The sequence below is a fragment of the Aquarana catesbeiana genome, linkage group LG01 (genome assembly GCF_042186555.1).
Source record: "Aquarana catesbeiana isolate 2022-GZ linkage group LG01, ASM4218655v1, whole genome shotgun sequence".
In the NCBI taxonomy this organism is placed as follows: Eukaryota; Metazoa; Chordata; class Amphibia; order Anura; family Ranidae; genus Aquarana; species Aquarana catesbeiana.
In genome coordinates, this window is record NC_133324.1 from 603,505,920 (window position 1) to 603,566,867 (window position 60,948).

Here is a 60,948-nt window from a genome sequence, read left to right on the forward strand (position 1 = left end):
AAATATTCACTACAGTGTGTTAACACACACTGTCTGTATTCCCATTGGGTGAAAATCCCCCTTCTTGTCAAAGTGGTAGTAATTTATTTTAAATGTTACATCTTCTATCAGTTATTTGTTTCCATTTGTGTCCCCATCGTGGAGATTTCCCGTTACCTTCTGCACAAGTACCAGTGGTTACCTGGAGAAGTAACAAAGGGAAAATATAGGGCCCTTTAATACCTGTATGAGTAATAATGCAAATTTCAGTTGCACTGTTTATACACACACATTTACATGCATTTTTTTTTCTTTTTATGTATTTTGCAAAATGAGGGAAAAACATCCAACACATAGATTTTGCATAGTTCAGATGCATTTTTTTTAATTGTGTGTGTGCATTTCCATTCATTTTATTAAAAATGCTCAAAGCGGAGGTCCGCCCACCGCTGCAAAAATTAGAAGCCAGCAGCTACACATACTGCAGCTGCTAACTTTTAATAAGCAGACACTTGCCTGTTCTGGAGTCCAGAGATGTTGGCACCGCAGCTGATTTTTCCATCAGCTGTCAGGTGCATGCCGCCTCCATTGCCAGTAAGGGAACCTGACAGTGTAGCCTTTCGGCTTCACGCCGGGAACCCTACTGTGCATGCACAAGGCTCCGCTCCTCTCTCCTACTGGCCTGGTGACAGGGGGAGGAGGAGGAGGGAGCCCCAGCCGAGACGTCAATACCCACGTCTGAGGCTCCCAGAAGTGGGGAAAGACAAGTATGCTGTCCCCCCTCCCCCACGAAAGGTGCCAAATGTGGCACCGGGGGGGGGAGGGGAGTCGTACAATGAGCGGAAGTTCCACTTTTGGGTGGAACACCGCTTTAACATTTGTAAATACATAAAAATGCCCTATTTAATTTAAAAAAAAAAAAAAAGACTAAGCTGCAGCGCATATATGTGCACTAGCCACATATAAATAAATGGAACTTCGGCTTAAAATGCATTTCCAATAAAACAGACATTGATGAATGGACCGATACAGGGTTTAGTCCATATACATCCTAACCAAAACTAACATTTCCTCATCTGTAGTTCTACCATAAATATAGCCAGATTAACGTGTCCCAGCATGCTTGAAAAATATGAAAGCAACATCAACAATAACTTTCTGCTAAACATTACAGTTATAGCAAAATGTGCACCATCTGAAATTTGGATTAGCTGCTTTTTTTAAGTTGCCAAGCAATAAAACAATCTGGTCATCATTTTGTAAAGATTTACCGATACTCACTAAGGGAAAATAAAACAGTAAAAAAAAAAAAAAAAGTTCTACAAAACTGTATTGACCATGGTAGCACCCAATCCTGGGAGCTTGGGTGCAAGGTCCCTTTCACACTGATCCGGTGCATTTCTCCAGCGCAGGTGCAGTGCACTCACAGTTTTTGTGTGGGTCAGCTGCGCTTTGGCATAGATTTCTATTATGTTCTGCGGTTTTGGTGTGCTTTCTAAAAAGTTCACCTAAAGTCTTTTTGGTGGGCTTTCAGAAAGTGTACCAAATTCGCGGGACATAATAGAAGTCTATGGCATAGCATGGCTAACCCGCACGAAAACCTGCGGGTACACTACACTACAGGACAAGTGCACCAGATCAGCGTGAAAGTTGCCTAGCTTGGACAATAGTACCCCCAATGAGCATGTCCACCATAGAGGCTTTGTACTTAATTTCTGTTTTAATGGAGTCACTGGTGGTTCCCAAAGACTGACAAGGATATTTATATATTTATTTATAATATTATTTATAATAGCTACACAGTCTTGTAGAAGAATACAAAAAAAAATCCATAAAAATTATTATTTCATTTTACACCTACAGGTTCCCTTTAAATCCTTGTTTACCTATGCCTCAGAAATTTTTGTGAAGGTGTGGTTAACTGTATTTCTTAATGAAACACAAAAGAAAGGCGATACAAGGCAGGGCCTTTGGTTATCTTTGGTATGGTGAAATACATAGGCAGGCACAAATAAGAACAAGATTAGCTGAAATTACTATATGCAGGTTTTTTTTCTTCCACAGAAGAAAAAAAAAAAATGAATAACATTTTAAGTTTTTGGGAATTAGATCTTTTGTGTTAAAGAAATGAGGCAGATTAACAACAAAATACATACATATATGTGAATCGTTACATTCGCCAAATTGATAGCTACTTCTGTTCAGCCAGTCTACCAATTCCCGCACTGTGACACTGCCAACCACACCAATATTCACTGCTGCCGCATTTTGGCTCCTTGTGTCACCTGATTGGGCAACAAATCAACATCATCACAAAATTACAAATCACTTGGCAGCTAAAACAGTTTGCATATATGCATTCAGTTCTTTAAAGTGTATTTTTGGACAAAAACTTTTGTTTTAGTTTTTTTTTTTTTTGCATAGAGAAATCCACACTGTATTCTTACTGATGATCACCGTGAAGAAGAAAGAAAGCAAGGGAAAATCCAAAAATTTTGAGCTGTCCCCAGAACATGAGGCGAGGGGAGATTTTCTCTGACTTCCTGTTGCGATCAAGGAAGTGAAAGGAAACTTCCCCAAGGGTACACAGACAGCAAAAAATAAATTATCAGGGGCTTAAACTTTGCATTACATAGTTGATGGTAAATCTAAAGAAAATCGAATAAGAAAATTGTATAATGTATGGCCAGCTTAAGTGTTCAATCTGCCTGTGTCCTGTAGCGAAGTATAGACCAGTGAAAAGAACCAGCAGACACCAGGAGAAGCAACTATGAACTCTCTTCTTTGCAAGAACTTTGTTTTTTATGTTGTTTTTCTATTACAGGATTTCTTAAAGTGGAGTTCCACCCACTTTTACAACTCTGCAGCATCCCTCACTAAACTGCACTGTAAACGAATTGGATATATTTTTATTTTTTTTCTCAGCACCTACTGTATATCTGCTGTATTCATTTTTCACTTCCTCCTCCCTGGCTGTGGCCCATCGCATCATTTCCTGTTTGCAATGCCTTCTGGGAAGGGACGGCAACTTCCTCTGACACTGCCGTTGCTATTGAAACCTGACCTGAAACCTATTACACTGCTTGTGCTGCACTGAGCATGTGCGAGATCTGCAAGGATGAGATGCAGGAAGAAATACAGTCTGGCTTCAGATGCCCACACTTAAAGTGGAGGGCCACCCTGAAAAAAAAAAAAAAATTGCACCAAAAATCCTAAAAAAAATTAAAAAAAAAAAAACATTTTTTAAACTTACCTGAACCCTTGTTGCTAGGCAGTCTTCCTAATCTGCCTCTTCCTATTCCTCGGCGTGTCCTGTTCCTCAGTGAGCGGCCCCGTTGCCTTCTGGGAACTGCGTGTGTTCCCAGAAAACCACGGGGCCATTCACAGAGCGCCGCAGGAAACTGGCAGTGAAGCCGCAAGGCTCCACTGCCTGTTTCCCTTAGTTGGATGGCAGTGCCGGGACCCAAGAGCCGAGGGACGAGTTGGCCTCGGGTGGCCGACATCGCGGTCACCCAGGACAGGTAAGTGTACTTATTTAAAAAGTTAGCAGCTACAGTGGTCGGAATCCCGCTTTAAGATGGCCACGGCCTGTTGTAAGTTTATAAAATAACAAACTACTGCTATAAACTAACAAAACAGACCTTAGTTTACAGACTAACTTTACTAGAATACATTAAGCTTGTGTATTATAGGGGTATTTTTATTTAAAAAGTATAATTTCGGCCGGAACACCACTTTAAAGTGGTAGTAAACTCTCCATTTGTATTTCAACCTACAGGTAAGCTTATTATAAAGCTTACCTGTAGGTTAAACGAATAACTCCTAAACGTGCACCATTTAGGAGATATTCTAGTAATCAGCAGCTGGTAGCATCACCAGTGCATGCACTCAGAGAACAACATACCTATGCCATTCCTTCAGAGCCCTGTGCATGCACGGGAGTGACATCATTGCGGCTCGGCAATTCAAGTGGCCCCAGCCAGCAAACCCGGAAAGGAAGACCAGGTAAAGATGGAAGCCTCTGCAGCGGTGACAGCGTGCCGCTGGAGGGCTTTGTTTCTAGGTAAGCCTTTCATAATGTGCTAGTATGCGATGCACACTAACATATTATGCCCTTGCCTTGCAGGGAGAACATTTTTTTTTCTTGTTTAACATTTATTACCGCTTTAAAAGATGGGATTTTGACTTATTCCATGTTATTTCCAAACGCAAATTTATCGAGAAATAAAAACTTTGTCCAAGAATAGTACCCGTCCTACCAGCCCCAAATTAAAATGACACTAATTTCTAGTTTAAAAGAAAAAAATAATTCTATTCAAGTATGTATTTTTAACTTTTGCTGCTGTGATCCAGCTTCCTGTTAGAGGGTGGCTATGTTCCTTCTCAATGTATGTAGGAATGCAAGTCCCCCTCTCTTGCTTACTACCGAGATGAAATAGAAACTATGGGATTTGTAGTTTGCATAGAACAGAGCGCATGACTGTAACTAACGTGCACTGCTTGTTCCAACCAAACAGAAGTGAGGGGGAGAAGAAGAGGTTCAGGAACACAAGGAGAGTAAATGCATTAGTCAGCTTACTGTCTCATTGAACTACTGTGAAAGGGCAGCTGTGATAGGAGAGACCTCTTTCATTTTAAATCTAGACTGGGAATTATATACAGTTGTCCATTAAGTTCTCAGAAACAGAGGGAAGTAGGTTAGTGGGGAAAAAAAAATGTAGCTTCCCAAAAGGCGAGAAGTAATATTCATTAAAAGCAATTTTAAAACGTGACAGTTTTCTTTTTTTCTGGCTAGTGGAGATGGTTAATACACCTGTTAATGGTTTTCCTTTTTTTGGGGCTAGTGGAGATGGTAATACACCCGTTAAAGTTTTTTTTTTTTTTTCTTCTTTCTAGCTGTATCCTCCGTTCACAGCTGCATTTTTTATGTGCGTTTTAGGTGTAGTACATAAGAAAAAAAAAAAAAAATCCTGTCTAATGCACTTTCATGAAAACACATGTTAGAGTTCAATGGTAACACACCTAAAACACATGTAAGAAGCACCTAAAATTCAATGCACAGATGTGAACCAGCCTTTAGACCGCCATCAACACAAAAAGGTGTACTTATTCACGGATTACTCATCTCATTTTCTAATGAGCACTGTAAAATTGTGAATTCCTCATCACTTTCTTCCACAGCAGCAATAGTTATCAAAACAAATATTTTGGCTATAGATAAACTTTAAGGCCCACTTATATGGATTGCCATTCATTCAACGGAAAGGCAATGCAATTGCAGTGTGTTTCAAACATTGTGACTTCAATTTTCAGGACATTTTGGTGGATTGGCAGCCCATTATTTTCAATAATACACAATGTGTGTTAACACACAGCAGAAATGTAAATGAGCCCTCAATGCAAACATACTACTGCCTGTTTATATTAAACAGACCCCAAACCATTTTATTTTCCCTTTAATTGCTGTCCGTGCACCTGCACATTGGGGTTCCCCTCAGTTCCCATCTCACTGATTTTATCAACAAGACAAGGAGTAAGTGGAAATACTTTTAACAGAAACACAACAGCAATAAAATCCCTTGTTAATAGTACAGAAGGAAACTAGCACCTCCATTGTCTTTTTTATTGTGGCCTCACTGGAGATTTCCCTTTCCCAAAACACTAGTAGCACAGATAAGGAAGTGAGGATGAACCTCCCCAAAATCCAAAATTAAAAAAAAAAAAAAAAAAAAAAAAAAGGTTTTGGCTCGAGTTACATTTAAAAATGCAGATATGTAGTGTAAACACCAATAAACTGTATTTATCTCAGACAGTTGTTCCAAAAAGTGTTCTGTCTGTATCAGAGTCTTCAAGGTCTTCCTCACTCTGAAGGTAATCTACAGAATTTAGGAGACCATTGCTTCTCTCAACCTCCAGGGCAGGCAAACAAGGTAATCCTTCTGCCTGAGCCATAACAGAAACCAAAGCTTCCAAGAGTGGTCGCCTTTCACATATCTGAACCAGAAGTCGGCTATGATGTCGGGCCCGCTCCAACTCCCTGTCCTTATCCTTAATAGTTGCTGCTAGTCTTTGTGTTTCTTCTTCAGAATGTATCAGTCTCTTCTGAATTTCAGTCAACTCCCTGTGAAAATGTGGAAACCATAACATCAATTATGTGCATTATACGGTAGTCAGCTGATAAGAAAAAATACAAAATTATTCACTCAGAAAATCTGCCTATTTCATTTTCACGTAGTCCTGTGTAACATACATGCTTAAAAGTGGGAAATAAGTAGAAAACTAAAACAATCTTAAACCAAGTCAGCACACCAGAAATGTTTATACAGCAGTCACGTTTTATGACACCAAGAGTACCACATAAAGCTTGTCATAAACTAAACCTTTTTTTGAAAGGTACCCACTTCTATTGCCTCAAATCTTGTCTGGGGGAGAATGACGTGCACTTAGACAAGCCCCTCTTACCCGCAGCCTCCTGGGACACATCACACATCCCAGGAGGATGCAGGTCCAGTCCCAGGGTAAGCAATACAGCCTGTTCCTCTACTACCTAGGGGGGGGCACTGCAAGGGTAGATTTTGTCAGTTGCTGCTATCAGCATTTTGGTAGATTAGTAACAAAAGCCAATGTGTATCATTATACATTTTTTATTTTTCAACTTCCAAAAGGAATTAGTGCATATAGCACTTGGTCCTGTTCAAATCCGTGCCTTACTTTCTAAGCAGTGTGGTTCGAGGCGCGTGTGCGCGTACACACAGATTTGCAAATACAGATCTGGTCTCTGGCAGCAGGGGTCAGACCAGAACTGCACTGGCCCATCATCAGTGATTGTTAATTCATAAAAGTGAAAGCTCACACGTTGCTGGATGCACTGGACAGGCTGTGTATGTGTGTCCAAAGAAGCCGCTGATAGACACACATGAGTGATCAGTTACCGTTATGAATGAATGAGCAGCGTTGCTTACTCATTCACGATAGTGAAAGATCATTCAGAGCTGTGGCTCTGTGTAATGTACCTGCAGCTGCTTGTACACATACAGAGCATCAGCAGATGCTTTACACAGAGGCACAGCTCCGAGTGTTCTTTTCCCATTATGCTCATCGGTCAGGCTGTGTATGTGTACAAGCAGCTGCTGATAAACACACAGCGAGCCACAAGTTGTTGGTCACTGATATGAATGAACGAGCAGTGCTAATTGTTCATAAAAGTGAAGAACATTCAACTTAGAGGGGCTCTGTGCTGGCTATACCTCCCCCCACAGGAACGCCCATAATTTGGGCTTGAAAAGGGGGTGGAGCTATAGCCAGCATATAAATGTGTGTTATGGGGACAATGGGGTAACCATTTCAAAAGGGACCAAGTGCCATATGCGCTTGGTCCCCTGGAAAGTTTAATAGATTTAAGAAAACATAATAGTTTTTCTTTGATTACAGATTTCTTTAAAATTTGTTTGTCTTTTGTTACATTTATTTATAGCTGCCTTAGGTACAACTTCCAGCATCTATTCGATCCTCTGCTAGAGGCTTGCCACACAATACCAGGGGAAGCTGCATGTAAAACTTTGCATCTTCAATAACTGCTTGATTTTCTTAGGACAAAACACTCTTTGTAGGCAGATGGTTTGTGTTGGCGATTGGTATATAATCTAAATAAAGACAATTTTCAGCTGGCCAGCCCCCCCCTCACCCAGCTGGAGACAATACTGTATTATTTGCACAGACTTGTGATATCTGAGCGTCATCTAGAGATGAATCAAAAAGGGATTTGGACACTAAAACGGTTTAATAAGGGTTAGATTTGATATGCTAGTGCAAGCACCAGCATTCAAAATAAACCAGATTTACACAGAATAGTGTAATCGCAGCACTCAAGAAAGTATCTAAGATGACAGGAACATCGGTGAGGGATAATGTATATTGTTAGGAGGTCCTCAAAGTGCCTTGTGCCCCATATATACATCAAATGTTCCCATAAAGAACAGTATGAAGATTTTTAATACTTGCACCTAATGTTTCTTTGTCTGTTTGTGAAGATCCGTTTGGAAAAGTATACGACTGGTCGATTTTTTGCCATTTGGTAAAATATGGTGCGCAGCAACACTATGAGGAGAGCTGTGGCAGTACCGGACAGTCCTCATCCTAACGAACAAGCAATAAGGCAGATGTCAGAAGATGGCAGATTACTAAACAGCCCTAAGATGTTTTGGAATCCAGTTCCATGGAACGTTGAGTGATGGAAGAGGTTATGCAGCTGCTGCCCTGTGAGCAAAGCAGTCATAGATTTTGAATGGGAAGCAAGGTGGGTGTCTTTTTTTTTTTCTCTCCTTTCTGCTTGATGAATTTCTGAATCATAAGTGTGACATACTTAGACCTCATTCACACAGATATGGCCTGGGAATTCCTGCAGCAAGAGTCAGTGAATATTAGTAGCAGGAATCACAGGTGGGTGTGGACAGCTATGGTCAGGAACCCTGTGTAAAGCCGCCTGTAGCTGTTCCATTACATACAAACAGCAAAAAGCAGCTTTTTTTTTTTTAATAGTCCAGCTTTGTTCCATTTCAAAGTGGAACTGAATGCAATTTTTTATTTTTTGCTGACAGGCAGGCTCTTTATTGCACAAAGAAACATTCAACGTCTCTTCTGCAATAAAATGAACCTACCTGCCTGTTTGCAATCCTCTTCAGAATGTAAATGGAGCTGTGTATGCAGTGCTGTGCTGGGAAGAATAGCTCCTGGGAATGTGCAGAATGAGGTCACCCTGCGCTGGCCAATCAAGACAGCCTAAGACCAGCACTGGGAAGACGCCAGGTAGAAGATGCCACCACCGGTAAAGGACCTAGCAGGCAGTGGACCCTTGAAGAAGAGGTTAGTATTGCTGCCTTTAGTTCCACTTTTAGTCCCTTTAATCATGTGATCTACACATACATACAATTTCCATAAATATTTCAAGAACAGTCACTTGTCAGTTTTTTTAGGAGGACCTAATTGGAATGTCTATGTTAGCCCATGGCTGGCCAGATGTAAAAGTCCATTTAGGCCCTTTTCTGCTTTTTCAGACCTAAACATGACAGATCGGAGGTAATCAAATATAAACAGATGAAGTCTGTTTACATTTGATCATACATAGATCTAATATGGGTCCACAAAGCAAAGCTCCAGTATTGACATGCAGCAAAAAAAAAAAAAAATTATAATATGAACAGATATGGATGTCACAAAAGTCGCATCCATTCTGCTTCCATTCATTGGGGGATCTGTTTGCAGATCCTCTGCTGATTGGATCAGACACAACCTATGTGAAAGGAGCCATACAGTTTCACGGACCTTCAGGCGGTTGTAGAGTAAACATGTTTTTTCCAGAAATAAAAAATGTGTCATACTTACCTGCTCTGTCCAATGGTATTACACAGAGCAGTCCCGAACCTTCTGGGGTTCCCCCAAACGTCGCTCTAGGCTTCTCCTCTTTTGCCTGTGTCACCATAGGAAGGTGCTTCCTATGGAGGCACATGTGAGGGCTGGCTTCTGAGGCAGGCTGTGTGCATACATTGACACACACACACACACACACACACACAGCTTGGCTTGGGCCCGCCCCCCACTATTTCCTTACTGGATTTGACTGGATTTGACTGACAGTGACAGGAGCCAATGGCTCCCGTTGCTCTCAGCCAAGCTCATGAGAGAAGGGAGAGAGAAGAGGGGTCTTGCAGATGAGCACAGACCTGGATTGATACAGGACGATTTCAAAGCTGCATGTCAGTGCAATTTTGGGTGTGACTTAGCAGACATCTGTGTGACTTCATGCACAGATGTCTATGCAAGTCGCACCCAGAATCGCTTAAGCACTTGCCGCCCGCCCTATTACAGAATGACGGCGGCAAAGTGGTTTGATATTCCTGATCGGACGTCATATGACGTGATCAGGAATATCGGGGCGCGCATCGCGGCGATCGTTGTTGCGGGGTGTCATTCTGACACCCTGCAACACCGATCTAGGTAAAGAGTCTCCGTCGGAGACCACGTGATCAGCCGTGTCCAATCACGATGTAAATAGAAAGAGCCGGTGATCGGCTTTTCCTCACTCGCGTCTGACAGATGCGAGTAGAGGAGAGTCGATCGGCTGCTCTCCTGACAGGGGGGGTCTGTGCTGATTGTTTATCAGCACAGCCCCCCCTCGGATTCTACCCAGGACCACCAGGGAAGCCGCCCAGGACCACCAGGGAAGCGATCCACACTGAACCACCAGGTATGCCCCTAGACCACCAGGGAAATGCCACTGTGTGCCCAGGCAGCTGACAATTTGTGCCCAGGCAGCTGCCAGTCAGTGCCCACTTCAATGCCTACCACTGCCAGTGCCACCAGGGATGCCCATCAGTGCCTCATATCAGTGCCGCGTATCAGTGCCCAGCAGTGCCGCCTATCAGCGCCACCCTATCAGTGCCCAGCAGCGCCGCCTTTCATTGCCCAGTGTCGCCTATCAGTGCCCATCAGTGCCACCTATCAATGCCCATCAGTGCTGCATATGAGTGCCACCCATCAGTGCCGCCTAACAGTGCCCATCAGTGCCGCCTAACAGTGCCCATCATCAGTGCCTGTCAGTGCCCGCTCATTGGTGCCACCTCATCGGTGCCGCCATATCAGTGCCCGTCAGTGCCGCCTTATCAGTGCCCATCAGTGAAAGAGAAAACTTACTTATTTACTATTTTTTTTAACAGAAACAAAAGCAAAACTTTTATTTTTTTCAAATTTTTCGGTCTTTTATTTGTTTAGCAAAAATAAAAACCGCAGAGGTGATCAAATACCACCAAAAGAAAGGTCTATTTGTGGGAACAAAAAAATTTAGTTTGGGCACAGTGTAGCATGACTGCGCAATTGTCATTCAAACTGCGACAGCGCTGAAAGCTGAAAATTGGTCTGGGCAGGAAGGTGTCTAAGTGCCCTGTATTGCAGTGGTTAAAGTAGTGCAGGAACTACTTTTTCAAATCGGTGCGGCACCGCAAAGTCAGCATCTCACAGATTTAAACAGAGTGATTGTGGCAATAGGCTGTGACTTGTCATGCGATTGGTCAAATTGCATGATAAGTCACTCCAATGTGACTGGGGGCTTACAGACATGAATGTATACTGCTAGTATACATCTGCATGCCAATTGTATTAAAAAAAATATATATATATATATAGACAGATACCTGTGTAAATGAGTTGTAAATAACGTAGACCCCAACCCAGATTTTCCAAAGTACCAAGACCCAGTAAGAGGGTGAAGCAAAATCTGGACCTGTCATTCCTGGCGCCAACACGGCAGCATACATGTGGTAGTATGTTGTCATCGATTGGCACTAAGGATAAGCTCAGGCATGTTCGCAAACAGCACCTGCAGAGCCCGCCAGGAAGTCGGCACTGCACAGCGCTAATCACAGGCAGTGAGACATTTCCTAATCTCTGCAGCCGCACATCGGTCAATGTCTCACTGTCTGTGATTAGCGCTGTGCAGTGCCGACTTCCTGGCGGGCTCTGCACGTGCTGTTTGCAAACACGCCTGAGCTCATCCTTAATTGGCACCAGGAAAAGAAAACGACGGTAAGTATTTGATAAAATTTTCAATTTTTATGGATACGTTGGAAGAAACCCTGAAGAACCAGCACAGTTGATGTAACCTACCTGTCTTTGGCAGCCACGATCTTCTTTAAAAGTGCTTGGTAATGCTCGTCTTTCCGGATCAGGCTCTCCGCCTGCTCCCTTATGGTGCCTTCAAGCTCGGCCACTCGCTGGTGTAAAGCTGCCAGGTGAGCGTTGGCCTCTTTGATCTGGAGGGTGCTTAACGTGGACATGGACGCAACCCCGGGACCTTTTAAGGACAAAGATCTACGTTTGCTCAAGGTATCTCTAGAGTTGTCAAAACTGTGTCCAGATGGCAGGAAAGATCTCAGCATAATAATTGGATGGACTTCTCAGCTCCTCCCTTGGAGGAAAAAGAACAGCAAAGTGCAGCATATGTTGGATGGAAATGTATAGGGTGAGGTCTGTTTGGGAAAGCAACAGAAACCTCTGCTCTAGATTGCTATCCTGACACAGACAACAGGCATAGGTCCTTCCAAACCTAGGTGAGGCTCTGTGGTCAGGCTGGTTAATGACACCAGAGAAGGAAAGGAGTTGAGGGAGTGGAGAAGGAAAGGAGTTGAGGGAGTGGAGAAGGAAAGGAGTTGAGGGAGTGGAGAAGGAAAGGAGTTGAGGGAGTGGAGAAAGCTCCTTGCAGTGGAGGAGTCCTGAATGAGAAGCGTGGTTGAGGACTCAGTCAGTGCAGACACCCAGCTTGGCTCCCCAGGTTACAGAAGACTTCAATGAAGCGGAAATCCAGCTCCTCATTAACAAAGTAAACAGGCGACAAACTTCACATTCACTTTCCCCAGCTGGCCAAGCAGGAAGCGTCCTGGAGCACAGCGGTGATTGGCCAGGCAGCAGGAGGCGGGCTAAGGCTGCTCATTGGTTCGGCTGCTGCTGAGCCGGATTGTGATAAGCTGAAGACTCAGGGTTGAGGGGGGGGGGGGTGTTAACTCTATCCTGTCCAGTCTCCAGGCTGAAGTAAAAGCACCAATCTTGACTGCTTTTCATACTACAAACAGCCGTCACCTAGCCAGAGTGTGCACAGAAGCCTCCAGCGCATATGCAATATTAGTATAATTTATATAGATAGATAGATAGAACAATAATAATAATTTATCGGTGCTGCTTCTGAGGTAGAATTGGGCCTCATAGACTTGAATGGGAACGCCTGTAAACACGCAAAGAAGGCTACCTCATGCACACAGGCGTATCCACCTAAAGCCTGCTTCACACCTATGCAGGTTGCAGTTGATGCGTTCTCCCAGTTTTTTTCACGTGTGTTTTTGATGTACTCTGCGTTTTTTTTTTTTTTTTTTAGAGGTGTCTGCTGTCATACGGGAGAAACCAGCAGAAACGCATCAAAAACGCAAGCACTGTGTTTTTTTTTTAATGCGTTTCCATTAAAGTCTATGGAACCAAAAATGCAACCTGCTGCAGTTTAAAAAAAGGCTCCATTCACATCATGTTTTTTCATGCTTTTTGCAGAAACGCAGAACGTTATTTTTAACATAGGTTCCTATAGAACACATTCACATCAATACATTTTTGTGCTTGTGCATTTTTGGAAAGGATCACCGCAAAACGCTGCTTTTTTTTTTTTTTTGAGGACTAGACTTCAATGGAGAAGCTACAGAAAAGCATGTAGTGTGTTTTGGCAGCGATTTGCATTTTTAATCTGCCCAACAACAGATTTGCCTAAATAAAACACAAAAAAACACAAATCGCTGTAAAAAACACACTGCAGAAACGCTCAAAAGCAAACTGCATAGGTGTGAGCCAAAAGGTCCCTGATACTTTCCAGAAAAGGACCACAAGTGGAAGATGAAGAGGTGTGAACGTGGCCCATGGGAAACCATGTTAAATGGACTGTAGTGCTTATCAGGGACGTGCGGTGAGGTCAGTGGTTGGTGAGGCACTGACTAGTATCAGTGCCTGATACACACAGGTTACATACGCCACAGAGCAATAATTCTAGCACTAGACCTTCTCTATAAGAGCCTTTTCACACTGAAAGCACCCGGGTGTCGGCGGTAAATCGGCACTATTTTTAGCATCGCTTTACCGTAGTTTTAGCGGCGCTATTCGGCCGCTAATGGGGCAGTTTTAACCCCCGCTAGCGGCTGAAAAAGGGTTACGGTACGGTGGCGCTGCCCATTGATTTCAGTGCTGCAAAGAAGCTGCTTGCAGGATTTTTTGTGACGCCCTGCCAGCACAGCGCCTCAGTGTGAAAGCACTCAGGCTTTCACACTGGGTTTGCATCTGAGGCCTTTTTCAGGCGCTTTACAGGCGCTTTTTTTACGCCTCCAGTGTGAAAGGGCTCTAAACATGTAACTGTAAAAAATTTTTAAAGAGTCACCTATGGAGATTTTTAAGTACTGAAGTTTGGCGCCATTCCACAAGTGTGCACAATTTTAAAGTGTGACATGTTAGGTATCTATTTACTCGGCGTAATATCATCTTTCACATTATACATAAAAATAAAAAATAAAAAAATCGGGCTAACTTTAGTGTTTTTTTAAATTTTTTTATTTATGAAACAGTTTATTTTCCAAAATTTTCACAAATGCGTTTGAAAAATTGCTGCGCAAATACTGTCTGTGTAAAATAAAAAGTTGCAATGACCACCATTTTATTCCCTAGGGTGTCTGCTAAAACAGTTTATTTATATATATATATATATATATATATATATATATATCAAAACAATGATGATTTTTACATGTAGGAGAGAAGTGTCAGAATTGGCCTGGGTGGCAAGGGGTTAATTACCATAAGTAAGTAGTATATAAATAATTATTATTAAGGATGAGCCGAACACCCCCCCGGTTCGGTTCGCAGCAGAACATGAGAACAGGCAAAAAATTTGTTTGAACACAGTTAAAGTCTATAGAAAACGAACATGAAAAATCAAAAGTGCTAATTTTAACCACTTCAATACTGGGCACTTAGACACCTTCCTGCCCAGACCAATTTTCAGCTTAAAAAAAAAAAATAAAATAAAAGTTTTGCTTTGTTTCTGTTAAAAAAAAATTGTAAATAAGTAAGTTTTCTCTTTTACTGATGGGCACTGATAAGGCGGCACTGACAGGCACTGATACGGCGGCACTGATGAGGTGCCACCAATGAGCGGGCACTGACGATGGGCACTGATATGCGGCACTGATGGGCACTGGTAGGCGGCACTGATATGCAGCACTGATGGGCATTGATAGGCAGCACTGATGGGCACTCATGGGTGGCACTGGTTGGCACTGATAGGCGACACTGATGGGCACTGAAAGAGGGCACTGATAGGGTGGCACTGATAGGCGGCACTGCTGGGCACTGATAGGCGGCACTGATACATGGTACTGATGGGCACTGATACGCGGCACTGATATGAGGCACTGATAGGCATCCCTGGTGGCACTGGCAGTGGTAGGCATTGGAGTGGGCACTGATTGGCAGCTGCCTGGGCACAGATTGGCAGCTGCCTGGGCACATATTGGTATTTCCCTGGGGGTCTAGGGGGCATACCTGGTGGTCCAGTGTGGTGGCAATCCCTGGTGGTCCTGGGCGGCTTCCCTGGTGGTCCTGGGTGGGATCTGAGGGGGGGCTGTGCTGATAAACAATCAGCACAGACCCCCCCTGTCAGGAGAGCAGCCGATCGGCTCTCCTCTACTCGCGTCTGTCAGACGCGAGTGAGGAAAAGCTGATCACCGGATCTTCCTATTTGTATCGTGATCAGCCGTGATTGGACACGGCTGATCACGTGGTAAAGAGTCTCCATCAGAGACTCTTTACCTAGATCGGTGTTGCTGGGGGTCAGACTGACACCCCGCAACAACAATCGCCGAGATGCGCGCCCCCGGGGGCGCGCAGCGGCTCGATATCCTGATCACGCCATATGACATCCGGTCAGGAATATCAAACCACTTTGCCGCCGTCATTTTGTAATAGGGCGGGCGGCAAGTGGTCAAAGGCTTATATGCAAGTTATTGCCATAAAAAGTGTTTGGGGACCCGGGTCCTGCCCCAGGGGACATGTATCAATGCAAAAAAAAGTTTATAAAACAGCCGTTTTTTTCGGGAGCAGTGATATTAATAATGCTTAAAGTGAAACAATAAAAATGAAATATTCCTTTAAGTATCGTGCATGGGGGGTGTCCTTAGTATGCCTGTAAAGTAACGCATTTTTCCCGTGTTTAGAACAATACCACAGCAAAATGACATTTCTAAAGGAAAAAATATAATTTAAAACTGCTCGCGGCTGTAATGTACTGTCAGGTCCCGGCAATCATTGAAAAAAAACAGCATTGGGTCCCCCCCAGTCCATTACTAGGCCCCGCACCCAAATTTAAAAGAAAAAAAAAATCGTGTGGGGGTCCCCCAGGCCCCCAGGCACTATATACTCTGAACAGCAGTTAAACAGGGGCAGAAGAATTGGGCCTTTGGTGGTGGTGGTACCAGAACACTGTAAGCCCTCACAGATACTTTTGTTGGGCACAGGAATGGGCCCTGCGTTGAAATATTATATTACAAATGTTAAACAGGGGCAGAAAAATTGGGCCTTGGGTGGTGGTGCCCTAAACCAAAAATATTGTTGGAAGATAGCATCATCAAGATTGAGGAGGAATGGGATAGTCAGTATAGGCAGTCTTCAAGGGATCCCACATCCATAGCAAATTCAATCAGTTACATCAGCATCAGGTGCTTGGTAGCTGCTGATCCAAGACTGATTCATTTTTATGAATGTGAACCTATCAATGGAGTCTGTGGACAGGCACACTGTTTGATCCATTGCAAACCCTCCAACAGCACTGAATGTGCGTTCAGAAAGCACGCTGGATGCAGGACAGGCAAGTAGTTCAATTGCATATTGAGCAAGTTCTGGCCAGTGGTCCATCTTCAAGACCCAGTAACCCAGTGGATGCTCTGTTGGAAAGTTCTCCAGGTCTGCTCTTGCCCCTAGATATTCCTGCACCATGTAATGCTGGCGATGGTTGCTTGAACCGATCAGACCTTGGCACTGAGGACTGATAAATTGTTTAAAGACATCACTCAGCTGGCAATCTTTTCCACCGCTCTTCCTCTGACTGAACGAAGCCTCAGCAACACGTTGTCCAGCACCAGGAAATTATAACCTCCCAGGGTCTGGAAATGTGTTGCACAAACCTTTCTTCAAGGCCTCCTGAAGATGTTTCATCCTCTGCGAAGGCAGGATGAGTTCTGCAACCTTACCCTTGTAATGTGAATCAAGAAGGGTTGCCAGCCAGTAATGATCCCTCTTCTTGATACCACAAATTCCTAGCCTGAACTCTGCACTCTGTACATCGCGCACCCCTGAACACTGCACTCTGTACATCGCGCACCCCTGAACTCTGTACATCCCGCACCCCTGAACTCTGCACTGTGTACATCCCGCACCCCTGAACTCTGCACTCTGTACATCCCGCACCCCTGAACTCTGCACTCTGTACATCCCGCACCCCTGAAATCTGCACTCTGTATATCCCGCACCCCTGAACTCTGCACTCTGTACATCCCGCACCCCTGAACTCTGCACTCCGTACATCGCGCACCCCTGAACTCTGCACTCCGTACATCGCGCACCCCTGAACTCTGCACTCTTTACATCGCGCACCCCTGAACTCTGTACATCGGGCACTCCTGAACTCTGCACTCTGTACATCGCGCACCCCTGAACTCTGTACATCGCGCACTCCTGAACTCTGCACTCTGTACATCGCGCACCCCTGAACTCTGCACTCTGTACATCCCGCACCCCTGAACTCTGCACTCTGTACATCATGCACCCCTGAACTCTGCACTCTGTACATCCCGCACCCCTGAACTCTGCACTCTGTACATCCCGCACTCCTGCACTCTGTACATCCCGCACCCCTGAACTCTGCACTCTGTACATCACGCACCCCTGAACTCTGCACTCTGTACATCACGTACCCTTGAACTCTGTACATAGTGCACCCCTGAACTCTGCACTCTGTACATAGTGCACCCCTGAACTCTGCACTCTGTACATCATGCACCCCTGAACTCTGCACTCTGCACATTGCGCACCCCTGAACTCTGCACATCGCGCACCCCTGAACTTTGCACATTGCGCACCTCTGAACTCTACACATTGTGCACCCCTGAACTCTACACATTGTACATCATGCACTCCTGAACTCTGCACTCTGTTTATTGTACTCTGTTCACCCCTCCCAAACCCTGGGACTTGTATGTGGGCAGGGTGTTGAAAGTAGTGCTGTCCCTAGTGACACAAACGACTCAGGGACCCTGCTGTGTGTGGCAAATGGCATCTTTTATGCTCAAATGGCTGCACAAGGACCCCAGGATTTGAGTCACCAAAAGAGGCATCACTATTGGGTGTAGAGTTGCCACCTCATCCCTTTAAACCCAAACACATATGAATTACACAGGTTCTGAGGCTAATTAAATGCAGATAAGGCACCAAGTGAGTGTAATTACCACCTTAATCAGCCCCAGAACCTGTGTAATTAATATGTGTTCGGGTTTAAAGGGATGAGGTGGCAACCATAATTGGGTGGCCAATCCATTAGATCTCTTTACAAGGGTAAAATGGCTTATCTCCTGTCACCATCCAGAGACAAAAATGCAGCACTTTGAGAAGGAGCTTGTCAGATAAGGGTACTCACCGAGGCCGAGATGCTGAGAGCAGTAACCTCTTGCGACTAAGTGCACTCCACTCCTGGAGATGGTACAGGGGGTGAAGGGCACAAAGAGGCACGAGTCACCAGCAGGCTGGGCAGGTCTTGCATGAAGGTCACCGGCAGGGAGAGAGCTGTGCAGGACTGGAAGATGCTGAAGCTCAGGAAGGAGGATGAACAGCGGATCCAAAAACAGGCCGGGGGTCAAACACCGTTGACTAGTAAGAGTCTCTAGATAGGCAAAAACAGTCCAGTGCAAGGACTGTTAGCAGGTCTGTCAGCAGGCTGATGACTAGTACTGAAGATTGATAGCAAAAGTCCGTAGGCAGGCCGAGGGTCAAACACAGGCGACTGGAAGCAAAGTCTGTGAGCAAGCCAGGGGCCGAGCACTGAAGACAATAGCAAAGTCCAGGAGCAGGCTGAGGGTCAATCACTGGAGACAGGAAGCAATATCTGTAGACAGGCCGAGGGTCAAACACAGTAAGCAAGTGGAGAAGTCCGTTAGGCAAGCTGAGGGTCAGATGCAGGTAGAGATCAGTGCAGGTCAAGGTCAATCTGGGTCACAACAGGTAATCAAGAATCAGGATACAAAGCAGGAAACACACAGGGAGCTGAAAGACAAACCAGCAATCTGGTCATGGCACAGAGTGGCTTTTATAGGCCAGTGGGAGGCTCATGCTGTGAGCGCTATTGCATACGCGCGTTCGCCGTTGCGCTGAATCGCGCACGTGCATTAGCCGTTTCGCTGAATTGCACACAAACATTGGCCGTCTAGCCAAATTGCGCACGCACATTAGCCGTTTAGCCGAATTGTGCCCAGGGATGCGCCAGAGTGCCGCTCTACCGCACATGTGTGAAGGAAGGCAGCAATATTGGCGAGACTGGTACTTGCCTCTTCCCTGACAGAGCTGCATATGAACCTCATTTTCTGACCATGGCAAGATCCCCTCTGATGACTAACATGCACTTAATCCTCTAATCTCTGATCCCTGAAAGGACAAGCAGTGGAGGCAGGGGCTGCTTCAGCATTAGGCCCCTTTCAAACGAGGCGGACTCCGTTTCTGCGGAGCCCACCTCGGTCTGCCGGCTCAGCGGGAGATCTGTCCGTTGATCTCCGCTGAGCCGGCGGATGACAGGTCCCTCTCTGCTCACTAAGCGGGGAGGGGCTTGTCAGGCGCCGCTGCCGCCTATGGAGGGATCGGATGAAAACGGACAGCATGTCCGTTTTCATCAGATCTCACCCGATCCGATCCGCCAGCGATGGACCTGGACGTAGAGCCATCCGTCTGCTTTTAGCGGATCGGATGGGGTCGGATGTCAGCGGACATGTCTCCGCTGACATCCGTCGCTCCATAGGCTAACATGGAGCGCCCGTTCAGGTCCGCCGCCAAAACTGACAAGCGGACCTGAACAGTCCGATCGTGTGAAAGGGGCCTTACTTTTAAAAAATTTTTAGACCACAGCGACCTGGTCTAGCTGCAATCAGCACTCACAGTCAGCACCTGAACTCTTTGAATTACCAATGACTACAAAACCCTTTCTGTCTCAAAGTTTATGCCAGTGTCCAGACATCGTAAAAGTGCCAGACAATGTTTCTACAGCTGGAACTCAGCTGCCAAATTTCTAACGTATGCTGCAGAGTAAATCATGCATTGTTATTATCTCTTAGATAATACACTCTAATGTTTATTGCAAGAAAAAAAACCTGCCCTGTCCCTTCCTCTTATCTTACAGCCTAACCAAGCTGCTCACATACTGTTCAGCCACTGAATAATATTTGTAGCTATTGTATCTCAAATAATACAATTACATTTTTATTACAGGATAAAGTCTGTCTCGTCCCTCTTCATATATTTTGGCCCAATCAAGCTGCTTACATAACGTCCAGTCTCTAAACAATATTTGTCTCTCAAATAACACTCTAAGGGCAGATTCACGCTGCCCTAGTGCACTTCTGCTAAAGCGCGGCTAACCCACGGTATTTGTGCGGGTTCACTGTGCTTTCCCATAGACTTCTATGAGGTCCTGTGATTTTGGTGTGGTTTCAGCATGTTGCTTTTTTGGTATGTTTTATGAAACCGCAACGAAACTGCGGGATATCATAGGAGTCTATGGGAAAGTGATATAGATACACAATTTGCTGCGGTATAAAAATATATATACATAAAAAGAAGTGTGGTCCAAATCAGGAAGTGCGATATACCATAAAAAGTGCAATGTCCCAAAATAGTCTCTGATAAGATTGTTCAAAATATAATGCCTTTTCATAGTGCTCCACCACCAAATTGAGTCTTAAAATCTGCTTACCAGACTCCAGTGACTATCAAATCATAAGAGTCAAAATGTGCATTTAAACATAACCCATATGGGCCACTGGTGCTCCTTAGATGTCACACTTCAAAGGTAAGATTGCTCCATCAAGGGGTTTCTCCGCAACAACCAAACAAAGGGATCCGTGTGTGTAGGTAAGTTACCAGAAAGTGAAAATCAGATGCTGTTAAACTGTAAACTTTTATTAAAGAAAGACTAGTAGTGCAATAAAAAATATAAAATTCACCAACGTTACATAAAAACATCAGAATCTCGCATGGAACTCCTAAAACTCCAGTTTACATGATGACGTCACAGTAGGCTCCGCCCGACATGTTTTGTCATTGATGACATACTCTGGGCCCCAGAAGACGTTATCTATGATGCATCATAGATGGCTTAACAATGGAGTGATTGAGCATGGCCCAAAATGCATTACCGCCCCTTCCTGTGTGAAGTCAATTTCTGCTTGCACTCCACGCTGGTCCAGGAAGTTACCAGGTGGCCATCTTGGCAGCCTTTAAAAACTTAGCAGCTGGACAGTACTGAGGATTGGAGACCCTTGCTGTTGCTGCTGCGGGCTGAGAATGCACACTAAGCAGTTTATTCCGCTGATGAGCCTTTTTACACATCACCTTTGTGAGTGTTCTTAAACTTGTTTTGTATAAAATAAGCCCCGTGCTGTTACACTTAGAGGGGCTTTCCTTCTTCTTTGTTGTTTGCTTTTAGTTCTATCCAATCTCTGAAAATCTGCCCAAGTACTTGGCTGCTCCACCTTTAAGCTGATGATGGGACATTACTATGGCTGTGTGAGCGGCCCTTTCTTTCGGTTGCGCCCTTCTATACTGATTAATTACACTCTGACAGGAAACTCAATGACCTACCAAGAGTGCTTAACAGCACTCTGGTAGTTCATTGAAAACTACAAGCGGACAGCTGCAAAGGCTGTCAGTACTTGTAGTTTTCCCATTCACAGAACACTGTGAATGAACCATGCGGCCGGGCAGATGGAGAAGATTCCCCGCCAGCTGTCAAAACGGGAGATCGGGAGGTGCAGCAGCGCATTTGTAACATGTTACACTCTAAATATAGGTGTAACATTTTACAAAGGGTGAACATATCCTTTAAAGCCATTTCTCAAGCATGCTAGGCAAATGATTGGTGTTTTTTGTCATCCTTGAAGTGGCATTAAACGACTCTTTCCATGAGGTATAGTATTTGCTTTGTTTAATGTCCCTTACGGCAGTTCCAAGCTCCCTGTGCCCTATTTTGACAATAGCTTGCCATTTAGCTTTGAAAATGACTAGAATAAAGTATCAAGTTTTGCACCCATAGACTTCAGTGGGTATCACAAATAGGTTCGGGTTTTGTGGATTTCAACCAGGGTTCAACAAACTCCCTGTAGACTGATCCCAGGCAGAATCGTTTATCCCTACTTCTTATTGCTGTCTGTGTCCCTGTTAGAGAAATTCACACCCTCTATTTGTCCTGGTGACCACTGTTACTAGGATTAAAAAACCCTTACGTTTTCACCAGTACAGGAATCGAGGGGAAATCTTCCAATGGGGAAGTTGTTTAAAATGGAATTTCTTTTGTCTGTACAGTCCAGGAAGATAAGGGTAACCCCATACACAACAAATGCACTAGTATGTTAAGCCTGAAGCAAACATAATTTACCTGCTTATAAAAAAGTCATTGAGGATTGTAGCCATATTTATTTATTTATAACAGGGATGTTGTATTTACCCTCTTCATGATCAGGCCATTTTTTGCGATATGGCACTGCGTTACTTTACCTGACAATTGTGCGGTCATGCAACAATATACCCAAATAACATTTTTAGAGGTTTTTTCCCCACAAATAGAGCTTTCATGTGGTGGTATTTGATCACCACTGCGTTTTTTATTTGTTGCAATATAAAAAAAAAAAACAAAAAACAAAAAAAAAAAAACAATAAACGTATATTGATTAATTTGAGCAAAAGAATTGGCGTCTATAAACTATGGTATATGTACTGGAATATTTTTTTTGTTTAATACTAGTAATGGCGGCGATCAGCGACTTTTAGCGGGACTGCGATATTGCGGTGGACAATCGGACACTGACACTTTGAGGAAACCAGTGACACTAATACAGTGATCAGTGCTAAAATTTGCACTGTCAGTATACTAAAGACAGAGGAGGTTAAACATGTAGGGCAATCAAAGGGTTAACTGTGTGTCTAACCAGAGTTTGTTTAAACTGTGTGCTAATTTTACTAAGGGAAGTGATGGATTTTATTCCCTGCTTTGAAGGGACACAAAATCCCTCACTTTCCCCCTGTCAGAATGGAGCTCTGCCTTGTTTACATAGGCAGAGCTCCATTCTGTGTCTCTGGCGGACGATCGGTGGGGTGCCAGCGGACATCCATTGCCCGGCACCTGCAGATCAGCTTCTGCTGCTGTGCCTCCTAGGCGGAAGTGCAGAATCATGTACTGTATATATACGTGATTCTGCACAGAATGGACGCCCTATATCAGTATATTTGCTATAGGGCGGCCCTTAAGTGGTTAAAGTTGGCCATCCTCTAATAGAATTTCACTAATGTGGAAATTCAGAAAAATTGTTCCTTGGAGCATGTGAACTTGTGCCATCATTGAGTCATGTAATTTTAATTCAATAGCCCTTAACATTTCATCCAGACCTGTTGCTTGAATGGGATCCCAGATGTAATAGTTTTCTTTTGTGCATATTATATGCATTATAATATGTACAATTTTTCCCAAACAAAAAACACATACACTGTTGATTTTCATTCTATTGAGAATTTTTTTTCTTAATGCTGCTTCGAATTTGCTTAACTCTACGGCTGCAAACAACCATTGATTTGACTTCACTAACCAATAGAAGCAAACTTTCCAAAAAGGAAATTTTTTCTAAGAAATTTCTACTGGTGTTTGGCCAGCATAAAGCCCCAAACACACTATTAGATTTTTGTCTTCAGATTTACCAAAACCATGTAGTGCAAGAGCCTGCCTGATTGCATACAAATTGAAACTCTTAAGATTTGACCTCATATTATATGGTTTCGGTAAATCTGAAGACAAAAATCTGCAGAAAATCGAATAGTGTGTATGGGGTCTTAGGCCTCGTACACACAATAGAAAATCAGAAGGGAAAATTCGTAAGACGAGCTGTCTGCAGATTTTCGGATCGTTAGTACGGTGAGATCTGACTTAAAAATGCCCTGATTACTGTTTAAATGTCACTGGCAGGGAAGGGGTTAACACTAGGGAGCGATCAAGGGGTTAACGGTGTTCCCAAGTGTGTGCTCTAACTGTGGGGGTGGGACTGACTAGGGGAGTAGAGAGATCGGTGTTCGTTCTTGGTATGAACACACAATCTCTCTCCTCTCCCCTGAGAGAACTGGGATCTGTGTGTTTACACACACAGATCCTGGTTCTCGCTCTGTCACGAGCGATCGCGGGTGCGCGGCGGTCGTCGCGCCCGTGGGGCACCGGCTCCGAAGTTGCGCAGCGGGTGCGCGCGCGCCCCCTTGTGGTCAAAAGGCGAACCGGCGTACAGTTAAGGCGGTTCGCCCAGGGGAGCCAACCTACCGCAGTACAACTGCAGCGGGTGGTTGGGAAGGGGTTAATGGGATAATAATGAAGCTGCTTTGCTGGTGATACTGATGTAGTTATTCAAAACATATTTTAAAAGGCATTTGTTTTGGAATAGATACAAAGGAAAAGAATGAGACTTTAAATGAGGCTCATTGCTGCAAAAATGAGCGTATGGAGTAAATATATGATAAAACCTTTATTGTATCAAAAGCAATTCCATGGTCTAGAAATGCATGATAATGTTTTCAAGACATAAACATAACCATATACAAAGGCTGACATAGTAAAAATATACCATGAACACATACAGTGGATACATTGATGATAATTAATTATACATATACAAAACTGAGTACATGCTGTATAAAAGCCGAACTGTCTTGGCAATCACATGAATAGAAAAACTCTACGCGTTTCACAAATCACGTTCACTCATCAGGAGTATGGATGCAAAAATTAATTCACTGTAAGTACAGAAAAATCAGATATATAAATAAAATAAACACTTTATAAAAATTAGGGAGGGAAAACTTTCTGAACGATACAAAAAAGTTCCCTTGGGAGTATTTAGATATACTAATACTACAGATCAGCCCAAGAACTAAACTAGCTCATGTGAGGATGAAGGGAGCAGAAGAGGGGGTCCCCATCACATGCCCAGCCCGGAGCTGTTGCAGGTAACCCAAACCAAGTCAGGGGGTCAGTTAGTAGGCAGGTCAGGTCATCACAATGCAATCCCAGAGAGGATAGATGATCCGATAACAATCCGTACCAATCTGGAAGATAATGATTGTATGGTGAGTGGTGTGTGCAATTGATAAATGGTGAAAACGTGGAAAAAAGGTCAAAAAGATATGAAAAAAAAAAACTGTAAGTGAATGTATGAATTTAAAAAAGGTTATTATAAGGATATGTGTTGTGTAAGTGAAAAAAAAAAATAATAAAAAAATAAAAAAGTATATATGTAAAAAAACAAACAGGAAATGAGGAAAAAGTGTGAGTGGAGTCACAAAGGAGCAGGAAAAGCTTACAGCATGCATGAGGACAAAGAGGACATTCACGGCATATTACAATATTGATAATTATGTAATCAACATATTAATAAAATACATTAGCAAACATAAATACATAGAATGTGATCTTAAAGGTAAAAACTTACCCTAATATAGTCCTTCTGCAGGACTTGAATGATGGCTGACAAGGTCTCTGGACTAATGAGTCCCAGAGCCTGGGGGGAGATCCCGGTGGTAAACTTGAGGTCCTGGAGACTTCTCCCCGTCGCCAAGTACCGCAAGGTGGCTATGACCCTTTGCTCTGGAGTGATGGAAAGCCTCATACATGTGTCCTGCTTCTTAATATAGGGGCTCACCAATGCCAGGAGTTGGTGAAAGTAGGAGTCTGTCATCCGGAGATAATTCCGAAAATCATCAGGATTATTCTCCTGGAGCTCCCGCAGCAAAGGCATATGGCAGAATTGGTCACGATTAAGCAACCAATTTTTTGGTCCAAGAACTCCTCCTCCTGTTCCTGGACTGGACTTGGGTCAAAGCAATAACTCCTTGCCCAATAATCACACATTCTCTCCTCCGATTCCGCAACATGGCTGGTTGATGAACGGCCGTTCAGAAACAAACTGAAAAGCACGAATCAACACTCACCAAACTTCTACTAACACGAAATTAACAGAAGGAGCCCAAAGGGTGACGCTTGAGAAATGAACTTCCTCTTTATGGTTTCGTAGTACGTCTAATACGTCACTACGTTCGGGTTGTCAACAGACAATTTGTGTAACATTAGTATGCAAGACAAGATCCTGGCACACGCCCTTAAGACAAAAATCAGACGCTCGGATGGCCAACAATCGTACCGTGTGTATGAGGCTTAAGGCTGGCCATACACTATACAATTTTCTTGTACAATTTTTGCTTTAGATTTACCAAAACCATATAATATGAGGTCAAACCTAAACACTTTCAATTTGTATGCAATCAGGCAGGCTCTTGTACTACATAGTTGAAGGTAAATCTAAAGGAAATGGAAAAAGAAAATTGTATAATGCATGGCCAGCTTTAGGCCCCATACACACTATTATGCCCTGTACACATGGTCGGACATTGATCGGGCATTCCGAAAACAAAATCCATGGATTTTTTCCAACGGATGTTGGCTCAAACTTGTCTTGCATACACATGGTCGCACAAACTTGTCGGAAAATCCGATCGTTCCGAACGCGGTGACGTAAAACACGTACGTCGGGACTATAAACGGGGCAATAAGCAATTGCTTTTGTCTCTTAATTTATTCTGAGCATGCGTGGCACTTTGTCTACACACGATCGGAATTTAAAGGATCGGATTTTGTGTGTCGGAAATTCCGATGGAAAAAGTCCGATGGAGCCCACGCATGGTCAGATTTTCCGACAACAAGCTCCGATTACACATATTCCGTCGGAAAGTCCGACCGTGTGTACAGGGCATTAGATTTTCTGCAGATTTTTGTCTTCAGATTTACCAAAACCATGTAGTGCAAGGGCCTGCCTGATTGCATAAAAAATGAAACTCTTAAGGTTTGACCTCATATTATATGGTTTTGGTAAATCTGAAGACAAAAATCTGCAGAAAATCTAATAGTGTATATAGGGCTTTACTCTCTCCCTTGAACATTTCTTTCAAAGGGATCTTCTTAGATCATTATCATTAATTCTCAACAGAGGGCAGGGTAGTGCAGTGATTTCTGCATCTACAGAGATGACGCAGACTGATGTAACTACAGAGACGAGATATAATCAACATCTCAACAGCTGTAACCTTACCTTTTGAGCGAAGTGGCTATTGCTGTAGGCTCAAGAAATTATCTCAAGAATTCACAAGGTTTGGCTGTCGGAGACATCTAATTAAAAGGTAAGAATTTGGAGATAGCAAGGTTCTTATTTCCTTTCATTTATTGAAAGCACGGGTTATCCCGTTACAGAAATGCACTCCTAAAAAGCATTTCTTTTTTTTACCTTTAAAGTGTATCTATAGCCAAAACTTTTTTTTGTTTTGGATAGAGTAGAAAAGGATTAGGACTGCTGACAGATTTTTTAAAATGTATTTTATTATGCTGTGCACATGCAATAAACAGTTATATATAGTGCTGAGGTTATGAACAGTTGTACAAGTATAAAATGTTTGCACACATTAGACAGTGATATTGGGGCATGTTGTAATCTCGGATTCCTTCCATGGGTGATTAGGGGCATGCATCAGATTCCAGAGGCAAGAATCAGCAGATTCCTGCAGCTGCTTGGGTGGGTGTATGCAAACAGCAGTGGCCACTTAAGCCTGGTACACATGATGAGATTATCGTACGTATGACCAACTGTTTTTTTTGTTTGCATGCTAATCTAAGATCGAATCTGAAGAGTTTACTAAAGTCACGAAAATTCTCGTACGACAAAATAAAAAATTGGAAGTGATGTTATGTGTGGTAATGCGTTTGTATTGCATTTTCGAACGACAGCTGTACTGATTAAACAAAAATCGTACAATCTGGCATCATATGAAACAATTTTTCGTGCATGTCCAATCAAATATTATCATATGAACTGTCCTGATTGGCTCTCGAAAGATCTGTACTAACAATCCGATTATCGTACGATCTCTTTGAAAGCGGTATTTTTCGTACGATTTGCTGATCGTGTGTACCGAGCATTAGTATAAAGCAATATCTGCACAAGCAGTGGTTTCCTGCAGTTGTCTGAGCTTGGAGGCATCTGTCTTTGTCTGGTGGTGATCATCCATTTCTAACCACAGATAAGCGCATTTGTTCGTGGACAACAGGCAAACTAATCGTAAACACGACTGATTCTTGCTGATTCTTGCTGACAGAATTAACTGGCCCTAATTTCCCATGTGATTTGGGCCTTATACAGTATCACAAAGAAAGGTAGTAGTACAAGAACGAAAGTAGCAGTGGACAGAGTCCTATTTAAGGACAGAGATGATGAATGAAGTTCTAATATAAGATTAGGGTTGATTGACTAAAAGCAAATTAGGCTATTCACTTAGGGCCCTTTCACATGGGCTGTCCGATCAGGTCTGTCTGTCAGTTTTTCAGGCGGACCTGATCAAACCCTCCATTCACCCCTATGGAGCGGTGGATGTCAGTGGTGACATGTCCACTGACATCTGACGCTATCCGATCCTGTCTGCAAAATCCATACAGATGGTGGTTCTATTTTCCATCCGTTTAGCGAATAGGATATGATCAGAAGAAAACAGACAGGCAATCCATTTTCACCCAATCTCCCCATAGAGGATTCAATAAAAAGGAGGAGGTTTGGGGGTAGGGACTTTCAGGAATCCATGGCCTGGTGAGGTCAAGTAATTCCATCCCTAGGGACTCCCCATAGAGGAGAGCAGGACTCAGCACAGTGAGCAGAGATTAACCTGTCATCTGCCTGCTCAGCGGGGATCAATGGAGTGATTCCCACTGAGCAAGCGGATTCCATCCAACGCAGGCGCACGTGTGAAAGAGGCCTATGTGAGGAAATTTTCTTAAGAGCTTGGTGAATGGGGTGAAGTTCTCCTACTTCCATCGTCCAATTTTGTGCAAACAAAAATGTTTTTATTTTTATTTTATTCCTTGCATGTGATTGCATATTCTATGCAAGAATTCACCATATCCACTAAGCTCTGTGGTAAATTCCATTGAAAAGTGAACAGCCTATTTGCCTTAATTAAATCAATCCTATTGTCTCTTGTTGATGACTTCTTGTACCAAGTGAATAAATGGTTTAGGTCTTCCTAGTTGGAGGATCAGGGGCATCATTCAGGAAGGCTGAAGTGTATTCACTGAAGACTGAGAACTGAGCGATCAGCAGTGTTGGATTGCACAGTTCTCGTTCTAGAGGAGGCGGGGGACAGATACAGCTGGGATCGGTGCTACAGGTGAGTATGATTTTTGTCTTTTTCGATTGGCACACTTCTCTTTTACTTGACTTGGAAACTGAACAAGTAATGAATTGTGTTACCATGGTCATTTGCAGAATGGTATTCATGCCCAATGCTGCCATAAGCACAGTTAACTCCTTCCCACCTCCGCCTCCCAGCCCTATAAGAACTTCTAGATGCCAGGAGGTGGAAGCAGGCATTCGGGTCATGTGACCGCTGTGATTGGCTGTCACAACACTCACATGATCGGAAAGCTCCCGATTGCAAGTATGCACTGGGAGCTTTCCGGTCCCCTTCAGTGACTGTGCTGGGAGCATGCTCTTAACACAGTTTCGTGTTTACACAGGGCCACATATATGCGGTCCCTCGGCATTAAATCCCACCTGCTGAGAGGCCACAAATATGCGAGCGGCTAGTGAGAAGAGGTTAAGCAGAGGTCAAGTCCTGGGGAGAAAATTGTGGAAATTCACCCAAGATTTACCCCCCCCAAAAATAAAAAAGCGCGTGTGTGTATATGTATAATACGTACTCAAAGTTGGTGTTGCACTGATTCAGACGGTGCTGCTCCCGGCAATAGGCTCTGATTTGGCATGTCAAATGGGCCTGATGTGAACGAGGGCTCATTGCAGCAGGTGATGGCTTTCAGCTGCTTTCATGATCAGCTCTTGAAAACTATGTACTAACGATCAGATTATCATATGATCGGTTCAAAAGCGGTATTTTTCGTTGGATTTTCTCATTGTATGTACGAGGTTTAACTGTTAGTACATTAAAAAAACAATCCTCAATAAACATAAATAATTCTCTGAATAATCAGCATTCATACAATTGTGCTTCCATGCAAATAGCTGTAAACATCATGTTCTGATATCTTTATTGGGGAATGTTATTTTATATATAGAGTGTTTATGTGGTGAGTTTACACTTTTTTTATTGAACAGTTTAGGGTTAAATGGAAAGGTCATAAAATAACTGCACATTATCTGGTTGGGTGCTTGGGGTGATAGTAATGTGTGCCTGCTTAGGAGATGTAGGTTAGCTTGGGGGGCTGCAAGTTCTGCAGGACTCAAACACACACTGGCTGCTATTCCGACCCTCCTTGTCACTTTAACCCTTAACATATTCCCACAAAAACTTGCCTCCGTCCTGACATGAAACTTTTCCAGGTATTTTGTGCAGCTTACCTCCCCAAACACACTTTGCTCCCTCAGCTCACCTCCCTCCATGTCTTGTGAGCTGTAGCTATGCTCCTTCTCTGGGTTCTCTCATCCCACTGCACTGAAGATGGAGGAGGAGGATTGAGTGAGTGTGCAGGAAACAGAAAGTCAGGAGGGGCCGGTGGGGTGGAGTGCATCACGAGAGGTCTAAATCTCTTAGCAGTGAGCAGGGACCCAATCTATCCGTCAGCTAGCTGTGATTGACGGGTAGATTGCAGAGGAAGCTGTCATCAAACGGGAACGACATTCCTGCTGTGGAAAAAGTTCAGGAACGTCGTTCCCATGCATTCCTGCAGGACTGAAGCGTGGTTGAGGTTAAGGTAAAAAAAATAAATAAAAATGGATCCTGCTGCTTTAAAGCATGTTATATGAGACAGTGCTTGTCCTGTGTCATTTGGCCCCCTGTAACACCTAAAAAACCTGACTGATTCTGCCAGTTTCTCCCCAACCCTCTGTGAACTGACCACGGTGTATCATGGCTGCTGAGACCAGAAACTGTGGTCAGTTTACGTGCCCCTGTCATCAGCAGCCTGCTATCTGCTCTCCTCCCTGATCCTGTGTCCTCCCCCCTCCTCTCTGTCTGTGTGTGAGCCGTTCCTCCCACCTCCTGCTACTCTCATAACACTAACCTGTATACACCATCAGCACTGCCTCCTATTGCAGTGTCCCCCTCTGTGAATGATCTATAAATATAAATGCTGTAAATACCTAATTTAAGAGCCAAGATTGAGATCACATGACCAGCCAGCTCTCTCCTCCTCTCCTCCTTGCCTCCAGACTGACATCAGCAGGGAAATCTTTAGCCCCGCCCACTGCATCTCTCAGAGGAGGAAAGGAGAAAGCTGGCTGGTTATGTGATCACAATCTCAGCAGTGAAATGAGGTATTTGCAGCATTTATTTTTATAAATCACACACAGAGGGGGATACTACAATAGGAGGCAGTGCTGATGGTGTATACAGGTTAGAGTGGCTTAACAACCACTTTAAGTGATAAAGTCCACTTCTTACAGAAAAAAATGACTGACTATTCCCCCTTTTGTTCATCATAATCATTGTCACAAAAATAACCATTTTATCTTAATAAAAGACAATTTGTGATTTTGATAAAAGAGAAAAAAAACAATAAAGTAATTTCATAAAATTCTCTCAAGTGTGGTTGTTAAAACAACATATGGTTGTTAAACCAAACACTAAGACTGCATTCACATCAAAAGCGCCGGCCATTAGCGCTAAAGCACTGCTAGTTTTAGCGGCGTTTCTGCGCTGCTTTTCGGCCGCTAGCAGGGTGCTTTTAACTCCCAAAAAAGAGTTAAAACCTCCCATTTTGCGGCGCTTTTCAGGAGATTTGAAAGCGCTGCCCATTCATTCCAATGGGCAGGGCATTTTGGGAGCACTAAATACAGCGGTCCCAGCCGCCCCAAAGATGCTGCTCTCAGGACTTTTCAGAAAGTTCCGCAAGCGCACCACCCCATTGTGAAAAGACACACTGGAATTAATGGGAGGTAGTTTTCAGGCGCTTAGCAGAAGCTATTTCCAGCACTAAAGCGCCTGAAAACTGCCCCGGTGTGAAAGAGGTCTAAAGAGGAGAAGGTGTACAATCTCAGACTTCAACTGTTAAATGATTGTTGATGCTGGTTGCAGTATTTCAGATACAATTGACCACCTGGGATTTCTCACATGACGCCTAAAGAGTTCAGAGAGAGTAGTGGAAAAGTGTTTACTAAGTGGTAGCTCTGTGATGGAAACACCTTGAGTTCACAGGAGAATAGCCAGATGTGTTTAAGCTAAAAGAAGATCCACACAACCTGGTAAAATAAGCATGCTTCACATTTTAATGGCAGCTTCAAGGGGCCATTTTAAACACTTATGCCCTGTACACACGACTGGTTTTCCCATCGGAATAAACTCTGAAGGTTTTTCCAATGGAGTTCCGACGGAATTCCGCTGACAATGTATTGCGTATACACGATCACACCAAAGTCCGACCGTCAAGAACGCGGTGACGTACAGCACATACAACGGGACTAGAAAAAGGAAGTTCAATAGCCAGTAGCCAATAGCTTCCGTCTCGTACTTGTTTCAGAGCATGCGTCGTTTTTGGTACGTCGGAACAGCATACAGATGAGCTGTTTTCCCAATAGGAATTGGTATTTAGAACATGTTCTCTTTCTAGGTTCGCCAGAATTTTTGACCTAAAAAGTCTGATGAGGCATATACACGATCAGAATATACAATGAAAAGCTCCCGCCTGACTTCTTCTGTCGGACATTCCGCTCGCGTGTACGGGGCATTACATTTTATGAGGTTTTATTTCTGGAGGAGCAGCCAGCAATCTAGGTTTATTTTTGGAATCTATTGTTTGGACACACTAGTACGCTATACTCACGTTTATGATATCACCAACATATACCCAAGTACAGCCACGCACAGCCATTCCTGTCTGCATCTGGATGCAAATATGTCAGCGATTATGTTGAACAAGCTCAGATGGCATCTTATTAGCACAGCGTGAGCGCACCATACAGTCATCGGTTGCAGAACTCCACTGACCGGGAACTTAGGTGGCCCTCACTGTCCCACTATCCAATAGGCTTCATCTCTATGCCCCTGAGGCATCTTGTTGGACCCAAGGACAATTAGGGGCGTGCCAAAGTTCAGTACTTGCCTCTAAAAAAAGGCTCTGCAGACTTTACAATGGGAAAGTGTTACTGAACTGTTTCCATTGTTGCAGTGCTAGGTGTGAGACTCTCTCTTCATCAAATACCAAACTGCAATTATCCCTTTCACCCATAGGTGTGCGCAGCCCATTGTAATAGGGTGTGCACTCCAAAGCTCAAACACATATGCGCATGTGTGTGTATGTATATGGTGTATACGGGCATTGGATGGTATCAGTCAGTAGAGCTGTGGATGTGTCAGTATTGAATGTTGTCAATTGAACAGAGATTGGTGTCAGTAGGGCAGTGGATGATGTCTGTAGTTTTTTATATTTATTATTTTATTTTTTAATTATTTATTACGATACTTTTTTTTTCTGGGGGTCGGCAAGGAGGATTCACAGTCTACCCATCACCTGCCCGTTATTGACTGGTAATCGTGATTGACATGTTAACCAGCCCCGGATTAGGCCCAGGCACACCCGGCACAGCCTGCGCGCACGCCTATGCCTTCACCTCAAACATGAATGGCACCTCACCAGACCAACAGACTTTAGGAAATCAGATGTCAATATGCACATAATGTATGTCAGAATAATCCAAACAGATGTAAAGCTCTTGCAGAAGAGCGGAATGTCCGACAGAAGAAGTCAGGCGGGAGCTTTTCATTGTATATTCTGATCGTGTATATGCCTCATCAGACTTTTTAGGTCAAAAATTCTGGCGGACCTAGAAAGAGAACATGTTCTAAATACCAATTCCTATTGGGAAAACCGCTCATCTGTATGCTGTTCCGACGTACCAAAAACGGCGCATGCTCTGAAACAAGTATGAGACGGAAGCTATTGGCTACTGGCTATTGAACTTCCTTTTTCTAGTCCCGTTGTTTGTGCTGTATGTCACCGCGTTCTTGACGGTCGGACTTTGGTGTGATCGTGTATACGCAAGACATTGTCAGCGGAATTCAATGTGATCTAACCACCACCAAATTTGAATAACTACTCAGATGACAGGACCCCAGATGATCAGAGATCAATATTAGCAAATCAGTAGGTGTTATCTGACATCAGTGTTTTGACAAGCAATATTTAGCCACAATCATCTGAAAACGTTTTTACTCAGCTATATTGTATCAGTTTTTTTAAGGAACTTTGGCAGCTCAAGCAAAACACACATTAAATGCTTACACTCTTAAAGTGGTACTAAACACACACTGTTTAAAAGAGAAGTATGAGATTTTTTTTAAATTAAAGATTCATACTTACCTATGTGGATGGAGCATCGGACCGATGCTGCAGCTGTCCTGTCATCTCTGTACTGAGAACCGAGCCACCGAACAACCGATGGCTTGGTTTTCACAGATCCCCAAGAGGAGAGCTGCTGAAGTCAGCGTCTCTCCTCTCTGCTTCTCCACGCTCATTGGAGCGCTGAGCTGTGGAGGAGCGGGGAGCGGCCGTCTCAGTGGCTTGCTGAGATGCTGAGACTGCCAGCAATCAAGGCAGCTGGCGGATCCAGACTTGGGAGGTCGGGATGATGCGCTGCCTCGACTGATGGCAGTGACGTCAGCGGCAAACGGACTTCAGACCGCTCTCCACTGAAAACGGGTCACAGGAGTGCAAAACGAATTGCACTCCTGTGATCCAGAGGAGAAGCCCAGCCTAAAAAGCTCAGGCTGCACTTCTCCTTTAAAGCGTTTGTAAACCCTTGTATTTTTCACCTTAATGCATCTTATGCATTAAGGTGAAAAAACTTCTTCTAGTGACCGGCCCCCTAGCCCCCCCCACCCCCCCCTGTTTTACTCACCTGAGCCCTGTAATTTTCCACGGCAGAGACGCGCTCTTCCTCTACCCAGGTTTCTCGGCTCCTGATTGGATTGATTTATAGCAACGCAGCCGCTGCTGTCAATCAAATCCAATGACGCAGCGCTGGGGGGCGGGGCCGAGTCCGGCATTCAGCATCTATGGACGCAAATGCTGGACTCGGGAGTGCGCCCGCAAGGTAACCCCACGGGAGAGCGCTTCTCCTAGGGGGTTATACAATGCTGGGAGGAGCTACCAGCGCCACCGGGGGACCCCAGAAGAGGATGATTGGGGCCACTCTGTGCAAAATGGACTGCACAGTGGAGGTTAGAATGACATGTTTGTTATTTAAAAAAAAAAAACACGAAGCTTTACAATCGCTTTAATTTACATTGTCCCTTCTATTTCTGTATGTAGATAATGGCACTGTAATTATTTTAATTAAAAAAAAACCCAAGTACCTTTTCCCTAATCGATATACAGTTATCACATGACCCAGATCTTTTCCGGCCTGTCTGCAGGGAAACAAAAGCAGGAGGAGCCTCAAGTCCTCTGCTGCTGGTCACATGTTCAAAAAAAAAAAAAAAACAGCCTTTGGAATACAGAGTAAAAATAAATAATTAATATCAATAAACTGTTTTAAATTTTCATGCAAATACACTATATATTTGAAATCAACTCTTTATTATTTTTTTGGCAATAACATGGTGTGGGTGGATTTCTGCCAGTCACAGGTCATGTCACGTCCCTCCAGTCTGTGTCTTAGAATAAGAGGAAGGTGAAGCCTCCATTAATCTACATGTAATATCCCACCCCAGTCGCGTTTAGCTGGTTAGTGGGTATGAAGGAGGAAGGAGCGAGTGGGCTGTCATTTACCACTGTGTTTACACATACATGTGTGACTCTATAGTCACATGGGCTGCTCAGATGTGTTTTTTTGCAGAATACAGAAAACAAATCTCATAGTGACTGAGTGAGTATGAACAGCAGGTAATACAGTATTTATTGATAGTTTTTTATGATGTGGGTTTAGCGACACTTTAAAAGAGAAGTATGGAGTTCTTTTTTGTTTTTTCCCAAACATACTTGTCTATGTGGAAGCAGCATCTCTGCTAGCTCTAACACTGAGAACCGAGTGATCTAACACCGTTGATTGCTTGGTTCTCAGAGCTCCCTGAGCAGAGAGCTGGTGACTGTCAGTTACCGCTTTCTGTTATGTCCCCGGTGCTCACTGGTAGATTGCTGTGCAGTGGAGGGGGGCGGGAGTGGCCGGCTCAGCTGAGTCCTGGTCCGGGCATGTGGGTGGATCCCGACTTGTCCCAATCTTGCCCGAGCCTGGACCAGCTCTGTGACATTAGCCGTCAGCAGGGTTCAGCCTGCTGTCTGCTAAAAATGGGTCACAGGAGTGCAGAATGAACTACACTCCTGTGATCCACAGGTTAAGTACAGCCAAACAAGCTTTGGCTGTACTTCTCCTTTAAGAAAGTTTGTGCATGATGATAATTTTGTGAGAAAAGTCGATTATCAAAATTGCACGTAGAGGTGCACCTGGAGGCTAGACCAACCTCTATATTCTGTTTTATATATTGAAGTGTATAATAGATATAAATCCACATGTTTAACTCATTTAACCTTTCTATGTATGTATACATTGCCAATTCCAATGACCTGCAATAACTAAACTTTGATGTGTAAATTTACCATGTAATTCCTGTGTAATAGGGACTCACCGAACCTAAAGTGCTTTGGGTCATCTAAGCTCTAAATCCAGCCCTGTTTGCACCTGTTACTGACATAAATGAAAATTTCATGACCTGCAGTACACATATCCCCATATGTACCACTTAATTTAAGTAAAACTATTTTAATGTTATGAATGACTCGGCTCATAAAGTAGTTACCTTTGTATGTAACAAAAATCATTAAAGCGGTAATAAACCTTTGTAAAAATCACAAACAAGCAAGACAATGGCATAATGTGCTAGTATGCATTGCATACTAGCACATTATGAAATACGTACCTTAGAACGAAGCCCCAGCAGCAGCACCCGGTCACTGCTGAGGGGGGTGACATTTTTCCCCTGGCGTTTCTTCCGGGTTCGCAGGCTCCAGCGCTCTGAGTGGCCGAGGCCGCGATGGCGTCACTCCCGCGTATTTGTAAACTCATTATATACAAAATCCCTCAAGGATTATTAAGGCTAAAGGTTTTTGCTATTTATATTAGCCAAACGTATATATTCCTTGATGAAAGCATACACATATATCAACATGGGAACTGATGCAAGAAGGAACAATACATCAACAGAGAGTGACTAGCAACAAAAACCAAGTAACATTGAGCTGAGTCATTCCATCTGTCTGAGCTTCTACCTATCCAAAAGGAAAAATGAGGAGTTTCTAGTCCCTGTAAAATGTATTTGTATCCTAATGCTATTTTCGTACCTTACTTTCTACTATCTGTTAGATGACAGTTTTTTTATACTGTGAGTTCTAAGACTTACATTCATTGTCCCATTCTTCATATTGTTCATATTCTGTATATAAAGATTTGAAAAAAATAAATAAATAAATAACAGTGCACACTAGAGTTGAAGAAATACAATTAGTAATTAAAAAAATACAACATAGCCATCATATTAATATACATGTGACGAAGTAAAATAGGAAGATTACATTTTGCTACCTTCCACCTTCGCAAACAAACACTCTGAATATTTTCTCCCGACACAATATAGCATCCATAATTGGTCCCAGTGGGTGACAGTCACTAACATCCAATGTGGCTTAATGAGTGATTAGTGATTTTGTGTTATGGTGTCTATTTCTATGGTTTTTATAGTTGCTGCTTATTGCTATCTTTTAACTTTTTTTATTCACAAATGTAAGAGAGGAGAGCAGTAGTACTGACTGCAGCAACACGTACCGTTTTCTAGCATAATTTAGGAGTTTATTAATTGAATTATAGCATTTCATTAATTGCTATAGGTAATATCCCTATTCTTACTACCCTGCATTAAATATCTTCAGCTCAGTATTTATTAATAAATCATTAAATACATATTTTAATGCTTTTAGTGTAAGTGCCTATTTGACTGTGTGCGGGGAAGGGCACTGACCAATCAGGTGAGCTGAATGCCAATAAACTGAAAAGGAACAACTAATAGGAGGACAGGACGGAGGGATACACTTATCAATCTTGTGCTGCTTCTTCATTGTCCAATCAGCAGGCTGGGGCAGGATAGTATCCATAGTCTATTTACAGTAAATCTCAGGACTGAGTTGATAGAAATACAAATCTATTAGCAGGTCAATAAGCTCCCACTTTTCTATTTTTTAATTTTTTTTTATTTTTATGTATTTATATGCTTGCCTTGAGTTTAACAGCTTTTAAAAACATCATGTTGTAAATCCCTGTAGAGCAGCTCTCACACTAGGAAAAAAGTATTAGTACCTTGAGCTAATCAGGCCATGCTGCATGCACAAATGCCAACAAGGAACAAGCTGACAAGAGCAGAAAGATGACCTTATTAGTCTGCTACTGCTTTTCATTTGGGCTGGGGGCAGGGACAGAACCCCACTCTGTTTCTTAAAGTGAAAATTCACCTGAAAAGGCTATTTCCACTTTTTCTCCCCATCACCCCCACCTTTAACACTTTTGGAGGTTGCTTTTTTTTTATTAGGGAGTGGGTACCTATTACTGACAGCTGCCCACTCCCACTTCCACTCGGTTGCTCAGGTGAATCAAGAGAAAGTTTGGCCCCACTCCCTGCCCACAACCTCCTGGGACATGTCACAGGTCCCAGGAAGCTGTAGGTCCATTCACAAAGTGCAGTGGAGAGTCGGCTGTAAAGCCTTAGGAATTCACAGCCAGCTTCCCACATCTAAGATAGTGGCACCAGGAACCCAAAGACTGGCAAAGAACTAGTTTGAGTGAGGACAGCACTGGATCCCTGTACTGGTAAGTGTATGTTTATAGAAAATCAGCAGCTACAGTATTTGTAGCTGCTGAATTTTTTATTTTTTTTCCAGATCGAAGATGCTCTAACTGCAGTAATAAAAAAAAGTGATATGAGCAAACTGGCTATCAAGATTGTAAATCTTAGGACTGGACAAAATATTAGATCCTAAAACAGTTCCAGTATGTATTTCAAGTGTGTATTTAGCTGTTTGCCTGAAATTCATCTTTATCTAAGGTTAAAGTTTAGTTCTGTACTGTTCACTGATTTTAACCTGTTTTGCTTTTGCAAAGTCATGGCTGCAGTATCCCAGCTGGAACAAGAAATGATGACCAAGGCACGGCGCCAGATTCCACAATGCCAGGATTCTGTGGAGAAGCTAAGACTGCAATGTCTTGCAAGAGGAGCATCTGGAATTAAAGGCTTGGGAAGGTAAACAGACTAATGCCGTGTACACACGGGTGGACTTTTCGGCATCAAACGTCCGACGGTCTTTCCGACGGACTTGCACACACACAAAAGTCTGTTTGGAAGTCCTAAAGTCCGTTCAAAAGTCCGGTCATTTGAAAGTGATGACGTATGACCGGACTAGAATAAGGAAGTTCATAGCCAGTAGCCAATAGCTGCCCTTGCGTCCTTTTTTGTCGGTCGGACTAGCATACAGAAGAACAAATTTTTCGATCGGACTCGAGTCCGTCTGAAAGATTTGAAACATGTTCTAAATCTAAAGTCTGTCTGATTTTTGACAGAAAAAGTCCGCTGGAGGTCCGATGAAGCCCTGACATGATCGGATTGTCCAACGGATTTGTTCCATCGGACCAGTCCGGTCGAAAAGTCCGCCCGTGTGTACACGACATTAGACAACTTTTTACAAACATATTAACATTTATTATCTTTCCAACTATTTATTCCTGTCCATGTATTCTGAAAAATTCTAATTTTAGTGATAGCACATTAAAGTAGAACTATAGGCAAAACTTTTTTTTTTACATTTTGGATAGAGTAAGGGAGGGTTGTAAACCCTGTAAGGTTTATTTTTGCCCTCTGTGTCCCATCAGGGAGATGTACCTTCACCTCCTGTCCCATAGCCAAAACAGGAACTAAGAGGAAATCCCTGCAAATTAAGGCTGGGTTCACATTAGCTACGGGGCACAGTTTTTTGCCTGAATTCGGACCTGAATCAAAACCAAAGACGTACAGGACCCTTTTCCAGTGCACTCCACGGCCGCCCCGGAGCTGTGTGAACTGACTCCATTGAGAGCTGGTCACAGTCTCCTGTCATGCAAATTGGATGCAGGCAGGGCCGCTGATAGAAATCATGGGACCCCGTACAGCCTACCTGACGGGGCCCCCTTCGGCTCCACCCCTGGTCCCTCCTTCAGCCCCACCCCTGGCTCTGCCCCTGGCCCCTCCCCAGAGCCCGCCTTGAAACAAAGTGTAGGTTTGTCTACAAGTGATATTTATTTTTCTCCAGCCAGTTATAAGTTTGATTATCCAAAAGAAATACTGTTTTCAAATGAGGGCTTTCACACTGGAGCGGTGCGCTGGCAGGACGCTAAAAAAAAGTCCTGCTAGCAGCATCTTTGGAGCGGTGAAGGAGCCGTGTATATACACCGCTCCTCCACCGCTCCTGCCCATTGAAATCAATGGGGCAGGACGCCTATACCGCCAGCAGAGCGCTGCTGCAGCAGCGCTTTGCGGTGGTTTTAACCCTTTCTCGGCTGCTAGCGGGGGTAAAAGTGCCCCGCTAGCGGCCGATTAGCGCCGCGAAATTGATGGTAAAGCTCCTCTAAAAATAGCGGCGCCTTACCGCTGACTCACCCACCGCCCCAGTGTGAAAGGGGCCTTACTAGTAATGGTGGCGATCAGCAACTTGACAGCGGGACATGCCAATGCCATAATGTACTGCAGAGACAGTCCTACCCAGTGACGCCAATGCCATAATGTACTGCAGACAGTGCCACCCATGCCATATTGTGCTGCAGACACTGCCACCCATGCCGCCAATGGCATTGGCACTGTCTCTGCAGACAGCACATGCGTTATGGCATTAGCGTCATGGGTGGCACTGTCTGCAGCACATTACAGCATTGGCGGCATGGATGGCACTGTCTGCAGCATATTACGGTATTGGCGGCATGGGTGGCACTGTCTCTGCAGGCAGGCAACACATGCGTTATGGGACATAACCCATGTGCTACCTGCAGACTGTGCCACCCATGCCGCCAATGCCATAATGTATAGATGCTGCTGCAGTAGTAGTAGATCTTAAGCCCCCCCAAGCAAGCACACACCTCACCTGTGTAATTGTTAGCTGGGCCCCAGGAGTCACTTGCCTCCTCCCTGTTCTTGCTGCTGCTTGGACAGGCTGGACTTGAGGGTCCACAAACTAGTTAGATTGGATGCCTGCCTGACTGCCTCTGCCGATGTAGGCTCTGCCGCCGCTGCTCGCCGAGTCGCCTCTCTCCTACTTCTTCTCACGCGGAGAGAGAGGAATCACTCCGCGGTGCCAGGGGGACGGGACGGCACTACAGAGGATGATCATGCGCTGACCGGGACTTCAGCCAGCATGAGGAGCGGGCGCGGGAGAGGTATTCTTCCGCGCCCGAAATAGAAGAAATAGTCCCTCCCCTGCTGCAAACTGATCATTTAACATAGCTAACGAAAAAAAAAACTTAAAATGGAAGGGGGGGGGGGGGGGGGGGGTTGGCGTCGATGATTATGAATGCTCTGATCGGTGGCTGGAGAATTTTTTTTGTTTTAACATTAATCAACTTAGCTGTTCAGGTTGCCCGGGCCCCCTGCTCCCTGCTGGTCGGGCCCGGTACAACAGGGCCAGTTGTACTGGCCTATCAGCGGCCCTGGATGCAGGGAAACCCGCATCTAGTTCGCATCAGTGTGAACCCAGCCTATGGGAATCTCTTGGGGACCGCCAGATCACCAGAACTATTAAATCCCCTCTATTAATTTTCTGAGGAAAACCCAAAATTAGGGATTTTCTTTTACTTTAATGACTGGAGAATTAGAGCTACGCCTGTACGAGCTACCCAAACATTTTTCTAGTCATTCTGCTCCATATGTTGGTTCAGCTAGAAAGGTAATAGAGCACGCTAAACATAACAAGTGATGGTAGTCTCGATGGCATTTAATAGAGGTTGTAATTAACATGGATAATTAAGTATTTAACTCCCAGCAACAGTTTTAAAGCAGCACTGGGATATCACAGGCCTAATATTCCGTTCATTGTCAAAATAGAATACATCAAGTTGAACATTGACTTTGGGCTTTAACAGCTTACTATGTTACATAAAAATCACACATTTATGATATCCAGACAAAAGACTGTTAATATTTTTTTTATATTTTTGGGATCGAGTTTTAATACAAAACTGCTTTGGAAAGACAAACATTAAAGATTTTTTTTCTTTTTAATTATAAGGAGATAAAAATGTATGTATCAAAATCAGTAAGAAACCAGTTGGATATATCAGACACCTTCAATTTTTTACATACTGTTATTAGTTTAAAAAATCTTTCTGTTATCCAGGACACAACAAACTGTGTAAAATGAGAATTTACTGCAGTCTAAGGCCCCTTTCACACTGGGGCGGTAGGGGGCGTCGGCGGTAAAACAGCGCTATTTTTAGCGCTGTTTTACAGCGGTATTCGGCCGCTAGCGGTGCAGTTTTAACCCCCTGCTAGCGGCCGAAAAAGGGTTAAAACCCCTCGTATAGCGCGGCTATAGCCGCGGTATTACCGCGGTATAGCCACGCTGTCTAATTGATTTCAATAGGCAGGAGCGGTTTAGGAGCGGTGAATACACCGCTCCTTCACCGCTCCAAAGATGCGGCTCGCAGGAGATTTTTTCTTCTCCTGCCAGCGCACCGCTTCAGTGTGAAAGCCCTCGGGCTTTCACACTGAACAAACAGCGGAGGCTGTTTAGGGGCGGTTTGCAGGTGCTATTTTTAGCGCAATAACGCCTGCAAACCGCCCCAGTGTGAAAGGGGCCTAAGTCTTTTATTGATCCATTGCAACCTGATCTGGCAGTACTCCCAACAATGCCTCTGTAGGGAGCTTCAGCGCCTTGGCAAATATTCTGGGGTTGATTTACTAAAGGCAGATTGACTGTGCACTTTGCAAAGTGCAGTTGCACTCTACAAGAACAGTTGCTCCAGAGCTTAGTAAATGAGCAGAAGCTCTGCTGACTTCCGTCATCCAATCACGTGCAAGCAAATATGCTGTTTTTTTATTTTCCTTTGCATGTGATTGGGTGTTCTTTGCAAAGTGAAGCTTTACCTCATTTACTAAGCTCTGGAGCAATTGCACCTGTAGAGTGCAACTGCACTTTGCAAAGTGCACAGTCTAGTTGCCTTTAGTAAATCAACCCCTCTGTGTCCTGCAAACTCTGTCTCTCTGAATTTTCAGTTATTCTGCATGCTATTCTTTTTGTAATCTGCAGTGAGGATGGGATAGGAATGTGAATGATTTCTTTCTGAATAATCTACATAATCAGACTGCAGCTGGTATCCAATGGAGATGGTTGTAGAATGGCAGGTCTGGTATTAGGTGTTCAAAAAACACCAGGTTAGAGCCCTTTCATACTGAGCTACCGACAGCGTCAGTTATAAAGCGCCGCTAGTTTTAGCGGCGCTTTACCGCTGTTTTAGTGGCACTATTCGGCCGCTAGCGGGGTGCTTTTAACCCCCACTTGCGGCCAAAGAAAGGGTTAAATGCGCCCGTGTAGCGCCCATCCATTTCAATGGGCAGAGGCGGTTTAGGAGCGGTGTATACACCGCCCCAAAGTTGCTCCTTGCAGGACTTTAACGTCCTGCTAGCGCAGCGCCCCAGTGTGAAAGCACTTGGGCTTTCACATTGGGGTGGTAGAGGAGGTGTTTTTCAGGCGCTTTACAGGCGCTATTTTTAACCCTTTAGCGCCTGAAAAACGCCTCAGCGTGAAAGGGGTCTTACTGGTGCTCAGGACCAGTAAAAAGAGTGTAGAGGAACTCCAGCTCAAAATAGTTTGCAGAAAACTTAGAACCAACGTCAGGTTTTTATTTTCATTTGTGTTCCCATTGTGGAAATAATGCCATAGATACTGTCTAGGAGAAACAACTAGTATTAGGAAATCTCTTCAAAATTAAAAGGAAAGCCCACCTTCGGCAGTTGTCACTGAAACTGGTGTCCCAATTGGAAGATTTCTCCTCTGTACCTGTTCCTGTCACAACTGTAGAATTTTGTTTTTTCCTTCGTTAACTATCCAGAATCAGTGTTCTCCAGGACAGGGAGAGTGAAACCCCAAAATAGGGACACAGTAATAAACACTGCCAAAGGTTCTAATCCTCCACTCTATCCAAGTCTTGAAAAAGGTTTGGGCAGTGAGTTGCACTTAAAGCTTTAAACACAATATTCCTTGAGCGCCTTTCTAGTTAGGCTGCTAGGTAAATGTCATTTTTGGCCTCACCGTACTAAGTAGAATGATTGACAATTGTTTTGGTCTGATTAGGATTCCTGGGCTGAGAGTTTGATTGCTTCCCTCTGTCTCTGGAAGAAGCTTTCAGAACAGAGGGGAGGAGATTAAAATTATCAATTAAATATTTATCATGCCCTAGCCAATCCCTGGAAGGAGGCATCCGTGAGATGGTTGGTTAGGTGATAAATGGGCAGGATACCTGAGCAGATTGTTCTTTCCTTGTAAGGGAAGGTTCCAGTTGGAGAAGAAACACTGAGACAAGGGACTGTTGCCTGGGTCTCAGAAGAGTCTGAGGAGAACTGCTAAAGAATTACACTTGCTGGAGGGTACTGACTTTGAGTCCTGGTCTGGAGAAGGATTTAGTTGTCTTCCTCACTGAGTATCTGTCTGTGGAGGCTGGGCGGCAGACAGCTCCTGGGTCACTATGAGCAAAGACCTTGCTTGGTAGTAGGTACTATTAGCTGTGCAAGTGCCAGAAGGGAACTACATGCCAGATGTAGCTATATGGAGTGCTGTAGGGTCCTAGATATACTGGATATTCCCAGCTATTGCTTTGGCATGGCCAGTGACCCTAAACCCCTCTTCTGTTAAAGTTCCTCAGCAATAAATCCTAAAAAGACAACCCCCTAGACTAGTGCGGTGCATAGCCTTTGCCCCGGTCACAATAGCTGATAATTTGAAATAATGCATAATCCAACCCACTTTCTATAAAAAGGTAGGCTCATAGCAGCTATATTATCAGTGTGTTGAAGCTGTGAGAGTAGACAATTTTGTATAGTGAGAGATATTTTGTTTTATTTTGACATTGCTACAAAACACATTCATTGCCTTTTGTTTGACCTTGGGTGTTATTTACGAAAGGCAAATCCATATTGCACTATAATTGCACCGCAAGTGCACTTGTAAGTGCACTGAAAGTGCACTTACAAGTGCAGTTGCTGTAGATCTGAAGGGTAGATCTGAAATGAGGGGAAGCTCTGCTGATTTTATCATCCAATCATGTGCAAGATAAAATGCTGTTTTTTATTTTCCTTGCATGTCCCCTTCAGATCTACAGCGACTGCACTTGAAAGTGCACTTTCAGTGCACTTTCAAGTCCACTTGTAGTGCGCTTGTAGTGCAAAGTGGATTTGCCTTTTGTAAATAACCCCTTATAGCTCATTTTTACCTTTACAAATGGCTAGATTTGATTAACATGATCCCTTCCCCCATAGATTTCAATAGGGTTTGCCACAATTTTGATTACTTTGAACAAGATACGCAAAACTGATCTCAGGCACATTTACTCCTCCCCAATAATGGTAAACTTCTCCCTTACATTTTAGAATGAAAGAACCTTTAAAGGAAAACACATTGAATTTTGCTGTTTTTTTTAATATAACACAGGGCTTTCAGAATAATGGACGATAACTATAGTAACTCTTTGGATTTAGAAGAATTCTCCAAAGGGCTGCAGAACTATGGACTTTCCCTTCGCCCAGAAGAAGTGCAAGACATTTTTCAGAGATTTGACAGAAATGGAAATGGAACCATCAATTTTGATGAGTTCTTGAGCACAATCAGGGTAAGTGTTTTCTTTGTACAGTGTTTTGCATACATTTTCTGTGTGTAATATATTCTGGACTAAAAAAACTATATGTTTGATTTTTTTTCCTTATAGTAAAGTATTAGAAATTTTATATTAACTGTAACCAGCAAGTGCATCGGAAGATTGCAGAAATTTGGCTTCATGCTATGCGTGGAATAAATCTGAATAGCCTGTATTGTGGCTAGATCTAACTATAAAAAGAGAGAACACAAATAGCTGGATAAGTGAGTGGAGGGATACAACCTTTTCCCTTTCTACTAGCAGAGAAAAGGAGCTGTGAGAATTTTCTGACTACAGAAGCATTGAAGAAGTTTGAAAGAGCTAGTGCTGGGCTTTCTTATTAAAACTGTATGAAATGTTTATTTGTAAAATTAAGCTTTTATTCAAATAATAAGAAACAAATCTAAAATATCAGTATATACACTTGGAACCCATACTTTTCCTTTTTGAACTCCTAAATCACTATAGTGAACTAGTAGGGAGCCTCAAGGTCTGCTTTACTAGTTTATATTACAGCATCATTTTAACGTTTCTGCGTTCTCAGATGTGGAGATGTAGGAGAAAACCCATACAGAAAGGACCCATGGGTCAGCAGTGGTCCGAGCTGAACCAGACCAAAAGAAGTCCCCTTCACACAATGGCCAAATGAGAGTAATTCCTGCAGCATACAAATAGTGATCAAACGTCTGGGCTCCAGAAAAGAAAGTGAAGGCCAACAAACCAAGGGTTAGGTGGTAATGTAAGTGCAGTGGTGATGTAATGATGTCAGGTGCACTACACCTTTAATACTTGGTGGTAATCCAACCGTATGGCACTTTAAAATCCAACTTTAATTGACACCTGGAGTTTTACAGGAGATGAGTGGAAATGATTATCGTTAGGTATTAGTTTAGGGGAAAACACATCATCTCCCAAGTCCCTTTTAGAAGCAAATGGCAACACTGCATTTAACTCTGAGTGCAGTAGGATTCTAGAAAAGTAAGGTGTGTAGAAGAGGAAAGCACTATGCAGCATTCAGTTCCCCCAGGACTGAGGATTATATATTGCGGTATTATTATATGCACTGGATGCACATTACAGGCAGTCAAAGCCGCCAAGACTGGACAGGAAGGTACTGGAGCCATCAGAGGCTGAGGATTTTTGCATGCACAGTTTCTTGCATGCAGGGTCTTGTGCATCACAGACTGCGCACCCAGCAGGACAACGGAAATATTGGTGCCCCTGCTACCGGGGCTGCAATGTTACACAACTGGTGCAGACTGCACCTTGTCTGTGCATGATAGCTAGATCAGCAAGGCAGGAGAAGCACATATGGCCAGCTTATGAGTACATAAATTATAGAAAAAAAAGTCCAGGTTAAAAGGAGAACCCCCACACAAAATGGTCAATCTGCTACACATGCTTCCATTAGCAAAACTCCAAAGTTGTATGCTCAATATCAAACTGAGGTAAACCTAACCCAGCATTAGTCTGCTAGGTATATACAACAGTGAGTTGCAGAGACAGGGACAGGAAAATTGTCTCTTTAATTAAAAAAAGAACGCATGGAGTCGGCCTCAAAATTCATACCAGACCCTTATCCAGTAGATCATTTTATTTTCTAAATATCACTTTTGTGTGAGTATATTGTTCAGGTACTCCACTTCGTGTGCAGGTTTAAGGCATCCCCCAAGCATGGTATTTAAGGGAATTATATATTTTTTAACCACTTCAATACAGGGCACTTTAACCCCCTTCATGCTCAGGCCAATTTTCAGCTTTCAGTGCTGTCACATTTTGAATGACAATTGCGCAGTCATGCAACACTGTACCCAAATTAACTTTTTATCATTTTTTCGAGACAGAGTTTTTTGGTGGTATTTAACCACCACTGGGTTTTTAATTTTTGCTAAATAAACAAAACAAAAGACGGAAAATTAAAAAAAAAAAAAAAAATTATATATATATATATATATATATATATATATATATATATATATATATATATATTTTGTTTTTGTTTTTTTTTTTCTTATTTTCTGTTATTAAATTTTGCAAATAAGTAATTTTTCTTCTTCACTGATGGGCGCTGATGAAGCTGCACTGATAGGCACCGATGAGGCTGCACTGATATGGCTGCACTGATAGAGCAGGACTGATGGGGCAGCACTGATAAGCTGCACTAATGAGGAGGCACTGATGGGCACTGATAAACTGCACTGATTATCAGTGTAAACAATGTACTCACTGTGCCCTGTCAGATCGGCTCTCCTTTCCTCACACGCTGTTTCTTTATGAGGAAAGGAGAGCCAATAACCAGCAAGTCTGTTTACATGTGACCAGCTGTGAATGGATACAGCTGATCACATGGTAAAGGGCCGCTGTGGGAGGGTGTCCATGTATGTCCTCCCAGAACTGGAGGTCCTCGCTGTAGCCATCTTTAGAGTCTATAGTGCAGGAAGAAAGTGCTTACGTGGACTTTAAGCCTTATTAAAAGACCATCTCCCAGCTGAAAAGCATTTTTAAAGCAATTTTTGCATTTTTTTTTACCAAAAGGCTTTGGGGGGCAATGTGCAGATTTGCAAATTTCAAGCTGGGTCCAGGCCAGTTACCATATCACTAGTGGTACACGAGAGAAGAAGGTGAGGATAGTAAAGAGGTGGAAAAGTAATGAAGGAATAAGGGTAAATAGAAAGAAAAATAGGAAACAAACAAGGGTTAGATGTGAAGTACCAGTATTTAAAGTTATTTATCATTCCCATGCTTGTTACTGTATTCCTATACCTACCTTAGGTGCTTTGTACCCTATTGTTTCCCCCCCTTGAGCCCACCTGGTCTATGTATATTTGAAAATTAATAAAGAAATTTAAAAATAAAGGCAATAACATTTATTATTTAAAAATAAAGGCAATAACATTTTGCCTCTTCGTAGACATGGTGCAGATGTGATGCAAAGCTAGCCACAACATCTATTTATAGGTGAGGCCTCACAGAGATGTGGTAAAAGAGCAGTATTCTGTGTGAAATCTATAAACGGAGACACATTAAGCTAGGACCAAGAACTGCAAATGCATTTCATAATTGGTGCCGACTCAGCAATATGGTGAAAATTAAACTGCAGTTGAAAAAGCGTAAGTCTTACATGGAAGAATATTATATTTATGATTAGAAATGTTTAAGGTCTAGCGCTCCGCAGGCCTTGGGTTGGGTGGGCGTATCATTCTACCCACACGTCCCATTCTAGGGGAGTTTCTGTGTTAATAGCCAAATCGGTACATTTTGAATTGTGTGAATTAACCACTGATCCGCGAGGCCGCTATGTCTTTATCCATGCTAAAGTATATGGAGAACCTTTGCTTTTAATGGCTTTTTATGTACCACCTCCATTTAATATTTCCATAGTCAAGGAGGGTATATCATTCATGACCCGTCACCCAAATATAGCAGCGGTCTGGATGGGAGACTTTAATGTCACTTTAAATCCAGCTCTAGACAGGCTACAACCGGCTTCAATGGCTCATAATGCTCCCACTGAAACTAAATTCTCTAAACTGGTCTCCACCTTCCATTTAATTGATACGTGGAGATACAAGTTCCCACAGGTTAGATCATATACATGCTACCATAGGTTGACGCCAAGGCTATCGGGGGTAATGTTTTGCCCTAGAGTACTTTCGGATCATAGTCCTTATTGGATTACATTAAGTATTCCAGTGGCAAAGCCGCCACGGACATGGCGATTAAACCCATTTTGGCTCTCTCTTTTACCGGAAGATAGTGAGCTTATAGATAAATGGAGAATGTACTTTGTGGAAAATGATGAGTCAGCATCACCATCTGCAGTCTGGGATTCTTTCAAATTATTCGCTAGACATACATTGATAACTGCTATCAATAAAATTAAGATGGACTCCTCCGGTGCCCTCGGTAAGGTGCTGGGGGACTTGTCCTCTGCTGAGAGAGAGTATGCCAACATCCCGACATCCGTAAATGCAGATAAGCTTAAAATACAGACTAGAGCGGCTAACCAGATACAGTATCAGAAAGCCAGACAAAAAATGTTCTTCTCCAAACAGAAAATGTTTGAACATGGGGAAAAGGCAGGCAAATTACTGGCATACCTGGTACATAGCGAGGATAGACCCCCGGTGGTTATTACATTACATGGTCCCAGAGGACAAAAAATCACGGATCCACCTACAGTAACCTCAATGTTTAGGGATTTCTTTGCTGACTTGTACACAACTACAGCCCCCGCCGAGACTCATTCTATGTCTCTTTTCCTTGAAAAGGTGATTTTCCCACAGCTAACAGAAGAACAGATAGAATTACTAGAAGCCCCACTTACTATAGACGAAATATTAACTGCTATAGCTAGTTTTGCACGGTCCAAATCTCCCGGTTCGGATGGACTCCCAATTGAATTCTATTCCCAATTCAGTGAAATACTAACCCCTAGACTATTAAAACTATATAATCATCTCTTTGAAACTGGGACCCTACCCCCATCTATGACAGAGGCCACAATAGTTCTCATCCCTAAACCCGGCAAAGATCTGGGCTTCCCAGAATCTTATCGTCCAATATCACTCCTACAGGTCGATATCAAAATACTTGCCAAAGTATTATCTATTAGGCTCAATCAAGTAATATTAACATTAATACACGCAGATCAGGCTGGTTTCATGCCTGGGCGCAACACCTCGTTTAACCTCCGGAAACTATACATTAACTTACAGGCTACACATGAGGAAGTTGGTTCACGGGTTGTTGTGACCTTAGATACGGCGAAAGCCTTCGACTCGGTAGAGTGGCGATATCTCTGGAGATGCTTGGAGGGATATGGATTTGGCCCAAAATTTATTAAATGGGTCCAATTATTATATCAGGCACCTAGGGCCAAGGTGGTGGCTAATGGGTGGTCATCTCAGTTGTTTGACGTCAGCAGAGGCACGAGACAGGGCTGCCCCTTGTCCCCACTGTTGTATGCCCTGGCGGCTGAACCCTTGGCCATGTCCATTCGAGCAAATCCAGAGATTAGGGGACTTAGAATGGGCTCTCTGACTGAAAAAATTAGCATGTATGCAGATGACACGCTATTATACCTGGCAGACTCGGGCCCATCATTATGCAATGCACTCCGCACGATAGAAGAATTTGGAATATTCTCAGGACTGAAAATTAATTGGGACAAATCCCAAATTCTACCAATTGACAGCTTCCCACCCCCAGAATCCCAAACCAGGCTCCCGCTTCAGAGAGTAGCTATCATTAAATATCTGGGGATACACATAACCAGATCCCCTGCAGACTATGTATCCCTAAATATAGATCCTATCATTTCCCTAGTTAAAAATAAAATACGGGTTTGGTCCAAATTACCATTAGGAGTTTGGGGTCGTATAAATTTAATTAAAATGATTCTATTACCCAAAATACTTTATGTTTTATGGCACACCCCCGTTTATTTACCCTTAAAACATTTGAAATCTCTAGAGGCCCTCCTAAAGTCATTTGTGTGGGGTAATAATAGGCACAAATTAGCATGGCAAGCCCTCAAAAACCCGACTGATCTGGGGGGCACTGCTCTGCCCGACTTTAACCTATATTATATCGCAGCACAGTTATCCCAGCTTTTTCATTTAGACAAAACTGATAGCGATAGATTTCTCATGCTCCTATGTCCGAAGTGGGCGCAGTATACCAAAGACCCGATATATGCAATAGCGGCGGATTTAGGTGGGATGGAACTAGGAGAAAGAAGACACACCATGATATACCACTATAGGAAAATATGGAACTTAGCAGCTTCTAGACTTGACATATCACAGTATAACGACTACACACCACTATGGCATAACAAAAATCTTCAGGAGCTTAATAAAATACAAGACTCATTCATATGGTCCATACAGGGAATATTTTACTTGCACCATATATTAAAAGATGGACAACTTAAAACATTTGATCTACTTAAAGAGGAATTTACAATCCAGGATCAGATGTTCTTCAGATTCCTACAAATTCGTCATGCGCTACAATCACAATTCCCTGATTCTTACCCTAGCCCTTCACCCAATGTTCTTATAGCTATAATCAAGAGCACAGACTCTCATAAATTGATCTTGGCTTTTTATAACTTGCTTTTAACACCTGTAGCCACTAAAATAGCATACGATCTTAAACCAAGATGGGAGAGAGAGGTGGGACCGATGGAGGACGAGGAGTGGGGGGAGGCATTGGAGGCCTGCAAAACTGTATCTCCTAAACTTTCAGATCGATTGACACAGCTTTACATTCTCCACAGGGCATATCTCACACCACTCAGAGTGGCAAGATATAAGAGTTCACAAACCACCACATGTCAGATGTGTGGGAGAGAGACAGGCACTTTTTTTCATCTACTCTGGACATGCCCCAAGATAAAAGGATTCTGGGAACAAATTGTGGCATTTTTACATGATATAATGGGCTCACCTTTAGCTCTGGACCCTAAACAGTGCCTATTGGGTATAGTTCCAGACACAACTGACAAATATACAAAAACTTTTCTACACGAAACACTTTTTGCAGCAAGAAAGGTTATTGCCAAAAAATGGATGAGGCAGGAGTCCCCTAGAATAGTGGAATGGAAGGTGGAGATAAATAATACACTACCGTACAAGAAATGTATATATATTAACAGAGGTTGCCCAGCCAAGTACAACAAAATCTGGGATAGAAGGCTTCAATAATCTTCTACCTGTGTCTAGTGTAATTATATGATCATAGAGTGATTTCATAGTTATAAGTATAGATGGATAGTCTATTAAAGCCAAATATATGTATCGTGAATATCACTACACGCCAGATATGTGTGCACTTAATGTTATTTCCTTTTTTTTTTTTTTTTTTTCAAGTTATAACAATTGTCATATTGTTACAGCATCAACATGCTACCGTAACCATTTTATGTATGCACCAATTATTCAATAAAACCTTGTTTGATTTTAAAAAAAAAAGAAATGTTTAAGGTCTCATGCATGCACGCTGCAGCTGTCAAACGCAACATTTTTTTTTCTGACCCTAATTACCCCTCTATGTTTGCCTATGTGTCCATGCACACATATGCATTAAAAGTTTAGAGGCAGAAATCTGAACTCACCAAAATCATGTTTAGGAGAGGAAAGTTTGGGCAGAATATATGCTGACGTGCCTAAACGCTAGGCGCATTTAGCGCCTGAGCATTCAATATATTAATATATTCTGGCCAATTATATGAATAAACGCGAAAACGCTTGATGCACCTAAACAAACCTAAACACATTTGAAAATTGTGGCTTCAGGCCGGGTTCACACTGGTACGACAAACACTCCGGCTTTGGGAGCTCATGTCGCATGAGGTGTGAAAATCAATGTTTCCCTATGGGAGCCGTCTTAACTGGTCCGACACAAAAATGAAAATGCTCCCTGCACTACTTTGGTCCAACTTTGATCCTACTTCCACCCATTGAATATCATGGAAGTCGGATCAAAGTTAGATCGCCATCTTAACTGAGCCAACTTTGTGCTCTGATGATCTTGAAGGGGGGCTCCACACCAAATAAAAAAAAAAAAAGGGATGGGTTACCCCTCCAAGAGCATACCAGGTCCTTTGGTCTGGTATGGATTTTAAGGGGAACCCCCACGCGGAAAAAACGGCGTGGTGGTCCCCCTACAATCCATACCAGACCCTTATCCGAACATGCAGCCTGGCAGGTCAGGAAAAGGGGTGGGGACGAGCGAGCGCCCCCTCCTCCTAAACTGTACCAGGCCACATGCCATTAACATGGGAGGGTGGGTGCTTTGGGGCGGGGGGGGCCCTGCGCCCCCCCACCCCAAAGCACCTTGTCCCCATGTTGATGAGGACAAGTGCCTCTTCCTGACAGCCCTGGCCATTGGTTGTCAGGGTCTGCAGGTGGAAGAACCAGCAGAGGCAGAAGACATCAGTGGAGGAGGCAGAAGAGCCAGAGAGGGGAGAAGAGATCGGAAGAGACGATGGATCTGCTAAATAAATTACTTTAAAGACATGTGTAATGTGTTTTATTTTTGACACAAAATGTTTTATTTTTGACACTCATTCACATAGGGTGGGGGGCTGGGATCTGGGGGCCCCCTTGTTATAGGGGGCTTCCAGATTCCGATAATCCCCCCCTACCCGCAGACCCGACAACCAACGGCCAGGGTTGTCGGAAAGAGGACCTTGTCCTCATCAACATGGGGACAAGGTGTTTTGGGGCCTCCCCTGCCCCAAAGCACCCAACCCCTATGTTGAGGGCATGTGGCCTGGTACGGTTAAGGAGGGGGGGGCGCTCGCTCATCCCCACCCCCTTTCCTGACCTGCCAGGCTGTGTGCTCAGATAAGGGTCTAGTATGGATTTTGAGGGGGGGGCCCGAGCCGTTTTTTTTGGCGTGGGGGTTCACCTTAAAACCCATACCAGAGCGAAGGACTTGGTATGCTCTTGGAGGGGGAACCCATGCTGGGTTTTTTTAACATTTTGCATGGAGTTCCCCCTAAAGATTCATACCAGACACAGTGCCTGGTATTGCCGGGGATCAAAGTCGTTTCCCTGTTCATTGAAGTCGGATGCATGTCGGACTTCAAGTCGCAGGGCAAAGTCGGATCCAAAGTGGTACGACTGTCGTGTCGTACCAGTGTGAACCTGGCCTTAGGCATGTTTTTAATGTTGTTTTTGTCCTGTCAGGAGAAGAGCATAGTGTGCAAGAGGCCTAAGTGTTTTTTTTTCTTTTTAAAAGTATGAAATTAAAATGTTCAAAGTTTATTAATGCTTTGGTAGTTTGATCAAAAGTAGCAAGCTCCTTGCTACCATTCTGAATAAATTCACCTTGGCTTACTTAAAGTGTAAGTAAACCCCCCCTATTGTTTTCGGCCAAGGAAGCTTCCATCTTTGCCTCTGTTTAATCTACAACTGCCATGATGCTGCACATGTGATCAGTTATGACACCAGCCATTGGATGGTTTGACAGTTTGGTTGAGAGCACAACCAATGGAAGTGTTATATTTCCGGCACGTGATGAAAATGAAACAGTTTTATGGATGGGTTTACTTACGCTTTAAGTCTTTTGGTGATTTTAATAGGAATGATACACTATCATTCTGTTTGAGAGTCCTCAGGTATAGATGTGTTTTCCTGAACATTTGGAAAAATATGCCCATACGCATGGCAAGAGCCTAAGACCCCATACACACTATTAGATTTTCTGCAGATTTTTTTTCTTCAGATTTACCAAAACCATGTAGTGCAAGGGCCTGCCTGATTGCATACAAATTGAAATTCTTAAGGTTTGACCTCATATTATATAAAATAAAATTATTATTGTGTGAAGATTGCCAGTTCCTCTAGTACATCAGCCTTTATGTTCATTTCCACAGCCTCCAATGTCCAATGCTCGTAAACAAGTTATACTAGAAGCTTTTCATAAAATGGACAAAACTGGTGATGGTGTTATAACTGTTGAAGACCTTAAAGGGGTTTACAATCCTAAATGTCATCAGAAATATCAGAACGGTGAATGGAATGAAAGGCAAGTGTTCCAACATTTCCTGGACAACTTTGATTCACCCAACAACAAGGACGGCCAAGTAAGTTTCATACTAATATACAAATATTCCAACAAAAGTGTAAATTGAATGTTTTGCAACAGTTGGAATACCATTTGTAGCACTACCCCCACAGGGACCGCTGATTTTAACTAGTTCTTCCACAAACAGCACAGAGGCTACCAGCTACCAAACAACAGTCCATTTACTCTGGCTCCAAAATAAGTCTAAGGGTTGCCTTTTTGTTATTTATTGCTGATAAAACTTGTAATAGGAAAGGGGTTTGGAGCATAGGATACTCCAAAACTGTTAGCAATTGGCAGTGGGAGAACAATCATCTCCTTAAATAACAAGGAGTACTGGACAATCTAAGGTGGGGGTCAGCAACCAGTAGATCGCGGCCTGGTGACTGGTAGATTGCGATCTGGGCTTGCTGACCCACCATGCCAGAGCATCAAACAAAGTACAATGCAGAGGGACTACTTGTAAAGTTGAAGTTGTAGTAGGGAGCAAGAGTAACATAAGCTGATGCCTCCTCTGTAGTGCTGGCTCCTGTCCCATGCGGAGTGATACTCCACCTCTTATCCCAGCTAGCTGTCTCCAGAGTGGTGCCAGCAGCAGGAAAGAAGAGATCTTCAGGTCAGTGTAAAGCAATACATTGGGCATAATATTATAGGGCTGTTTTTACACTGATGTGCTGCGGTTTACCCACATTGCAGGTGTAGGACAGTGTACCTGCAGCTTTCCTGTGGGTTTGCTGCACTTAGCCATATCCTGTGGGTTTGGTGCTCTTTCTGAATGCTGGACTTTTAGTGCTCTTTCAGAAAGTGCACCACACCTGCAAGATATAATAAAAGAATATGGCAAAGCGCAGCTAACCCAGGAAGGTCGCAGATGCACTGCGCTGCACCCACGATGCAGGTAAACTGCAACACATCAGTGTAAATGCCACCTTACAGGGGCTCAGAACAGTAAGGGCTCATTTACATTTGTAGTTTGTGGGGTGGAAAAAACCCCATAGTTAAGACGTATTTTGACAAGCAGTAGCACTCACCCAAAGCAACAGGGTGTTTAATTCCTGCATGTGGTGTACACCTTTGGCTGCTGCCACAGCAGCTAAAAAGGGGTAGGGATTGGGGGGTGGTAAATCTGCAACTCAACGCCAGGGTTTTACCACCCCCACAACTTTGTGTGAACGAGCCCTAAGGGTGCCGCTGCTGAATGCAAGGGCTCATTCACAAGTGCAGCAGGCACCGCTGCTTCTCTGAAAAGTGATTCAAGTGTGTTTGACAGGTGGTGTGGGGCGATATGTCGCCTGATATAAACCCATGATTGTCATGTAATGCACACGATTGCATCGTGGTAGTATGGCAATTAGAGGTATAAACCAAGTGTGAGGAGGCAACACTGTGCACGGTGATCTCTGACTTCTCCCATGTTGTTCAGGTAGATCTCCGCTTCTTTAAGGTTGCCTACCCCTGGTCTAAGGCCTCACAGCTTGGGACCATGAGGCAAGTCTCTTTGCTATCTAGTTCACCTGCACCACTGTACAGCTATTGGTACCCAGTGCAATCTCAGGTACATTGCACAGTACAGGAGGGCACTTTTATCTAAGCTCACAGTCCAGGACACTGCTGAGGTTAGGGAATGGCCAGTATCTGAGACCCTGAGAGTATCTGAGTCTTAGTCCAAGCAACCTCTGGCACTTATATCCCAAAAGCACACAGTCACAGGAATCAATTTGGGGTCATTACTCACAAGTCCCCAGGACAGCTGCCACCTTCTTGGTGGACACGGTCCAGTGAGTGAGACAGTCCTTCTCTCGACCAGATTCCTTTGGTGAGGTCCTGCAATGAGTTCCAGATCACTTCCAGGTCCCAGCTCTGCCACCACTGAGACCTCACAGTCCACAAGCTAACTAAGGGGCAATAGCCCTCTGTGGCTTATAGCTTTGGAACTCTCCTTCCTTGGCAAAGACCGTCTCTCTCCAGGGCTCCAGACTATTTATCCATTTCCTCAACTACCGCCTGGGCACACCTTCCTAGGGATTAGCTAGGCCCTGATCAACATTCAGGCTGACTATTTAAATTCTTCCTCCCTGAGCATTAAAAACTTCTTCTAGAGATGGGGAAGCAATCAGACTACCTCCTTATGAAACCTCAAACAGACCAGAACAAGCAATCACTGCTCCCTTGATTACAGAAGGAGCCAAAATTTATTTTACCTAGCATACCACTCTAGGAGGGTGCTACACAAATGTTGATGTGCCTTTGAACACTCAGTCCTCAGTGCATGTTGAATCCTTTGCTAGCTAGGATTCAACATGCACTGAGGACTGAGTGTTCACGGTATGGACGCTCCAAGTTCAGTGCAGCCCCCCTCCATGAGACAGATTCGTGTACCTGTTTCCAACAGGTACATGAATCTTTAGCTCACAACAACATTTGTTATGCAGAGGAGTAGAGTCTCAACGTACTTCCCCAATACCTGCCTTTTGTCTGAGGAATTATATGACACAGGTATCTGTAATTGACTCTGCCCATATATGACTGAAAAGTCTAAACCAGACCCCAACTTGCCCTGCTTAGGCAGATGCACCCTCAAAATGATTTCTGGGGCCCCTGCCCAGTAAAAGAGCCCCGTTTAGTGGACTGAGGGTGGACTATGCAATCTTCCAATTCTTAAAGTGTTAGTAAACCGCTGCAGAGTTTAAAAAAAAAACACATGTAAGACAATGGCTTAATGTATGCATTGCATCGCCCGACTCCGGCGATGTGAGTGGCCGGAACCGTGATGACGTCACTCCTGCACGTATGCGCGGGAGCCCTTGGTTCCGGCACGAAGCTCTGAGGGACAGATACAGTATTGTCAAAGGGGTTTTAAATTCTCAACCTTTGTCTTCCTCATTTTCACTGGGTAAAGCAACATGAAAGTAAAGCAATAGAGTTATTGGGGTCTGTAGAAACTTTTTTTTACAAGTGTACTTCTTTTTCCAGGTGACAGTGGAGGAATTCCTGAATTACTACAGTGGTGTCAGCGCTTCTATAGACAGTGATGCCTATTTTGTTGTAATGATGAAAAATGAATGGAAAATTTAGAACTACAACTAGCACCACAATATTCTTCTAGATACATCATGGTTTATTTCTTTTGCAAAGGTAAAATTCACCTAGCTTAGGGAATGAGGTGAAGCTGTACCATCCTCAATCACATGCAAGTATAAATTCAGTTTTTGTTCCATAAACATGACTGAGTATTTTTTGCCAAGTTAATCTTCACTTTGCTTCACCTTATTCACTAAGAGAAAATTCTGTGAACAAGTATGTAGATTATTGGTAATGTAGATGCTAGTGACCTGAGGAATCAGACTCTACTCTAATCAGCTCATGTTTCCAAATTATTTTCTTTATATAATTGTATTTAGTAGAATGCAACAACTGCAAAATATAATAAAACACCTGAGTTATTAGCAGAACATGTTTTTGGTGTTGTGCTTGAGGATAGGTGGACCCTTAAGTGCCTATTTATTTCTTTATAGAACCCGTACAGCAATCAGAAAGCACTACATCCATAAAAATGTAATTTCATGTTAATACTGTATAAGCTTAAAAGGTTAGGTCACAGCTACTCCAGAACAGAAAGCTGGTGGTCAATACTATTATACAAAATAAAATAATAATTTATGCAGCGCAACAAATCAGACAAATAGTCCATAAAATTGTGCTCCAATTACCAGTGTGATTATAAGATCACTTTTCTTCCGTTCATCTGTGTACATGCAGCAACAACAAGCTTAGCCCGTGGGATTTTAAATGAAGTGATCATAGAGGTCAAAACAAGTACCGTAAATCTAAGGATTTATTGAAATTCCAAAAACATCATCATAAATGAGCATGAGCATAAAAACAACATGAAGCATATAGCTTACAACCATAAATATGTTCGATACAATGCTGGAAATACAAAATGTGCATATACATCTGTATACTCAACGCGTTTTGTGAGCTCTGCTCGCTTCCTCAGGAGTTGATGCATGTGCAAGTTATCGATAAAATAAATATCAATAAGATATAGCATTCAATGATGGTTAAAGTTAGAAAAGAAGCAGGAGGCCTGTATAGGGCGCTCTATATTTACATTATGGTCAATTGGTCCCAAGGACTGGTCCCCAATGGTGACAACGAAGAATGCTCCAACCGGGAGCTGAAGGAGCATGAACCACAGCAGCCAACCAGAGGCCAGGTGGAAGGCGAACATGGCGAAGAAATGGGGTGAAAAGAAATGTGTCCCTTGATGTGCCCCATTGGCCATATATGTCATAACAACTGTAACAAAAATATATATGTATCTAAATTCATTGACAGTAACCACAATAATGATCTGCGAGTATAAATGTTTGGAAAGTATCCATGTTATGTAATGAGGTCAATGGAAATATGGGCAGGGTGCAAACAGGGGAGGAAAGAGTGAGTAAAAGGAGAAAGGCATAGAGTGTGAAAAATGTAGAAAAAGAGATAGAAAAGGAAAATGGAAGATGTGTCCCTTGGTGTACCCCATTGGCCATGTGTACCATGACAACTATAATAAAGATAAATATGTATTTAGGTCCATTGATAGTTACCACAATAATGGTCTGGGAGTATAGACATATACAGAGTATCCATGTTATGTACTGAGGTCCACAAGAGTATAGGCAAGGGTGCACATGGAGAAGGAAAGAGTGAGAAACAACAAGTTTGAGAAAAAAAAAAACAGAGTGGAAAATGTTAAAAAATGTCCTGCTGAATTATAGATAGTATTGCAAGGTGTAGATATACCAACCACAAAATATATGTGCAAGTGCAGAAAGATGAAATATCGTCATAAATATCAGTGGCGTGCTTACCCATGTGTATGACCTCCCATGTGTGATAGGACAAACCAAATGAAAGTGCGTTCACCATGTCAGCCCTCCAACCTAAATCCCCGGGCGGGTACATCAGGCTCCGCCCCTAATGCCATACGTGATATGGCTAGGTTACGAGCCCGCCCTACGACCGCTACCATGTGGGAGCACGCGAACGCGACCTTTTCTAGCCAATAGGATGACACACTACATGCCAGATGTGGAGGCGCCGCTGACGCAGAAATCCCACAATGGGTGTAGAATAAGTATGAGCTCAGGAGTGTTTGCAAACAGCACGTGCAGAGCCCGCCAGGAGCCCTAATCACAAGCAGTGAGACATTGTCCAGATGCGCGGCTGCAGAGATCGGGAAATGTCTCACTGCTTGTGATTAGAGCTTCCCAGTGCCGAATTCCTGGCGGGCTCTGCACGTGATGTTTGCGAACACGCCTGAGCTCATCTTTAGTGTAGAAGCATGGCGCCGATGTACCAGTGGCCCCGCTCATTTATGATGATGTTTTTGGAATTTCAATAAATCCTTAGATTTACTTCATTTACTTGTTATTACCTCTATGATCACCTCATTTAAAGTCCCACGGGCTAAGCTTGTTGTACTATATGTAATTAGGGATGGAGGTGTGTCATATAAAGAGGCAGTATCCAGACCGCTCTCTTTTTCTCTTAAGTGTATTGAGGTCAAAAAATGTTTTGTAGGATG

At 43.4% G+C, this 60,948-nt stretch overlaps 2 protein-coding genes across 3 annotated transcripts; one reads left to right on the forward strand and one right to left on the reverse strand.

The window, feature by feature from the left end:
- Positions 1-2,528: 2,528 nt before the first annotated feature.
- On the reverse strand, positions 2,529-12,434 carry VMAC (vimentin type intermediate filament associated coiled-coil protein). The gene is made up of 2 exons (XM_073598974.1): positions 11,638-12,434; positions 2,529-6,100 (listed from the first exon to the last, which is right to left on the reverse strand). The coding sequence occupies exons 1-2, from the start codon at positions 11,907-11,909 to the stop codon at positions 5,785-5,787; spliced, it is 588 nt and encodes a 195-aa protein (XP_073455075.1). The 5' UTR covers positions 11,910-12,434; the 3' UTR covers positions 2,529-5,784.
- A 14,452-nt stretch (positions 12,435-26,886) lies between these two features.
- CAPS (calcyphosine) lies at positions 26,887-59,077 on the forward strand. 2 transcript variants are annotated; one of them, XM_073599756.1, is made up of 5 exons: positions 26,887-27,066; positions 39,024-39,162; positions 45,587-45,764; positions 55,180-55,389; positions 58,344-59,071. In XM_073599756.1, the coding sequence occupies exons 2-5, from the start codon at positions 39,026-39,028 to the stop codon at positions 58,443-58,445; spliced, it is 627 nt and encodes a 208-aa protein (XP_073455857.1). In that variant the 5' UTR covers positions 26,887-27,066; positions 39,024-39,025; the 3' UTR covers positions 58,446-59,071. The 2 variants fall into 2 exon arrangements, with proteins under 2 accessions (XP_073455857.1, XP_073455942.1); XM_073599841.1 differs by lacking the exon at positions 26,887-27,066 and adding an exon at positions 30,287-30,637 and having other exon boundaries at positions 58,344-59,077.
- The last annotated feature ends 1,871 nt before the right edge of the window (positions 59,078-60,948 follow it).

What these genes read in the sequence shown, in the direction of transcription:
- CAPS (XM_073599756.1), top strand. Translation starts at nt 39,026, where the DNA reads ATGGCTGCAGTATCCCAGCTGGAACAAGAAATGATGACCAAGGCACGG. An exon ending in GGAATTAAAGGCTTGGGAAG is followed by an intron (nt 39,163 to 45,586) that starts GTAAACAGACTA and finishes AATATAACACAG; the next exon opens with GGCTTTCAGAATAATGGACG. An exon ending in CCAACAACAAGGACGGCCAA is followed by an intron (nt 55,390 to 58,343) that starts GTAAGTTTCATA and finishes TTCTTTTTCCAG; the next exon opens with GTGACAGTGGAGGAATTCCT.
- VMAC (XM_073598974.1), bottom strand. Translation starts at nt 11,909, where the DNA reads ATGCTGAGATCTTTCCTGCCATCTGGACACAGTTTTGACAACTCTAGA. An exon ending in ATCGTGGCTGCCAAAGACAG is followed by an intron (nt 6,101 to 11,637) that starts GTAGGTTACATC and finishes ACATTTTCACAG; the next exon opens with GGAGTTGACTGAAATTCAGA.